The 72,089-nt window shown below is 41.4% G+C and overlaps 1 long non-coding RNA gene across 1 annotated transcript; it reads left to right on the forward strand.

Annotated features, from left to right (window-relative positions):
- The first annotated feature begins 24,989 nt into the window (after window positions 1–24,989).
- LOC120927463 lies at window positions 24,990–30,879 on the forward strand. The gene is made up of 2 exons (XR_005747088.1): window positions 24,990–26,293; window positions 30,182–30,879. It is a non-coding gene; the product is annotated as an uncharacterized LOC120927463 (long non-coding RNA).
- The last annotated feature ends 41,210 nt before the right edge of the window (window positions 30,880–72,089 follow it).

The following is a 72,089-nucleotide window of genomic DNA, read 5'->3' on the forward strand; positions in this document are numbered from 1 at the left end:
TTTTAAAAAAGCCCCCACCCCCCCGGCGGGTTTCCTCCGGCGTCTTCGGCGGGGCTCTTCTTCTTCCGCTATCCCGACGGGTCTTCTCAACTCTCCGGGGTTCTCCTTCTGTCTTCGCCCCCACGTGGTAGGTATCACATGGGTAGGTACAGAGCATGATGGGACTGTGAGGCCTATATAGGTCCGATGCAAGGCGCGCATCCGTCATTTCAGCGAGGAGGACCGGCGTGGCAACATCGGGAGAAGGAGAGAAGTGAAGAACATGACGTCACAGCACGGAAGAAGAACTCATCACAGCACGGAAGGAGAAGACGTACATCACGGAAGAAGACACCGGACAGCGAGACGAAGAACCGGGGTGCGCCGAGTCAACAACGGAGAGCGGCGAAGACAGAAGGAGAACCCCGGAGAGTTGAGAAGACCCGTCGGGATAGCGGAAGAAGAAGAGCCCCGCCGAAGACGCCGGAGGAAACCCGCCGGGGGGTGGGGGCTTTTTTAAAAGCCACCCCCTCCGGCGGTGGAAGAGAACCAGACGGCGGCCCCCACCCACCCGAAGACGTCAAAGAAGAAGCCCCCCCTGGTAAAAGAGCTAATAAAGAAGACAGGGGGCGGCCTCCGGAGCAGAAAAATAAAATATTTTAATACACTGTGTGGTTTATTTGTGTTTTTACCACTTTTCTTGCAGGTGAATGGGTAGGGGTACGATGTACCCCATACTCATTCACTTAGGGTGGGGGGCCGGTATCTGGGGGCCCCCTTATTAAAGGGGGCTCCCAGATTCCGATAAGCCTCCCGCCCGCATACCCCGACAACCAACGGCCAGGGTTGTCGGGAAGGGGCCCTGTCCTCATCAACATGGGGACAGGGTGCTCTGAGGTGGGGGGGGCCGCAGTGCGCCCCCCTGCCCCAGAGCACCCAACCCCCCCATGTTGAGGGCATGCAGCCTGGTACGGCTCAGGAGGGGGGGGGGGGCGCTCGCTCGTCCCCACTCCCTTCCTGGCTGGCCGGGTAGCGTGCTTTGGATACGGGTCTGGTATGGATTGTAGGGGGACCCCCTACGCCGTTTTTTCCGGCGTAGGGGGGCTCTCCTTACAACCCATAACAGACCTAAGGGCCCGGTATGCTCCTGAGGGGGGGACCCATGCCGGATTTTTATTTAAAATCCGGCGGGGACTTCCCCCTCAGGATTCATAACAAACGCCGCACACGTGTAGAATTGGCGGGAATCCAAGTCGGATCTCCCGTCGCTTCTATGACGCGCTTGCTGGGATGTGCTGTCACTATTCCAGTGAGTGTGAGATGTCGGCGAGATCTCGGCACCCTGTCGCCGAGTATCAGCGCGACGCTGTCCTGCTAAAAGCACAATATCACAAACACCTACTGTAATGTTCCCCATACTCCCCTCTTTTTTTTTATTTCACCATAGCGAAACCATACTCAAGAATAACCAAAAAATAATAATAACTGTGATATAGGAAAGAAAGAAAAATAGTTTTCCTTAAAAAAAAAAAAAAAAAAACTAAACCAAAAAAGGAAAAAAAATATTCAGATTTAATGCTATCCCAACCTTAAATTTTTTAAAGCTCATTGAATCTGTATTTTGTTAAACAAAAATGATTGAAACTGCCTTCAAACACTGCAGCTATACAAAAGACAATGTCCTCTCTCGGCAGTGATTAACATATTAATTGATTCTCAGTGAAAATACATTTGCAAGTCCAACAGGCCACAGGAAGTTGTATCAGAGAGAGGCCAGACACTGTTTATGTTTCGATAGTATTTATTAAATAATTTTCCATACAAGGATACAGAAAAATAATCTTAACATTTCGTTGTAAAATAGTAATCCAACACACTGGCCTATTACTTCTAGGACCCACAGCCCACTAAGAGTCCCAGTTCCCGCAGGAGGCCCGCCTGCCCCCAAGGGCCACCCCCCATCAAAACAAAAAAGGGGGGAGCAGGGCCCCCAGGCTGCACAGGCCCCCAACTGGCCAGCACAAACTAACAACGATCATACAGAATTATACAAAGATAGTGAAGTATAAGAAAAAGAGCAGAGGGATGAAATGAAAGTCGAAGAAAGGCAGAGAAAAGAATAGAGAGGGACAGAGAGAGGGGGGGGGTAAAGGAGCCCCAGCTCAGCACCCAATCGTATCCACTGCAGATAGTGATCCTCTTGGGATCGTTCGTTAGGTATTTAATCCATGGGTCCCACACTCTATGAAATAATTTCATTTTGTCCTGCATTAACCACTTCCGGACCGCCGCATGTACATTTCCGTCGGCAAAATGGCACGGAGAGGTACATCCACGTACCTGTACGTCCCTGCCTAGACGTGGGTCGGGGGTCCAATCGGGACCCCCCGGTACATGCGGCGGTTCCCATGGCTGTCCTAACAATCCGGGATGAGGGGGCGGCTGTTTGTTTTTGTCCGCCCCCTCCGGATCGCTCTCAGCCAATCCGCACGCTCCCCCATGTGTCACTTCCTCTGCCTCTCGGCGGTATTTTCAACCGCCGCTGAGGAGAGATCACACAGTGAGTCTGCACAACACTACACTGACACCAGTACACGCAGGCACATTAACCCCTTGCGATCATATATGTACTGATCACTGCATTTAGTGTCAGTGTGACAGGCAGTGTGACAGGCAGTTAGTGTTAGGTTCAGGGTAGCCCCCGTTCCCCCCCTAATAAAGTTTTAACCCCTTGATCACCGCCCTAGTTAACCCTTTCACTCCCTATTGCCAGTGTCACTAAGCGATAATTTTTCTGATCGCTGTATTAGTGTCGCTGTTCCCGCTAGGTAGCTATTTTTTTTTTATTGCGATTTTTTTTTACTAAAGACATGTGGCTGAATACATTTTGGCCTAAATGTTTGACTAAAATTTTGTTTATTTGATTTTTCTTATAACAAAAAGTAAAAAATATAGATTTTTTTTCAAAAATGTCGCTCTATTTTTGTATATAGCACAAAGAATAAAAATCGCAGAGGCGATCAAATACCATCAAAAGAAAGCTCTATTTGTGGGAAAAAAAGGACGCAAATTTTGTTTGGGAGCCACGTCGCACGACCGCGCAACTGTCTGTTAAAGCGACGCAGTGCCGAATTGTAAAAACCCCTTGGGTCATTTAGCAGCATATTGGTCCGGTCCTTAAGTGGTTAATGCTGTTAATCTTTCGTTCAACATCAACCAGGTCAGTTTACCTTTAAACTGTTCGAATGGGAGAGCAGCAGACCTCCAATTTCTGGCAATTGTTATCTTTGCAGAAATAAATATGAATGTTAGGAGCTGCCTATAAGATCTTGAAGCCTCAACAACTCTGCCTCCCCAGTAATGCTTGCTTTGCTATTTTCTGCAAATTAATCTGAGTGAGCGAGTAGAGAAAATTATAAATTCTAATCCAAAACCTTCTAACCTTGGGGCATGTCCACCATACATGATAAGCAGTGCCAATCTGATCACATCCTCTGAAGCACTGAGGGGATGATCCTGGTACAAAGGTAGCCAACCTATCTGGCACCATATACCATCGCAATAGAACCTTATAATTCGCCTCTTTTATTGAGGTATTAATGAGTGATCGAGAAGCGTCTCAGCTAACGAGTGCCATTCGTCCAGGTCCAAAGCTTCCTGTAGATCTTTTCCCCATTGAATCATATAGTTCAGCTTCCTCGATTCTCCCATCAATAGCATATAAATAGAGGAGATGTGACCCTTCATCTTATCATATTGGGTACATAAATGTTCCATGGGTGTTAGTGTTGTTAAGTCATTCTTACGGGCCAAAGTTTGTATATAATGAGAAATCTGAGTGTAGCTATAGCTCTCTATTAAAGGCATATCATACTTATGTATCATAGTCTGTTCTGACAACATACCCCTATGATCATAAAGCTTCTATATGCAGTAGACCCTTATTGGTCCACCACTAGAAAGCAAGAGGAGTGAGGCCCAGGGTGAATGCTCTATTTTTCAACAGTGGTGCCAGAGGAGAGTAGGGAGATTTCAAACACTGGGATCTCGAGACTCTATCCCATAATTCTAGTGAGAAGGACAAGGAGGGGCATAATATCAGTGGTCTCTCTTTAAGCGGAAGCCACATAATGTGAGAAACAGGTCTGGGGCGACAGGAATATGATTCCATAGTCATCCAGAAATATTTCTGAAAATCGGGCAGGCCAAGTCCACCTTTTCATTTTGGTGTATATAGAGTGCTCGTGTTCACCCTGGGCCTCTTGTTCTCCCAAATATACTGGAATAGTGTTCTTTGAAAAATTTTAAGATCGGTTTGGACCAATGATACTGGTAGAGTGCGAAAGAAATATAATAATCTAGGTAAAACATTAATTTTTTTACGATGGAGGGTGAATCTGCCACTTAGCCAAATCTTCAGTCAGTCATTTAAAAAGAGCCGGGTAATTAGTCCTATATAATGTTTCAATAGATAGGGTCAAACGGACACCTAAATAAGAAAGTGCATCAGGTTCCCAACCAAAGCTAAACACCTGCTCAAGCGCTGTTCGAGTAGAATCAGGCAGTGATAGATTCAGTGCTTTGGATTAACTATGATTAATTTTCAGCCCTGAGATCTTAGAGAATGACCGCAGTATAGCATAAAGGTTAGGAAGGGAGGTGGTCGGCGATGTCAGGGTCAGCAATAAATCGTAAGCAAAAATCAAGCCTTTGTGCTCATACAGTATTCCCCACAAGCAATTCCCTTAATGTCTGGACACAAGCGAATCTTAAAGCGGAGGTTCACCCATAGCGAACACATTTTCCCCTTAGCTTCATGCTCGTTTTGTCTAGGGGAATCGGCTATTTGTTTTAAAATATGATCCGTACTTACCCGTTTTCGAGATGCATCTTCTCCGCCGCTTCCGGGTATGGGCTGCGGGACTGGGCGTTCCTTCTTGATTGACAGTCTTCCGAGAGGCTTCCGACGGTCGCATCCATCGCGTCACGATTTTCCGAAAGAAGCCGAACGTCGGTGCGCAGGCGCAGTATAGAGCCGCACCGACGTTCGGCTTCTTTCGGCTACGAGTGACGCGATGGATGCGACCGTCGGAAGCCTCTCGGAAGACTGTCAATCAAGAAGGAACACCCGCTCCCGAAGACCCATACCCGGAAGCGACGGAGACGATGCATCTCGAAAACGGGTAAGTACGGATCATATTTTAAAACAAATAGCCGATTCCCCTAGACAAAACGAGCATTAAGCTAGGGGGAAAATAGAAAAAAATAACGAATTGGGTGAACTCCCGCTTTAATCGCTAGCCATACACTTTTTAATGAAACAGACCACCAAACATTTTTTTTACAATGTAGTAATTTAGTAATTAATTAATTTAGTAATTAATTCCATTTAAGGATTTTCCTTAAAACAAACATAATAAAACAATGTTTAAGGTCCTCTGTGTTTCAAAGTAATTTGGTCCAGTCTTGGTCCATACATTTTAACTGGTACCAGTATTGAGCTCATTACAAACGAGAAAAAAAAATCAAATAAACATAAACAGTATGAAGCATGCACATTAATGCATCTAAATGTGCCGTCTGATTCAGGCGGTCTCGTGAGATAGAGGAGTACCATCGAGTGAACAGACAGTGGTGAGTCCCTAATGAGTGCCCTAGTTGCCTGGGGAATAGTAGAGACTGTTATGAAAATTTGGTCAATCCTCACCAGGGTTTGGTGGAGTGCTGAGTAGTGGGTATAGTACTTGGTTGTTGGGTTAAGTTCCCTCCAAATATCTACGAAGCCATGGGTGTGGAGGGTTTTGGCTATCTTTAGGCATTGTTTAGGGGGCCTGAGCATTCTGGAGTGACCATTGCCTGACTTAACAAGCATTTGGTCTAAAGCTACGTTCGAATCACCCCCCATGACTATTGTACCCACAAAGTGAGGGTTTCTAACATAGAGGTAAAAAACTTAGCCTGATTTCGATTTGGTGTATAATATGAGATAAATGTATAGAGAGGCCGTTCACTGAACCGGATAGTAGGATATATCTGCCCTCGGGATCCCTGATTATCTCCTTGGGAGAGAAGATCATTTTTTGTGATAAGATTTGCAGAAGAGGTTTCAGGACCCTCCTGCATTGAATAGTGAGGGGGCAAAGATCCACAAATATTTAAACAGGGTGACCCTGAATGGTCAGTTGCTCCGTATTCCTGGATCCAGCACATGACAACAATATCTCTGGGTAGTCCATCCGAACGAGGGGGTGAAGAGCTCTGTGAGCCCTGTCCAGCTCCAAACAGTGTTCCTGGATGTCCGGGATGATGTGTTTGATAAAGGATTTAACCGCTAGATGTGTGTCCTTAACTGTGTCGGGGAGCCCTCTAATGTGGAAATTATAACGCCTAGAGTGGTTCTCCAGGTCATCAATTTTAGTGTCCAGTTGGTCTTGTAGGTCCTGGATGTAGGCCGATTTTGTTTGGCCCTTGAAATCGTTTGTTCCACTTTTTGTTCAATTCTGGAGCCCAAATTTTGCAGGTCAGCTTGGATGGTGGTTGTAATTTGGGATGCCGTTTGTGCCAGGCCCCTAGAAAGCATCTTGGAAAAGGCATTCATTCCATCATCACTTCTTTAATTCACACTGATCAAACTGGCTTTATCCCAGGCCGGCAAATAGTGGATAATTCAAACTTAGTTTATATGCTGATGACGCCCTCTTATTTTTAACAGACCCACTCATTTCAATACCAAACCTCCTCGCAGAACTCCACACATTCCATAATCTCTCCGGTCTATATATGAACACAAACAAATGTTCTATCTTGCCCATTAACCACTTAAGACCCAGACCAAAATGCAGCTAAAGGACCCGGCCAGGTTTTGCGAATTCGGCACTGCGTCGCTTTAACAGACAATTGCGCGGTCGTGCGACGTGTTTCCCAAACAAAATTGGTGTCCTTTTTTTCCTACAAATACAGCTTTCTTTTGGTGGTATTTGATTACCTCTGCGGTTTTTATTTTTTGCGCTATAAACAAAAATAGAGCGACAATTTTGAAAAAAAATCAAGATTTTTAACTTTTTGCTATAATAAATATCCCCCAAAAATATATAAAAAAAAACATTATTTTTCCTCAGTTTAGGCCGATAAGTATTCTTCTACCTATTTTTGGTAAAAAAATTGCAATAAGCATTTATCGGTTGGTTTGTGCACAATTTATAGCGTTTACAAAATAGGGGATAGTTTTATTGCATTTTTATAAAAAAAAAAATTACTACTAATGGCGGCGATCAGTGATTTTTTTCGTGACTGCGACATTATGGCAGACACTTCGTACAATTTTGACACATTTTTGTGACCATTGTAATTTTCACAGCAAAAAATGCATTTAAAATGCATTGTTTACTGTGAAAATGACAGTTGCAGTTTGGGAGTTTGGGCGGTGAAGGGGTTATGTGTGACCTCATGTGTGTTTACAACTGTAGGGGGGTGTGGCTGTAGGTGTGACATCATCGATTGTGAATCCCTATAAAAGGGATCACACGATCGATGCCGCCGCCACAGTGAAGAACGGGGAAGCTGTGTTTACATACAGCTCTCCCCGTTCCTCAGCTCCGGGGATCGATCGTGGGACTCCAGCGTTCCTGGTCACGGAGCTTCGGACCGGGACCCACGGCTGGACAATAGCACAGCACGTGCATGTGCCCAGCTGTGCCATTCTGCAGATGTATATGTGCGGGAGGCGGTCCTTAAGTGTTTAATTGTCCCCCTGATCTTTTATCCTTATTGAAAAAATACTTTAATTTCTTATGGTCCCCACTATCTCTTATGCCGCGTACACACGATAATTTTTCGGCTTGTAAAAAACTAAGTTTTAAAAAAATTTCATTTAAAACGATCGCCTCTCAACCTCACAGGCCTCTTGTGGTCTAACACTAAACCACATCACACTTTACCCAAACGTAACACAATTGTAGCACATTTTGTACAACTGTGGAACAGATTTAAAGCTTTTTTCAAACTCTCCTCAGCAACCCCTCCGTTAACCATACCTTGGTGATTCCAGATTCCCTCCAGCCTTTCTAGACAGCACTCTCTTTCAGAACTGGATTACCAATGACCTCACCATGCTTAAATCATTTATACTTAATTCTAAATTCCTCTCCTTCACCTCCATTCAATCTGGTTTAACTTTCCCCCCTCAGAATTCTCTCAATACACTCTGATACACGACTTTTATGCAACATACTACTCTTTATCTATTGATCCCCCAAGTAAGTTATTTTAGCATATATGTATATCCTCCCCAAGAGATAAAGGTTTAATCTCTCAGTTATACCACAACCTCAATAACCTACATCTACCTGAAAAATCTGGCCCTATGTTACGTTGGGAAGCCGACTTGGACCGCTCATTCTCCATCGAATCTTGGTCCTCTATGGTAGACAATCTTCGTAAAAGCAACTGTGCAGCTGCATTTAGAGAACCCCCACTAAAACTTCTCACCAGATGGTACATGACCCTGTCTAAGATACACTCCTTTTACCCTACAACCTCCCCTGACTGTTTCAGAGGCTGTGCGGAAGTAGGTGACTACCTTCACACTTTCTGGAGCTGTAGCCATCTAGAGCCAATCTGGCACGCAGCAGTCAGTAGACTCGAAAATTCCCTAAAAAATAAAATCTCCCTCTCACCACAAACCTGCCTCTTATACGCCACAGTTCCAGATGTCCCACCCCCCCCCCCCCCTGCAACAGACTAATTCACTCCCTTATCAGTTCCATCCAATGGATGATTGCCTCCAACTGGAGGTCCCAAAACCTCCCGTGGCCTCAGGTTGTTTCCAGAATGAAAATGCTTAGACTTTCAGAGAGAATTCACCATACACTATCTGATAGCATGCACAGTTTTAATGCAAAATGGCTATATTGGTCCTCACCAGAACGATATCCTGTGTAAATCTCTCCATTCTTCTCAAAGTTTCTCCTCTTCTTCTCCCTTTGTATTTTGAAGGTATTTTAATATGTCATTCGGTGACCCCTGCCCCATTTATATTTATGTTCCCCATGTACTTCTATTATTCTACTATCATTTTGAATAATGTCATCATCACCCACTGTTTGAACAACTTTGTATCCTATTTCATAATTTCGCTATGAAGCTCCCCATATCTGTACAAACTTCATGCTATTTTTGTAACCATTGTATTTCATGTCTTCCAAATAAAACGTGTGTAAACAGGAAAAGGCATTTATCATTGTAGTAAAATCCAGGGGGGCAGGAGACTGTGGGCTGAGCAGAGCTGACATATCTGGGCTGATCGCATGGTCCCTCACAGGGGTGGCAATAAGTTCAGTATAGCATGATGTAGTTGATAGTAGTAGAATAAATAGGTAGGAGGCAAGTTAAATTCCCCTTTCAACTGAGAGAAGGGCTTAAAAACCTTGGGGTATTGTAAAGATGACAGAGATATTTGACTCCCCGGACTATCCAGCGCTGTGGGTCTGGGATAGGGGCAATCTCACCCAAGTTGGAGTTAAGGGGGTGAATAGGGGACCAAGACTAAGGATCATTAGTGATATAGGTAGTAACTATAGTGGGGTTTATTTTCTAAAGGAAAATAGGCTGTCTGTATTGCAAGGGAATTTTTACTTTGCAAACAAAAATCCATTTGCTTAAAAAAATTACTTCACAGGCAAGGAATTTTTTTTAATAGTATTTTTGCTAGCATATGATTGAACGATTTAAGTCATTAGTGCTTCCCCTCATTCACTAAGCTAAATTATCTTTCCTTTAGTAAATGAGTTCTGCTTTGTCCCTGACTGCAAGTCCTATGAGATTTGGAGTGACATTTGATAATGTTATTACTCTGCTGCTCACTCTTTTCCCATTGGAGTGGACATGCACTGAATGAATCTCCCTGCTTCTGCTTCAATCATTCTTTAATTGTTCTATGGATCTGTGCTTCACCTTTCCTGATTCTTCTTGTATATTCCCTTAACAGTTTTCAAATTAACAGCCATCAGATGGCAGCTCTTACATAAGGAAGCAAACCCCCTTCTTCCAAGATTACCACTCCACAATTCCAATCCACACAATGCAGAACAAGGTGTGGTCTGTCAGTAATAGGGAAACAGTCAGTTTCAAGGAAAAATACGGACAATAATGGGGACTAAAACAAGAACACCCAAGTTTTTAAGTGCCAGATGAGGCAGCAAGACCATGAATGTAAATCACACAAGTTTGGGGCTGCATTTCTGCAAATGGAGTTCGAGATTTGGTTAGGATCAATGGTGTCCTCAATGCTGAGAAATACAGGCATATACTGTACTTAATTATCTATCAATCTATACCATCAGCGAGCCATATGAATGGCTCCAAATTTGTTCTACAACAGAACAACAACCCCAAACATACAGCTAATGTCATTAAGAACTATCTTCAGCATAAAGAAGTCCTGGAAGTGATGGTTTAGCCCCCCCCCATACAGCCCTGATCTCAACATCATCAAGTCTGTCTGGGATTACATGAAGGAACAGAAGGATATGATGTAGCTTACATCCACAGAAGATCTGTGGTTAGTTTCCCAATATGTTTGTAACTACCTACCTGCTGAGTTTTTTAAAGTGTACCTAGAAGAATTGAGCTGTTTTAAAGGCAAAGGGTAATCACACCAAATATTAATTTCATCATTGGCCCTATGAGTATTGTGACTATTGTATATGATTTTAATAACATTTGAAGGTGTAGAGTTAATGCACTATTGTTGGCCTTTCTTTTTTATGGATGACTGTTGGAAGGAGCATGCTTTAGAAGATACCATATCCTAGAGCAAGAGTACCATAGGATACGTTTGGAGTAATTTTTAACAATTTGAGCTTTGCATACCAATCACCTTAAATATGAGTCATTGATCTCTGGTGAGTCTTTGAATCTGCACAGTGGAAGTGGTGGTCACGAGCACTGCATGAACAGGGATATTATGTGGATCATCTATGGACACTATTGGTGATCTATAACATACACCAATGGGAAGGATTTTTTTGGGACTGCCTTTGATTTCATTCTATACATATTTTTTCTGTGTCATTGTTAATTGAGGTTATTTACAATGGCCCAGATTCAAGAAGCAATTGCGCCCGTGTAACCATAGGTTACACGGCGCAATTGCTTACTTGCGCCGGTGTAACGAATGCTCCTGATTCAGGAACCTCGTTACACCGACTGCAGCCTAAAATCTGCACGGCATAAGGCTCTTATGCCACGCAGATTTTAGGCTGCATTCTTGCGTGGGCCGCTAGGGGGCGCTCCCATTGTGATCAGCGTGTAGTATGCAAATTGCATACTACCACTGATTCACAAACTTGCGCGGGCCCTGCGCAAGTTAGGTACGGAGTTTCCGTACGGCAACCTTAGCGCAAGGCTGCCCCTTCTAATAGTAGGGGCAGCCAATGCTAAAGTATAGCCGCCGTTCCCGCGCCATGAAATTTGAATTTCACAGCGTTTGCGTAAGTAATTCGTGAATGGCGCTGGATGCCATTCACGTTCACTTTGAAGCAAATGACGTCCTTGCGATGTCATTTGCCGCAATGCACGTCGGGAAAGTTTCCCGACGGCGCATGCGCTTTATGATCGGCGCGGGAACGCGCCTAATTTAAATGATTTCCGCCCCCGGCGGGATCATTTACATTGCGCGCGCTTACGCCGGGCAATTTTGCCGGCGCGCCCTCGCAATTTACGGCCTCAAAAATCTGCGTGGGCGCAGGGCAAAATCGTTGCCCTGTGCCTGCGCAAATAAAGAGCAATTCTACTTGAATCTGGGCCAATGTGTTACATAGTTATCTAATTTGAATCACTACATGTATGGGGATGTGCAGCACTACCTAATGTCTGTGTATTTTGGTTATAGTTTCAGATGCTGGTTTGGTAAAACATAGAGGTATTCCAATATTTTTAAATACATAATTAAGTGATTTTTTTTTTTAATATTCTTTAGCTTGCAATCATTCTCTTTGTTTTAATACTTAGGACCCATTGACTTTGTTACTGTATATATACTTAGAACTCTTAAGTTGGACATATATTACACAATTTTCTTTAGATTTACCTTCAACTATGTAGTACAAGGTCCTGCCAGATTGCATACTACAGTAATTGAAAGTGTTGAGGTTTGATCTTATATTATATGGTTTTGGTAAATCTAAAGGAAAATTGTATCAGAAAATTGTATAATGTATGGCCAGACCTAGGGTGGGAGCAAATTCTCAAAGCCTTTTAGGCTCTATGCCTGTTAATCTAACACTTAGGTCTCGTACACACGATAGGTTAACCAGAGGACACCGGTCTGATGGACCGTTTTCATCGGTCAAAACTGATCGTGTGTGGGCCCCATAGGTTATTTAACCATTGGTTAAAAAAAAGCCAATTTGCTTTAAGTTTAACCAATGGATTCCTAACCGATAGGTCAAAACCGAACGTTAGTAGGTACAACCATCGGTTAAAAATCCACGCATGCTCAGAATCAAGTCGACGCATGCTTGGAAGCATTGAACTTCGTTTTTTTCAGGACGTCGTTGTGTTTTACGTCACCGCGTTCTGACACGATTGTTTTTTTAACCGATGGTGTGTAGGCACGACAAACCATCAGTCAGCTTCATCGGTTAACCGATGACAAACGGTCCTTCAGACCGTTCTCATCGGATGGACTGATCGTGTGTACGAGGCTTAAAAGGGTCAATAAAGAATTATTTTTTTAATTTAAAATAACAAACATGTTATACTTACCTCCACTGTGCAGTTCGTTTGGCACAGAGTGGCCCCGATCCACGTCTTCTGGCTGTCTCTTGTCCTCCCCGCAAGAACTCATCACATTCATGCGAGAGAGCTCGCATGGTGATGAGTCCTTGCGGGCGCGCTTCTGTGATTCGCTGTATCACTCGGCCCTGCCCCTTGGCGCGCCGTGTCACTAGATGTGATTTACAGCAGCGCCAGCCAATGGCTGCGCTGCTCTCAATCCATCCGCTCTAGCCAATCAGCGGCCAGGCTGAGCAGCGAAGAGGATCTCGGGACCGAGCGCTGGACTTTCGAGGCGTCAGGTAAGTAAAACGGGGGCTCGGGGTGGGGGGGGGGCTGGCATCATCAGATGTTTTTTCACCTTAATGCATAGATTGCATTAAGGTGAAAAATGCTTTTCCTTTACAACTCCTTTAAAGTATACCGATAGAAGAAAAAAAGCAGAATGATAACTTCATAAGTATGGTGCTGCTTTATTTCTGGTTGCTCCTAATGTAGGATCTGCATACCTCCCAACTGTCCCTTATTTTAAGTGACTGTTCCTTGTTTGGAATCAAATCACTTATAATAAATGCAGATATTAACTACCAAACGTGTTAAACTACACTAAACCTTTCGCATAACTCTTTTTATTATTGCACTATTAGACCAGTACAAAAGACGCATTGTAATGAAAAAATAAAGATTGGTTAAGCCAATTGTTTTTTGCTTATTAATTCTTCATGGGCCCTGTAAATGGAGGGGTGTATCCTTTGCCTACACACTTTGTGCTAAAAGGTGTCACTCTTAACCATCTTAGAAAGTTGGAAATTATGGATCTGCAGGTCTCATAGATCTTGTGGTAACTTTCCTCCTGGTTATTTAGAAAACAAAGCCAGGGGCTATGTGTGTTTCATAAAATGAATCTGGAGAAGAGGGGCTGATTATATGATATGCTATTTGGCAGGGGTGCCTGGAGGACTGAATTATAAAATTATAAAAAAATGTTTTTGCTGTTATTCTGAAGCACAGTCATTAATTAGCAGCATTGGCAGTATTAATAACATGACATAGTTGGTTACAAAACCTGTGACATTTGCATGAAAGGAAATCTTTACTGGTGCTTAGAGCAAAGTAGATTTTAAAATTAAATACAAATATTTTTTATAACTTCAATCTCTCATCTTGCTCTGTATTGGGTATATACTGTACACATTGATGTTTCTATTCAGTTTTAGTGTTAACTCTTCACTTATTCATTAATAGGTTTTATCAAAGAAGTTCATAGTATGCCTTACAAATACAACAGAAACATTATTTTACATCTTGTTAGATAAGATTATATACATTTATTTGGGTTGATGTTGCCTTGTGTATGTTGTATTACAATCTGTGTTGTTCTAGCCAGTAATGGAACAAAGTCTTTTGATGTTTTCAATTCATGGTATCCAAACATAATATGACTGTTGTATCTGGATCTGTAAAGCCAGAGAAAAAATATTTACAAATCAGTAATTGAAATATTCACCAAACACCACAACCATGTGGATAATTAGCTCTTGTAATTTAAAACACATGCAAGAGTTTGATTCGCCTGCAGTGAATATTTGTTGAAAATTACATTAGTTGTTTTATTAAAATGCCCCCTATTTTTTTCCTGCTACCTCAGTATTACAGCCAGGGTATGTGGTAAGCCTACCTAGACAACAATGCAGTGTCTACACCCTTGTTTTATTTGCAGACTGCTCTGTTGGCATTTTAAGTACTTCAATAATAACGGCATCATTGCTAAGTCCAAAACTCTATCTCTGCATTACTTTCTAGCAATAATCAGTGCTTTATTGATGCTAGAAAGAAGATAAAGCATTGCATGATCCCAGTGACTTTGATGTCGTAGCCAATTTCAGCATGTATATAGAGAGAATGATATCATCTGATAAACTCTGCTGGTTGGGACATTGAGCTGTTGGAAAATTTCCAATATTTGTATCATCATCTCTACATATTAAGTAAATATAAGTTGCTGCTTATTTAGCTTTCAAAAAATTTGCCCAGTGTGAACTGTCAAATGCATTCGTACAGTGAATGTAAAAATATATATATGTTCAAAATCCACACTTTATGAATGAAAAAATAAGAACCCTTTGAGTAAAGGTACTTTTAAGTAACCATCAGACATTTAATGAAAGTCAGGAGACATAAGTGACTGTTTAATTTATTTGTCTCAGCATGCATATGGTGTTTGAATAGTTGTAACAGACCTCATCAAACTAACATTGAATACAACATTGACTGACCATGGTGCTTTTCTTTTGGCACTTTAGTCTTGAAATAGTTCAAGAAAACAGCATATAAGTGAAATGCAGAGCAAAATGTCAACTAGAATGAATTGGTTGGATACACATTACAATCAGAGATGCCAAGAACATTCATTCTGCATTAATGATTATTCACACAAGGGTTACACTTTGTCATAATTGAAAGAAAATGCTGATTACCACATGCAGCACATTAGGACAAGACATGGCTATTTTACAAGGCTAGAAGGGTATCAGATGAGTTATATGTCACCCAGGGTTCTCACTGGCATTGCAGTTTTCTCAATAATTGGTAAATCCTAGTATGGGCTCTGGAGCCTGTAGGCATTGTAGAGTATTGTGAGGGATTAGGCCTCCAGTCCTGGGTTCATGGTTTTCTGCCAACCAGCATTCTGACTGTGCAGGTGTGCACAACTATTAAATTAAATCGCAGCATAAACAGAAGCGGAGAAGTAGTTCCAAACCCAGGATACTCAATTGAAAATGGCAATACACCTGCTAAGGTGGTGGGAAAGACTATTTTAATGAAACAAATTCTTAAACTGCTATTACAGTTATTAAAAAGACAGATAGTCACACTGTATGCTGTCAAGGGGGAGTGACCCTCCATTGGGAGCCTTGCTATCTATCTGGATTGCAATGCATGCAGTGCTCTTTATAGCAAGGAGTCAAGAACTAAAGCTGAACTATCGGACCGATGGACCATTTTCATCAGACAAACCGATCGTGTGTGGGCCCCATCGGTTTGTTTTCCATCAGTGAAAAAAATAGAACATCTTTTAAAATTTTCCTATGGATAAAAAAACGAAAGAAAAAAACAATCGTTTGTTTGGAACTCCATCAGAGAAAAATCCATGCATGCTCAGAATCAAGTCGACGCATGCTCGGAAGCATAGAACTTAATTTTACTCAGTACGTAGTAGTGTTTTACGTCACCGCGTTGAACACGGTCAGATTTTTGACTAATGGTGTGTAGGCAAGACTGATGAAAGTCAGCTTCATCGGAAATCCGAAAAAAAAATCCATCGGATTAGATTCCATCAGATATCCGATCGTGTGTACAGGGCATAAATGTAAATTATTCTCTGTACCATGTCTATTAAGTTTTTGTCAAATAACGCAAAAGGTCTTAACCACCCTGCCAAATGATCGTCTCTGTAGAAAGAGGACCTTCTATTCCGATGCAATGTATTATGCATGCAAGAAACACATTTTCACCAAAATATGCCCCCTAAATGCTCACATCACAGCTTTCTGCACATTTTCTCAGCATCAATGCCAGCATAAAAAGAGGGGACATAGAGACAAAAAAAGATGCTGGATAGCCACACTCTGAATAGTCACCTTTATTTATAGTAGAAATCCAAGCATCACATGTAGATACAGACCAACTGCACAGTTATATGGTGCTTAATCCAGCTAAGATTAAGCACCATATATGTTGTGAAACGTGCTAGCTGTGCAGTTGGTCTGTATCTACATATGATGCTTTGACTTCTACTATAAATAAAGGTAAATATTTGGAGTGTGGCTATCCACCTTTTCTTTTTTGTTTCTATGTCTCAGGAGGTAATTCTCATGTAGCAGTGAACCTACATAAAAAGAGGGGAGTTATACTCATAATTCGCAACACCTTGGCTTTCAATCTGATTGAGTTATATAAAGATCCAGCAGTCCATTATTTCATTCTGGTTTGTGATTTAAACTGCACTAGATGTACAGTTATAAACATTTATGCTCATAACACTCATGGGAATTGTTTTTAAATAAATTGATGCACAGGGTGAACACAATCAAACATGGATCACTCATATTTTATGTTAATTTGACCCCAGGCCTTATTATGGACTCTACTGCACAGTCCAAATGCCTTCCAGCCTCTCTGCAATTTTTTTTGTATTCCCTGGACATTTTTGACACCTGGAATTGTCTACACACCTCTGAGATAGAATTTGCTTTTTTCTCTACAGGCCACAACTACTTAGGGATCAACCTGTTTTTAGTTGGCGTTCTGACCACACATCTATAACCCTTAATGTCCTGGACTCTCTATCACATAAGTATTTCCCTCTGGAGACTTATAGCCAGATTCAGATAGACTGGCTTAATTTTGAGGCAGCGTAGCGTATCGCATATACGCTATGCCGCCTCCTAAGTTACAGCGGCGTAGCGTAAATGGGACAAGGTAAGCGCGCCTAATTCAAATGATGAACAGGGGGGGGGGCGTGTTTTATGGTAATGACTAGTGACCCGACGTGATTGACGTTTTTAACGAACGGCGCATTTGTGCCGTTCGTGGACATATCCCAGTGTGCATTGCTCCAATGTACGCCGCAAGGACGTATTGGTTTCGACGTGAACGTAAATTACGTCCAGCCCCATTCACGGACGACTTACTCAAACTACGTAAAAATTTCAAAATTCGACTAGGGAACGACGTCCATATTTAACATTGGCTAGGCCAGCTATTTGTTCGCCATTGGCTAGGCCAGCTATTAACTTTACGCCGGAAAAAGCCTTACGTAAACGACGTTTTGGTCTCAAGAAGTGGTTAAAGCTCTTATTATCACCTTACCAAAACCAGGGAAGGATCCTGCAACACCTCAAAATTTTAGGCCTATATCTCTTTAAACACCAACTTGAAACTATATGCCAAGCTCCTGGCTTTCTGTTTGGTAGATGTACTACCTGCTTTAATACATTCTGATCAGTTAGGGTTCACTAGGCAGACAAACTGTCTGACAAACTGTGATAAACTGTCTGATGCCACTGGAAAGATTGTGAATGTCCTCCACTTTGCAAAGAAATCAAGAAATTCATTCTCTGTTCCTTGCGTTGGATGCAGAGAAAGGTGTTCAATAGGATTCACTGGACAGACCTCTCCAGGTTATTTTTGAAAATATAATATCATGGGCGTATACTCGCTGCCATTTTAGCTCCCTGTACCTGTAACTCAGCTCAGGTTTATACTTCTGGTATGTTGTCAAAACCCTTTCTGATTACCAATGGCACACGGAAGGGCTGCCCACTAACTCCCTTAATATTTAATCTTCTTATGGAACCACTGGCCACATACATTCGGTCCCATCCAGATATATCTGGTGTACAGATTGGCAGTCCTAACCATGTTATCAGCCTCTTTGCTGAGGACGTCATTCTAATGTTTAAGAAATTTGAGACTTCCCTGGTGGCAGTACAACATGCTTTACAATTATTTTATGCTGTGTCTTATCACAAGGTAAATACAAACAATTCTAATATATTGGATTTCGAACTCTCATATTAAGAATAAGCTCCAGTCCCAATTTTTCTTTTTATGAAAAGACACTTGTATTACCTATTTGGGGTGGTGTTCACTAAATCGATTGACTTACTTTTTAGGAAAAATTATCTACCCTTCATACAGAAGTTGCAATCCGTAATAACTCATGTATCTCACCGTGAACTCTCATGGTTAGGTAGGCTGGCTGCCTTTAAAATGCAAATTTTGCCTCAATGATTGTATCTTTTTAGATTGATGCCCAAACCAGTATGTAAGCATGACTTTACCTCTCTGAAATTTATAATAAATAATCATCTTTTGGCAAGGAAAAAAGCTTGTTGTGCATTTAGCAGTCTTATCAAACAGCAGAAAGCAGGAGGTCTAGGCCATGTTGTGATAAAAAAAATTACCTAGCTACTGTCAAGAATCAAGAGTGGGTATATTTCTCTTTAAGCGCTATTACAAGATAAAAACACTTTCTTTAAATTCTCCCCATTCCTTGGATGACCTGACCCTCGAACCCGACAATCCCCCCCTGACCGAGGGTCCCCCGTCTACTGAGGGAACAGCAGCCAGGAGACGCCTCGCAGAAGGCATCTTTTCACAGTAAACACACACATTAAACATGGCACAATGAGAATGCATGCATGCACACCCACTGTGGTCCCTAGCACACACACCCCACATCCTCATCGAATTGGATTAGACCCAAGTACCCCACACGGTACTAGAGAGCAGCAACGCCACACCAAGGCTCCAATTATGTCACTGTGCATTCATACACCATTCACATGGACCTGGGATCACTTTTCCCTGGTCTTGGGGAACCCTACTCCACCAAAAATGAGGGTGACACACCTTTTATGGCAGGAATGTCACCCCTACATTCATACATCATTCACACATATAAAACAAATCATAATCACAGTAGAAATTCTTAAAAAACAAAAAAAACAAAAGAACATCCCAAATTATCAACGGCGGCATGAGCTACGCCTGGGCCGGCCACGGCCACGGGCCCTAAGGGGAGACTCATGGGGGGGAAGCAGGGGAAGGAGGAGCCTCCCCTGGGCTCTGCCCACCTGCTGGCCTGCCCTCCAAGGCCACGGCTATCCTGTTCAGGCCCACAGTGAGGGCTGCCGTATTGGCCTGAACAGCCTGGGTATTGGCGTTGACAGCCTGGGTCAGGGCACTCACCTCCAGGGCCACGCCTGTTGTGGCAGCCTGCAGGTCACAAAAGCAGGTGATGATCGCCAATGAGTTGGTGCCCACATCATTGACAGACTCATTAATGGCGGCCAGGCTGTCCTCCATCTGGGCCAAAGTCCGGGTGACCTGACCCAGATGTTGGGTCTGATGGGCCTAGTCCCTTCGCAGATTTGCAGGCAGTACCTCGGCCACCCCCTGGTCTTCTGCCTGAGGATGAGGCTTGTGGCCTGGGAGGAGGGGAGCCCCCTGGGGGGAGCCCTGTTGGGGGAGGAGTGGGAGGGGCTACCCCTGATGGAGGCCTGACTGCTGCCAGCCACAGCGGCAGCCACAGGGGGAGCCACAGGGGGAGCATCATCCAAAGACAAAAGGATTTCCCTGGCAAGGTCCATCCGATCATCCTCAGCCTCCCCCTCATCCTCCTCCCCCTCAACCTCCTCATGAGGTGAGGTGTGTCCACTCCCCTGCCCTGGGGACTCCTGGCTTTCTTGGGGCTCTTCAGCAGCCTCAAGTCCGGGGGATGGTGCAGACTGGCCTGATGGCCCAGCAACCTCCTGGCCATCTGTGGATGACACAAAACATACACAGGTTGGAGGATCCACACACTTGGCACATATTCCCTTCCCCCCACACATGCTACTCGCCAGATAGAAAAAAAAACACTTACCTGTCCTCACAGCCTCATCGGAGTCAAAGCCAGGCAGGCCCACCACTTGCTGGCTGTGGAAGCACTGGGCCACTGCACGCTCCTCCTCTGTCCACCTGACGGGGCAAGGTGGGCCCCCGCCAGTGCCCCTGGCATGGGCATTTATCTTGGCCAGCTTGTCACGGACCAGGCTCCTCAGATCATTGATCTTCTTTGCAATGCCACTGGTGGTCCTCGTCTCCCCCCCCGCATTGATCTGATCCGTAATCTCCTGGAGGATCACCCTCTTCCTGGCCGGGGTGATGTCCCGGCTCTCAGGGCCATGCAAATATCGCCCATATCGGGTGATCGCCCTAGCAAGGATTTGCTTCTCATGCTCTTTGGTGCCATATCACCACACAGCACTCAGCACCACACACACAAAAATCAAACAGAACAAACAAACACAAAAACACACAGAACAAACAGACACAAAAAGACACAGAACAAACAAACCCAAAAATCAGACAGCAAAAACCAGACACCAAAATCAAACAACACAAGCAGACAGCTAATACAAAATCAAAAACAAACACAGAAAAAACAGACACAAAAAACACTCAGAAAAAAAACACAGCTACTATAATCTCCTACTTCAATAAATCTTTACTCTAAAGACCCATACACACTATCAGTTTTCCTGATGGTTTTCTCTTCAGGTTTACCAAAACCATGTAGTACAAGGACCTGCCTGATTGCATTCAAATTGAAACGCTTAAGGTTTGACCTCATATTAGATGGTTTTGGTAAACCTGAAGAGAAAATCATCAGGAAAACCGATAGTGTGTATGGGGCTTAACAATACTACACTAACCAACAAACACCAACAAACAACAGAACAAAAGCACCTAGCTTTAGGAAGGGGAACACAGCGATGTACTTTTGCAATGGAAGGGCGTTTGTGTGGGGCTATTTATACACAGGGCGTATCTCACTAAGTATGCTTGGCCTATTTCCTATTTCACTGATTGCACCGGGCCGAGTTCTGAGCATGCCCAGTGAGGTGCAGAATCGTGCGCGCATGCGCAGTACGGCCGGCCCTTCATTTGCATGGGGTCATGGCTCATTTCAATGGAGCACGCCCACTTCCTTCCCACTTTCAATTACCCCGCCTTACGCCTCGGAATTTACGTTACGCTGGCGCACATTTGGGCGCAAATACTCTGTGGATATGCCACTTACAGCACAAAATACAGCCGCCGTAACGTAAATGACATGCGTTACGACAAACTAAATATGCGCCGCTCTACGTGAATCTGGGCCATAGCATCTACAAAATAGGGGATAGATTTATGGCATTTTTTTACTAGTAATGCCAGTGATCAGTGATTTTTAGTGGGACTATGACATTGCGATGGACAGATCGGACACCTAACTGACATATTTGACACTTTTTTTGGAACTAGTGACATTATTAGAGTGATCAGTGCTAAACATATGCACTGACATTGTACTAATGACACTGGCAGAGAAGGGATTAACATCAGGTACAATTAAGAGGTTACGTTTGGGGACACGTAAAAACCCTTTATAGGCTATCAGCGTAGAGTTAATTGTAAATGATGGCTCCAGAATTATTGCTCTCATTCTGACATTTGTGGCAATAACTCACATACATTTTTTTACTGTTTCTATATATAGTTTATTCACATTATTTATTTATTTTTACACTTTTTACATTCTTTCATTTAACTGTATTGCCATCATAAGGGGCTTGCCCCCTCTATGCAATAGCTTTGGGCAGGTGTCATCATTTTTTAATGGAGACATTAGGGATCTATTAGACCCCCGCTGTCTTCCCTTCCCTTTAAAGCAGCTAAACAAGCACAGATCATGCTGATTTAGCTGCTTTGATGGTTCTGAAACCAAAAGTTACGAAATCATCATCACTTCCGGCTTCATTACTTACAGAGGAGACCTGGGAACATATACTCATTCATCTCCCCAGTGTGAAGCCACTCCAGCCATTTACCATGGGTTTTGGCTCCCCAAAGAATCGCCGGCTGTAATAAAATATTATACCAAGATCCTGGCTGCGGCTGCAGCTGCAGACAGAATTGTGGTATAACCACTTGCTGACATGGTCAGCAAGTGGTTAAAAAAAATAGTTTTTACTGAAACATCAACATTTTTATACTATTTCAATAATAGCTTAGCAAATTAGCAGTGGTGTTTAATTAGCTTTATGTATATATATATATTTTCATCAGCTATCATTGTAAAGCCCTGGCAGTACATATGTAAGTTTAGTAGTTAAACATGGCTTGTTATAGACTGCTAACTCAGCCAACCTACATAAACCCCTGTAGGATTGCTAGCTAAATTCAGGAACAATGAGTTAGTGCCAGGCTTAGTAAACGTGTTATTAGAATCTGCACAGAAATAGGTAAAATCGGAAAGGGTGCTGTTGCACTATCCATGTATCATACCGTATATTCCTCAGAAGAATCAAATAATTTGAATTATATAACCTGTAACAGTGTCATTCCTGTTCTTAAGTATTTATAATAAAATAACATTTTTATACATCATCAAACTTTTTATGCATTCATGAGGAGATACAGGGAATTTCTAAAGACAAAGGAATTTTTTCATTATACTGTATTTTTTATTGAAACACATTAGAGGCTTATTTATTCAGTAGCATCAGTGAAAAGTATGGTTTCTATAAAGATATGGACTTGCAGTACTGTAGTGGAGTTATTGGGGATAGAAAGTTAATTTATTTATATATATATATATATATATATATATATATATATATATATATATATATATATATATATATATATGTGTGCTAGTTACAAACTAGTAACTAGCAATGTACTGGCAATGTAAGGAGACACTGACTTGTGTGCTTCCACTGAGATTTCTTTCAGTTATTGAGCTTCTGTCCTGAGCCTTAGCTGCCACCATATAATATGACGCCAAATCTAAACACTAAATTTGTATGCAATCAGACAGAAAATAAATGCTGGGTGTAAACAACCACAAACAATGCATTCCTCAAATATACATGCAATGTTTTCACTAAGCAGTGTTTGTATTCAGTTACACAAATGCATCTTCTGCCAAGTGATTTTGTACCAAACACTGTATAACACACCCATAGCCATCCTTTTTAAAGGAGCGCAATAGTTTAGATAGCTTCTTTTGGGCAAAATATGGCAGTTTATTCTTTGAGTGATTTGCAAGTGCTCTTTTCACAATAGTAAATGTTAGTTAAATCTCATTCTCAAGTAGTAACAAATGTGCATCTTTTACACAGCTTCATGGCTCAAGCCATTAAATTGTAATTCCTTTTTAGATATAAGTGACTCATATGTGTTTCTCACTGTAAGTTATACCATATAAGCATTGTAATACCATTGCTTTCTTCCTTAATGTTGGTCTATGTCCTTTTGGAAACAATTACAATATTTCATGTTAATTCACATTTAGATTCAGCTTCCCTCTGTTTCAATTCCTTATTGGAAATTACAATACAATGATACATAGCTATAAATAGCTATGGACATTTATGTATGATTTGATATCCTTGCTTTCAGACTACTCAAGATTTTTGTAAAAATTCATATACACAACAATCTGAATTAAATGTTTAACCATGTTTTAATTTCTTTAAACATATAAGTTTGCATGTGAAAATGTGTATTGTTTTAGTTTTTAATAATATTTTTTTAACTTTTTAAATACTGGAAATGCTCTCAAACATTTTTGAGGTACACAACACTTCTTTTTATTGTTTGGTAATGCTCTTAATTGGTGTTTAATAGTCATTTTTTAATGTCTATACTGTGTTTAAGTGTATTTCTTTAAACATTGCATTCATAATTTGTATAATGTTCTAGTCTTGTTTATAAAAGAGAGCAATTATTTCTCTCAGTATACATCTTTACACTAAACAGGGCTATGCAAGAGAGCCATTCAATTGAGTCGGATTTCTCACATCCCCAGACTGTCCGTCACTGGCTTGGTTTGTGTTCACAAACCTTTATAACAAAGTCCCTTAATTAAAAAAAGCACAAATACACACCAGAAGTATTTGTATTCAGGTTTGCCTGTGCAAGCCAACATACATTAATTCTTTCAGAGATATAATCCATTTCAATTATTGGAACCTATCACCCACTCAACTGTATACAATGCACTCCCACAGCTAAATGACATATTTCTTTATGCAGTCAAAACTCTCAGACGCTGTCAAGATTTACATGTGGGTTCACTTTTTAATGTGTGGCATACCAGTGGAAACAAGTCACTGGCCCTGAGTGTATTTTCATTTAGGAAACTATCACTCTCCCAGACTTGAAGTATAGGTAGATGTAGACCATTTTTAAGGTATGTTTCTTATAAAAATACTACCAGTTGCATATGTAAGGGATAAGTGTGTTTAAATCTATCTATCTATCTATCTATCTATCTATCTATCTATCTATCTATCTATCTATCTATCTATCTATCTATCTATCACTGGTGTCTCTCAATCTTACTGCTTCTGCCAGCTCACCTGAGAAACGATCCGATGGTGCCACCGACTGGTCACAGAGGCAATCAAAAAGTAGATTTGGATTTCCAAAGCCATAGTGGCAGTCAAGGCTTGCAATGTCATAGCTTCACAGTCCAGGGTGGAATTAAACATTTTTTTTCCTTTTAAAGATTTGTATAGGATTTTTCAGCAAAGTACAAAAAAAAAACAAAAAAAAAAAACAATAAGAACAATATATGTGCTCACAATGGAGAAAGGATAATGCCGGATGCATGTTCAGGAAATGTACAGCCCTTTGTTAGAATATTATTCCAAATTCATAATTCGGCAATTCATGGCAAGCTTGCAAAACATATTTTGATTTATGATTAATCATAATAATTAGGTATGAATGAATGACCTTGATCAATTGATATGACATAATTCTTCTATCCAAAACTGAGCATTACTGGTCAACCGATTTGAGAATGACATAAGATTTGACTGTCAGGCAGTTGTTCTACTATGTCCAAAGTTGACATGAGTTCAGGAGGTCAGCAGGCTAACAGATAAGTATACACATAGAGTTCATGTGTCAGAGCTGACATGTTTTTACATGCTTTAAAGTTAAAATCACAGATTATCCATAACTTAGCTATTTATTTGATATTGTTGTTTAATTATTTAGAGCTAGTTTAAGTGAAGTCTTAGTCATACTGATATGTATTAGTATATAGTTACTTAATGAAGTTATAGCTTTATAGCTGATAATATATGTTCTATGACATTGCATCATCAAGCACACTACTCTAAGTATAGAGTGTCACATGTGTGCCTGTCAATCAAACTCCATACGACTCTGTGCTAAGATCTTCATATTGCTGAACCTAGCAGATATTAATATTTGCCATACAAGGGTCTAAGCCTGGGCCGTATGAGGTCATGACGTTCACTTGTAACATATATTTAAGCTTTGCTTTAAAGAAGGCTGAACACATTTGCACCACACACTTGCATGACACACTGATACACACTTAAACTAAGACACACTAATTCACACCCTCTTTGAAAGACAACACTGACATATAGACTAGGAGAACAGCTGAAGCCAGAAGTCAAACGTCATTTCCTGTTTCTTCCGGCATCACTTTGGAAAATCTCAGAAGACAACATGCCTGAGGCTGCACACATCCTTTCATAAGCTTGCTACAATACTATCGATCCAATTCCAGATATTTTCATCTACGCTAAACTGAACTTTATACTATTTTTCATTGTGTTTATGATGCCACCTGTGTGACAATAAACTCACACGTTATTTTCAAATCAACCTGACTATGAATGATCTTCATTCAGATACGCCCTTGAAGCTATAAGAATATTAGTTATTAATTTTACATTCTTACAGTGGCGAGCCAAAGAAAGTACTGTCTTATCTCTATTTTTACGGAAATCTCGACCCTTGATGAGGGGGGGAGAGATTAGCGCAGTTTTTGCGAATATTCAAGTCTCGAGAAAAAAGACGGTTCAGAACCTATCAAGCAAGAGGCGTTTGTGTCGCGTCAGATGTGGACAACAGTCCAGTAACAGACGGTTGATGACGAGAAATCCTTCTAATAACGGTGAGTAAAAAAAAAAATATGAATTTTATAGATGAAATAGCTAGAGATAGTAAGCTAGAATTTAAAGATGTGTGTTTTTATCCAAATGACAGTCACTTGTGGTTGTATATGTATCAAGAATGCTTAAATTCCAATGTCCAGATAGACAAATCCAGGTTTACTGTGAATAAATTACGTAAGAAAATAAGTAATGTATTGAAATTGGTAAGAATCTTTAATAAGATGATTATTAATATTTTACCTGCCAAAAATGTGTGTACACTAAACCAGACAGAGACAAATAATGTACAGAACACAGGAATACATGAAAATGTGTCCCAGGATGCTCTCAGTTGTTCGAACTGTGAGATTTTGTGTAATTACATAGAAAATCTTGAGGAACAATTAGGATCTAAAAACATGATTTTGCCAGAGTTACAAAATGACAGTAAACAGATTGCTGTAATAAATACAGATGACAAAAAGATTGAAACCAAGTCAAAGCTACAATCTTATTTTCCGGAAAGTTCGGAAATAGAGAATGTTGATGCTACTGATGAAATGGAAATGAAGCATAAAAACTTATTATGTAGGACTGCAAAACTTAAATTGCAAATTCATGATCAGCTGATGAAGGTTCTAAAAGACTTTCCTATTTATGACGTTGAGGCTACTGTATTTTCTAATTGGGATTTATTTGAAATGTTTGCAGATCGTTTTAATCTTTCAAACGATCAACGCAATTACATTTTTCAGTTGTGGATTCCTGTTAATTTTGCTAAACGAATCCATTCACTTGTTAGTGATGATGAAGGTCAAAATGACGCCACAGATAGATTGCGACTATTATTGCTATGTATGACCGGTGAACAAAAACCGACCATAGAAATGCTAGACCTATTACAGACTACTGCAGAAGAAGATCCATTTTGGTTTAAAACAAGATTTTGCAAGGTTTATGAAATGATATTTGGAGTAGATGATGAAACTGACCCAGGTTTAAAAATGGCTTTCATAAAAAAATTTAAATACCTTGACCCAACTTCAGTGGCCATAGCTCAGGAACGGCAAAATTTAAATGCTATAGTAAGTTTCATTGACAAAATTAGGAGACAATTGAATCAAAGCAGTCTCGCACACGAGGTTTCTATTATTCAATGTGACAAAAATAGTCAGGCTACAGACGTGTCAGAAACGACAGGTCTTAGCAGGAATGACAAGGACAGGTGCAGTCAAGTGAGTCAAGGAGACGACCCCATGATGTGTTTTTACTGTCATGGATTTGGCCATATGAAAAAACATTGCTTTAAGTTTAAGAGTGACTTACAAATAAGAACTAAAGATATGGAGTATGAAAAATCAGCTTTTGTGCAACCTGATTTTTCATGTCAAGATAACATTTTGACTGAATTGCCTTATGACACTGAAGTCAAACAGATCAGTAATTTGACTGTTCACAGTAGTTCAGACATTATGGCAAAAGGAGCTGTCACTGAAAAAGAAGGTTTATTGCCATTGCCAAAAATAGAATCACACCCGGATTCAATTTCTCTGCCATTACAATATGTAGCACCAATTATTTTGGACGAGAATGGGAGGCCATATTTACAATGTTTGATAAATGGTAAACATATTAATTGTCTCTTAGACAGTGGATCTGAGATTACCCTTATCAAAGAAAACATACCTGTGAAACCAAATTCTCCTATGTGTAATATAGTGGGTTTTAATAATACAGGTAATTCCACTGCTAGACAGGTATCCAATGTAACATTTGAAGTACCTGGATTAGTGAAAACTAATATTAACATTTGGGTCTGTCACGAAGCAGAGAATATACTTGGCATTGATGTAATCAATAAACAAAAGTGGGTGATTGATTTGGCTAATAGAAGTATTTGGAAAGATCCATCTAGGCCCAAATCAGTGCTGATTGATCCCTCTGTATACCGTAATGTTGGTTCCGTTACCAATATGTCTACAGAACAAAAGTGGCCTGATATTGATGAAAATTGTGCTTTAAAGGAAGTGGTACAATCTTTTCCAAGTTTGTGGTCAAAGTTCAAAAATGACTTTGGAACTTTGAAAAGTGCCGAATTAAATATTGAAGGAAAGGATCCAGAACCTCTTGATCAGAGTGAGTTACCACCAGAATCAATTGGTCCACTTTCTGATATTATTCAAGAATTTGTACAACTAGGAATTGTAAAGAAAGCTAAATCAGTGGTAAATAACTGTATTTGGCCTATCAAAAATATTGATAATTCATATTCTTTATCAGTTGACGTAAGAACATTGGATAAACAAATCACAAATAGCCCAGTTCTTCCTGATAAATCTAACATAAAATTACATTTGAATGTTGAGAACAAAGTGTTTTCTGTACTAGAAATCGCTGGTAGCCATTTTTCCATTCCTTTAACTAAAAGTTGTCAATACAAACTTGCGTTCACATTCAGAAAAGAGACTTATACGTTCACTCGATTAATACCTGATCTAGGTATAGGTGATGGTATAGTTCATGAAACTATAGCAACAATACTTTCTAAATTTTCTAGGCCAGATTGCATTTGTCAGCACGTGGATACGATTTTGCTGAGTACTCAGAATATCGATGAACATATGGCTCTTTTGTCTGAATTGTTTATGATGTTACAAGCTGAAGGTTTAAAATTAAACACAACAAAAGTTCAGCTGATGAAAAGTCAAGTGAAATTCCTTCACATGCAAATTAGTCAAGGAAAGAGACAATTGTTGCAAGAAACAGTTAGGGATATTACTGTTATCCCAACTCCAACAACTTACAAGGCATTGCATAAATTTTTGCATAAAATAAATTATTGCAAAGAGTTTGTACATTGTTTCGCAGAAAAAGTTAATCCACTATATAATCTTTTAAGGAATAAAGGTAATATAGTTGACCAGTGGGGTCCAAATGAGAAAAATGCTTTTGAAGTGTTGAAAAAAGATTTGCAGAATGCTCCAGCATTAAGTACAATAAAGGTCTGTTCTGAAACATCGTTTGTTTTGAAAACTCATGTATCTGAGAATGCCATCTCAGTAACATTGTTTCAGTTACAAGAAGGTAAGGAGAAAATAATTGCCTATTTCTCCAGAGTTTTATCATTTTTGGAAAAAACTTTTGAGCCAGGTGTGAAGCAACTTCTAAGTGTTTACTATGCAATTAAAGTTACAGAGAGCATAGTAAAATCAAACAAAACCATTGTACGGACACCTGACTGTTCATTAAAAGGTATTTTTGAGGAAGGTAATTTTAGTGAAATTAAGAAAATATATCCTTTATGGTTCAGAGCTTTATTACAAATACATATTCAGATAGATGGGAACGAAAGACATCAACAGAAATTTACACCAGCACATGTTTATACAGCTGTAGCTGAGAAGTCTTTATCTCAGATTTCCAGCGTAAGAGCTGAGAAATGCATTGAAGTACTTGCAGAACACTCTGACACTAAAGTAAGAACTCCAACACAGAATACAGTTACGCATATTTCTAATCGTTTAGAGGTGAGAACAAAGGCATAGTCCATTGTCATCTCTGGGGTGATATGAAATCTAACTTTGTTCGTTAGAAATAGAATTTGTATCATGACCGGAAAAATGAAATATTGCGTCCTGACATACCTAAACCTCACAGTACATATATTTTATAATTTAGGTTATTTTTAGTCAGAATAAGGACAATATACAGAAGTATATAGAAGTACATAGTCACACAGAAAATCTCTTTGAAGGAAAATATGAGATAGTATTTCACATATAGTTTTAACAAATTCACAAAGTAATTGTCTCATAATGTTTTAATATTTGTTGAGAAAAATATCAAAATGTATAAGAATTAATATAAATATTTTATTCCTGAGTAATGATACTGCCTCTCTTTTACAGATATGGCATCTAAAATCAAACAAATATGAAGGATAACAAGCTTCTATAAAGAGCAAAGAGAAATTCAAAGTTAAAGAAGAGATCCTTTTTGGAAGAATATTTGACAAAAGATTTATATTTCATATTTATGAACTATTTTATCTTATTCATCAAGGTTTTTCTAACGGAACTTGAAGAAGACATTTTAAAGACATTTCATGAAGAAACATTAATCGGAAGGAACATTATCTATCTACTATAGATAAACAATTTAGGACTGAAACATTTGTCCACATATACATATACATTTTTTGATTATCCAATTATTATGATATTAATGTTCACATGAAGTTAGGATTATTATTTTTATTTATTTTTATTTATTCACATATTGAATGTTAGCACACTCATTCTAGTTAATAGAACATTTTTTGTTCATAACTTAAGAAAGATATCATTAATAGAACTATGGAAAGTTATGAAAGTTTTAGAGTATAAAGTATATTTCCAAAGAGCTAAAATATTATTTGAGCACATATATGGAAATATATTATTGCATTATTTACTTATTTTAATAATAATAATTTTCATTATTATTATTATTGTTAATATTAATAATTATTGATATTAGTCATCATTATGTTATACATTTTTAAAATCTATACCATTATTTCTGGTAAGATTTTGATTAGATAGATCTAAGAAGAGTTAAAAGTAAAGAGTTGCTTCAGTTCTGAGGAATATCGTGTCCAATCGTTTGATACAAGGTGGAGAAAATGAGATATGAATGTATGTATGTGAGTATTAAATGATTTAGTATGATTAATCATAATTCAGGGGGGATTGTTAGAATATTATTCCAAATTCATAATTCGGCAATTCATGGCAAGCTTGCAAAACATATTTTGATTTATGATTAATCATAATAATTAGGTATGAATGAATGACCTTGATCAATTGATATGACATAATTCTTCTATCCAAAACTGAGCATTACTGGTCAACCGATTTGAGAATGACATAAGATTTGACTGTCAGGCAGTTGTTCTACTATGTCCAAAGTTGACATGAGTTCAGGAGGTCAGCAGGCTAACAGATAAGTATACACATAGAGTTCATGTGTCAGAGCTGACATGTTTTTACATGCTTTAAAGTTAAAATCACAGATTATCCATAACTTAGCTATTTATTTGATATTGTTGTTTAATTATTTAGAGCTAGTTTAAGTGAAGTCTTAGTCATACTGATATGTATTAGTATATAGTTACTTAATGAAGTTATAGCTTTATAGCTGATAATATATGTTCTATGACATTGCATCATCAAGCACACTACTCTAAGTATAGAGTGTCACATGTGTGCCTGTCAATCAAACTCCATACGACTCTGTGCTAAGATCTTCATATTGCTGAACCTAGCAGATATTAATATTTGCCATACAAGGGTCTAAGCCTGGGCCGTATGAGGTCATGACGTTCACTTGTAACATATATTTAAGCTTTGCTTTAAAGAAGGCTGAACACATTTGCACCACACACTTGCATGACACACTGATACACACTTAAACTAAGACACACTAATTCACACCCTCTTTGAAAGACAACACTGACATATAGACTAGGAGAACAGCTGAAGCCAGAAGTCAAACGTCATTTCCTGTTTCTTCCGGCATCACTTTGGAAAATCTCAGAAGACAACATGCCTGAGGCTGCACACATCCTTTCATAAGCTTGCTACAATACTATCGATCCAATTCCAGATATTTTCATCTACGCTAAACTGAACTTTATACTATTTTTCATTGTGTTTATGATGCCACCTGTGTGACAATAAACTCACACGTTATTTTCAAATCAACCTGACTATGAATGATCTTCATTCAGATACGCCCTTGAAGCTATAAGAATATTAGATATTAATTTTACATTCTTACACCCTTCAAGGTGGAGAATGGTAATAATGAGACACCCTTAATAAGAGTATTGATAGGTAATTTGGGTGTGCAGCGGTATGGACACCTAAGAAGTACAATAGCCTTGATCCCACAGACACCCCAATTGATCAAACTGTGTCTTGGGGAGGGGGGTAAGGCATCAAGCTTCTCAATATACCCTTCCATTAAGACTATAAATCAGGGATATGCAATTAGTGGACCTCCAGCTGTTGCAGAACTACTAGTCTCATGAGGCATAGCAAGACTCTGACATGATGGGACCTGTAGTTTTGCAACAGATGGAGGTTCGCTACTTGCATTTCCCTGCTATAAGTCATGAGTTGTAGCACCACCACATGTTAAGGCAAGTGAAGAGAGCTTTAAGTTTATCTACTGCCCTAATGGGGTCTGTGGATAGTAAGAATTAAGGCAGATCTCAGCAATCAATAGAAACTCATCATTAGTCTCTCAAATCTGCATAACTGTTGAAGTAAGAATGAGAATATATGTCTAATAAGAAGAGCAGGGTAAGTATAAGGGAGAATAGAAGCAGTGATATAAAGAAGAAATGAGAGACCAGAATAGAGGTAATTGAACGTGCAGATCTAGAAACCTAATTGGTTAACCTTAAAGTGATATTTTCATGTAGTTAGCCCATGGTTCCCATGTCGACTTAAATTTCTCCAAAGTATTTAGGAGCTTACTAACCATCTTCTCCTGGGCCATGATCCAGGAGACTTTCCTCTTAGCGCTAGTAAAAGATACATAGGGTTGCTTCCTCGCCTTAGCTATAGTCATTTTAATATCTGTGAGAACAAAGAGGATCAGTCGCTGTAGGTTTTTAGTGGCAGCTGTGATTGGGAAAGTGAGTAGAGCAATGTGTGGGGATTTTGGGATGGGAAGGTTTGAGATCTTCCAAAGCATGTTGAAAACGTGGTCATACCATGGAAGCAAATTGGAGAGGTAGATGGATAAAGCTTTGACAGTCTCTCAGGGACCAAGTACCATCTCATCAAGACTTTAAGGTTAGCTTTGGCTAACACTACATTTAAGAGAATGTAAAGGGTCTTGGTCTTGGTGTGGTTTGAAGAGAGTGATCTGGATATCACTGAAATCTCCCCCTTCTGCTCCATGGCCTGACCACACCACAGTTGGGTCACACACCATAGGGTGTGAGACTCTGTTGGGTTGGTTTGGAGTTCCATATTCTATTTAAGAAGTGGGAGATTTGAGTGAACCCAAAATTCTCTAAGGTAGGCATATCTAATTTGCTCACGCAATATCCTTTATTTAGAGGGCCAGACGGTAAAAAGAACTGACCGATTCTATATAAGCCTTTGTCCAGCCACCATTTGAAAGCATTAATTTCCATGCCTGGCGGAAACTGTGTGTTCCTAAAGTTGCATGTGATTTCTTAGGGAGCCCCAAAGAACAAAGGAGTGGGAAAGGGTTGGAGCAAGGATCAGGGGTCTAAGTTTAGGAGGAAACCATAGTAAGTAATCTAGTGCCTTCCTCTCTATACCTATCTATCAGGGGAGTATGGTGCATAAGTAAATCCCAGACAGTTGAGCCAATTGGGGTGCCTGGTAATTCCAGTAGAGGTTAGGTAATCCTAAACTGCCTTGAGTGTAGGTGGAAAAAAAGCACCACTCTAGATAAGAGGTGATTCTTCTAGCCCCAGACAAACTTGATGATTTGTGCCTAAAGGCGTTTAGGGTGTTCTCTAGATATTGGGATATGGAGGGACCTAAAGAAATATAAGATTTGAGGAAGAAGGGTCATATTTATTGAGTTGATCTGCCCAAGCCTGGAAAGGTCAAGGGGGGCCCATTAAACAAGTTCAGATTAAAATGTCTCGAACAGGGGAGGATAGTTGGCGGTATAAAGCTGATCTATTCTGGGTGTTAGTGTGATTCCCAAGTATGGGATCAATGTGTTACTCCAAGAGAACCTGAATTGTCCCTGGAGGGTTGAAACCAGAGGAGATGGGAGGTTGATATTTAGAGCTTGCGATTTATTATAATTAACACCCAGGCCGGAGGCTTTCAAAAATATTTCTAGGATGTGGCAGACATTGGGAAGAGAAGTCACAGGGAAGGTTATAAAAGTAACAAGTCATCTGCAAATAAGGCACACTTATGGGTCTGGGGTCCGCATCTAATGCTGTGTATGTTGGGATGGCCCCTGATAGCTATTGCTAGCGATTAAATTGCTATGGCGAAGATCAAAGGTGAAAGGGACAGCCTTGTCTAGTGCCTCTTGAGATGTTTAAGGATCCAGAGTAAAATGCCTGCATTCTGAGCTTCGGTATAAGGCATTAATTATATTTAAGAATGTCTCTCCAAAGCCCCATCATTTCAGGATGGAGAATATATAAGGCCAAAAATCTGAGTCAAAGGATCTTTGTAGGTCTAATGAAAGCAGCTTGCCTACTTGAGCTGGCCCGCCATCCTACACTTGGAGTGTAGGATGAAGATGATGTCTATCGCCCCACCGATCTGGTCAGGACCCAGGCGACCTGGTATGAAGCCAACTTGATCCTTATGGATATATAGTCCTGTCAAAGATGCCATTCGGTCTGCAAGGATTTTAGTCAGGATGTTAAGGTCATTATTTATAAGTGAGATTGGGCGGTATTTGCTCACCAAGCTTGTGTCTTTCCCAGGTTTAGGTATTACCGAAATGTATGCTAAATTAAGGGATCTGACTAAAGGAGCACCTTGTCGTAAGACATTGAAGAACTGGGCTAGATAAGGAGAGAGTATGTTAGAGAAAGTATTACAATAAGGGACGGAGAAACCATCTGGGCCCCAGAGCGGAACGGCTTTTTAGATTTTTATTTACTTGAGAAACTTCTTCTGTAGAGATCGCCTGTTCTAGCCTCTGACAATAATGATCTTCCAATTCTGGGACCTGAATTAAATCGAATAGTCGGTCTAGATCCGGTTGAGATCTATAAAGATCCCTGGATTATAAAGCTTTTGAAAAAACTCCTTAAACACTTTATAATCTTGATTTTAGGTAGGGTGTGGGAGCGAGTTTGAAGAAGGAGTCTACATGCCAACATAGAACCCAATTTATCTCTATGTAAGTAAAAATGTGCTCCACTCCAGTGCAGGCTTTTCTCTGCCTTGGAGGTGAGTGCTAAGTTAAGAGCCGTTCGTGCCGCATCAAGTTTTGTAATGCGTATCAGTTTAGGGTTCTGTTTGTGTTCTTTACTTAGACATAGGAATTCCCTTTCTAGCCTATCAATTTCAGAGCGGTTATTTTGGTGTAATAGGGAGGAAATTTGGATAAGTTTACCTCTTATAGTAACCTTGTGGGTGGGTCCACAGTGTCACAGGTGAGATCTTGTGGGTATCATTTAGTAGGAAGTACTCTTGCATAGCTTTCTCGATCTCAAACACTGGATCGATTAATTAAGCTTCCATCTAAACTCGCCTTTTTGCCTAGAGCAGTGGTCTCAAAGTACCGGCCCGCGGGCCATTTGCGGCCCGCGGACCAGTTATAAATGGCCCGCAGTCAGGGTGGAAGTGGGGGGAGCAGATGTGAGCTGGCGCCATCTGGTGGTGAGCCGTTGGTATTACAAGTTATTACCACCAGATGTGAGCTCGATCACCTGGAGGGATTAGGGCTACAGCAACTTATATGCGGGCCAACACATGCTTCAGGTCACACACTCGACCTAATTTTCAGACAAAATCTGAAAATAAGCATTTTAGAAAATGAACCATTGCCATGGACAGACCACCATGCAATTAATTTCATAATCTCCAAAATTCCCCCAGTGATAAAAGCACCCAAGCCGGTGACAATACACTGGGCTAGATCTCAGAAGAAGCTCCATTCGGAACTCTTCAAATCTACCTTGGGAAACAGAATCAAAACAATCCATCCACATCAAACAGCCGCAGATACACTGGAGGCCATAAACGCAGCCCTGCTACAGTCAGCCGATTTAGTAGCACCGAAACACAAAGCCTGCATCCGAAAAAGAAAGTCCGGCTGGTTCAACAACCAGCTGTCGCTTCTGAAGCAAGAGCGCAGAAGGGCGGAAGCCGCCTGGAAAAGAAGCCCGGCAGAGGATAACCTCATCATCTACAAGGCAATAACAACACGATATCATAAAGAAATCTTCAAAGCCAAGAAACATCATTTTTCTATGGCGATTAACAGCGCCCTAAACCGCCCCCGCGAACTCTTCAAGATGGTCACCCAGACCATGAATCCAGGATGTCTTGAAGTCCCCAACTCAGACACCCAAGAGTTCTGTAATGAACTATCGGATTTCTTCATCAACAAAATTGAAAGAATCCGGGAAAGCATCTTGCAAAACAATACCCCCCTCAACCCCACCGTCAATCAACCACAAAACACCCACAGAAACGCTCTACAATCAACTAAGTTCACTCTGGAACCGATCTCCATCGATACCACAAAAAATATCATTGGTGCTTTGCGGAACAGCACATCGCCCAATGATATCATCCCCACCAAACTGCTGAAGGAATGTGCCGACATCCTGGCACCACCCATCACACAGCTTATAAACCAGTCATTTAAGGAAGGCACAGTGCCATCCCTGTTGAAAGAGGGCACAATCCAGCCCATCTTGAAAAAACCTAACCTGGATCCCAAGGACCCAACTCACCACCGTCCCATAACAGGCCTAAATGTTCTCTCCAAGATAATGGAGAAAGTAGTGGTACAACAGCTGCAACAGCATCTCGATACCCACAATCTACTGGATCCATTACAATCAGGCTTCCGTCCCGGACACGGGACAGAAACGGCCTTACTCAAAATATGGGACGATGCCCTCGAGGCCGCAGACGAAGGAGAATCTTGTCTCCTGGTTCTGCTGGACCTAAGCGCAGCCTTTGACACGGTAGACCACAAACTGTTACTGATGCGACTAGCCAAGGTAGCAGGAGTCGCAGAAGGTGATTTACCATGGTTTTCTTCCTTTCTTGAAAACCGATCACAAACAGTTAAACTGGGTTCTTTCACGTCGGAAAAGCACACGGTGTCATGTGGAGTCCCCCAAGGATCCCCCCTGTCACCGGTGCTTTTCAACATCTATCTTTGCCCTCTCTTTGATATTATCAGTAGCCAAGAACTACTCTATCACTCTTATGCAGACGATACGCAACTGTATTTTCGCATCTGCAACAAAAAGGATCATCATCCCAGTTTAGAGAAATGTCTCTCTTTGATAGAAAACTGGATGACAAAGAGTTATCTTAAACTCAACAGTTCAAAAACAGAACTCCTTATGTTTCACGCCAGCCGAAAGAGTCAACTGGCAACAACCTGGACACCCCCGCCCATTCTGGGCCAAATCATCACCCCTAGCTCCAAAGTCAAAAGTCTCGGGGTCATCTTCGACACCTTCATGACAATGGACGCACAAATAGGGTCAGTAGTCAGCGGAGCGCACCATTTGTTGCGCCTACTACGCAGACTTATTCCATTTATTCCCAAAGAAGACGTAGCAGTCGTGGTGGGAACAATCGTGAATTCCAGACTGGACTATGCTAACGCCCTTTACCTCGGACTCCCAAAGTACCAAATCTCCCGTCTGCAAGTCGTTCAGAATACAGCCGCCAGACTGGTGACTGGGAAAAAAATGGGAATCAATCTCACCTTCGCTGAGAACCCTTCACTGGTTGCCAGTAAAAGACAGAATTTCATTCAAAGCACTCTGCCTGACACATAAGTGCATCCATGGGAAGGCTCCGCAATATCTTTGCGACAAGATAGAACCTCACAATTCGAATCGCGTTCTGCGATCCACCGACCAAAATCTGGTCAGGGTACCAAAAACCAAATACAAGTCCAAAGGAGAAAGAAGGTTTGCTTTTCAAGGTCCGAGACTATGGAACGCTTTGCCAACCAGCATTCGGTTGGAGGAAAACCACCTGACTTTCAGAAGACAGATCAAAACTCTGCTCTTCTGATGTCATGAGACACGAACAACTAGCGCCCAGAAGCGATTCAGTTCGCATGCGCCGCGCTTTATAAGTTTTTCATTCATTCATTCATTCATTCATTCATTCATTCATCTGGTGGTGGCCGTTGGTATTACAAGTTAAGCATTACAAGTTAAACAGCAATTCTAATGTAATTTTTCACTATTTTCACTGCCATCCTCTTCCCTCTAATTAGAACCCCCAAACATTATATATATTTTTTATCCTAACACCCTAGAGAATAAAATGGCGCTCATTGCAATACTTTCTGTTACGCCGTATTTGCGCAGCGGTCTTACAAGCGCACTTTTTTGGGAAAAAATTACACTTTTTTTAATTAAAAAATAAGACAACAGTAAAGTTATCCCCATTTTTTTTTATATTATGAAAGATAATGTTACGCCGAGTAAATTCATACCCAACATGTCACGCTTCAAAATTGCGTCCGCTTGTGGAATGCCGACAAACTTTTTTACCCTTTAAAATCTTCATAGGCGACGATTAAAAAAATCTACAGGTTGCATGTTTTGAGTTACAGAGGAGGTCTAGTGATAGAATTATTGCTCTCGCTCTACCAATCGCGGCGATACCTCACATGTGTGGTTTGAACACCGTTTACATATGCGGGCGCTGCTCACGTATGTGTTCGCTTCTGCGCGCAAGCTCGTCGGGACGGGGTGCGTTTTCTGGCTCCTAACTTTTTTAGCTGGCTCCTAGATTCCAAGCAAATTTGTCAAACCCTGACTTACACCAGTGCAGGTGGTAATAATGCGCTCGCTGACACCAGTGCTGGGGGTTAATAATGTGTTCGCTGACACCAGTACTTTTGTTTTTGAAGTTTGAAAGTTTGCATGCGGCCCCCCATGGCATATGAAAACTTGTCTTGTGGCCCTCAGGTAATTTGAGTTTGAGACCCCTGGCCTAGAGGGATGAAGGAAATGCAGGAAGACTGAGGAATGGTCGGACCAAACCGAGTCTCTAATATAGGATATCGGACAGAGGCACATGCGTAGTGGAAATAAGAATATGATCGATCCTCGAGAATGATTGGCGTTGGTGGGAAAAATGAGTGTAATCGCGTAACGTGGGATTCATTTCTTTCCAAATATCTACCAGGCCCTGTTGGTAGAATAGTTTAGCGATGCATGAACTTCGTTTTCGGGGGGCGTGTGAGATGGTTTTCAATGGGCCTTTTTTAATCTAGGCTTTGGTTAAATGCTGTGTTTGAGTCCCCGCCATAAATTACTACACCTTCCAAAAGAGGGTATAGCGTTTTAAAAAAAATTGGTCATCGATGGTCCCTTTAGCTAAAACAAATCGCCCCTCTGGGTCTTTGTGCTCAGTTTAGAGTGAGAATTTGCAATTTTGTGAAATTAGAATAGCCACCCCATTGGTTTTATTATCAGCATTTGTTATAAAAAAAAAAGGAGGGAATTTGGTGTGGATGATTGATGGGGAATATCGTTCAGGAAAGTGGGTCTCTTGGAGTAACACAATATCTGTTTTTGAACTCAAATTTCAAGGCAAAAGGAAATAGCCACCAGTATTTTATTTATTTTTTGTGTGAGAGCAGTTTATAGTGGTTTAAAGGACCTCTGGCTTTGGACCGTAGCAGGGGATAGGTCGGTGAAGATCTGGATGGGTTTGCCTTGAAAGGATAGATTAGGTGAGGAGCGGGCCCTCTTCATTATCTCCTCTTTGATTGCATAATAATGCAGTTTTACAATCACATCCCTTGGGAGGCCATTCATGCATAGAGGTTTCAGGGCTCTGTGAGCATGATCGAGCTCGAGTCTGTGTGGTTGTATGTCCAGGAAAAGTTCCTTGATGAACGAACGAACTGCCTCAAGTAAATCTTTATTGACTCAGGTTGACACCCTCCTCCAAGAAACCCACCTCTCCACTTCTGATTTCCATCGCATGAGGAAACTTTAGGTGGGCACGGTCTTAGGTTCTAGTGCAATAGGTCGCAAAGCAGGGGTCCTCATCCTGATACATAAAAACCTCCCATGTGAAATCATATCTACAGACTCCGATGAACAGGGGCGTATGTTCACAGCGCACATTTGTGTAGGTACCAGGGAACTTATGCTAACGAATATTTACGCTCCCAACAGTCCGGGTAAACAATTCTTTAGCGACGTGTTTTCCTGACTACTGAGCATCCCACATATCCCACACCTCACGGGCGGTGACTTCAAAGCCATGTTACACCCAACAGATGACAGATCTCCTCTCAAACGCTCGTCCACTACCCCTCCTTCCTCCAATCCGACTCTCTTGGCAGATACGATGGACTCTCTCCACTTCCAAGACGTTTGGCGACTATATCACCCGGTAGATAGGGAGTTCACTTTCTACTTCAACCCACATAAAGTATTCACTAGAATCGATTATCTCTTCTGCACTGATAACCTTGTCCCACTGTCCCACTGATCTCCGGAACAGACAACCACAATATTGCCATTTCCGATCATGCCCCTGTTTTGGTAACTTTTGATAACCCAGACCTTTCCCTAACCCTAGAATTCGGCGCTACCCTCCTTTCTTCATAATGATTCGGAGACATGGACAAAAGAATGGTAACAATGGTAACAATTTTCCAAGGCAAACTCGCCACATTGTGATGTGGTAACAATGGTAACAATTTTCCAAGGCAAACTCGCCACATTGTGATGATCCCAACCTCTTTTGGGAAGCCGGCAAGGCTTTCCTCCAAGGCCGCATCATATTCTATGCCGCTTCTTATAAGAGACACACTCTAGCCGAATATAAATTAGCTAGCTCCTAACTTCATATGGCCCAACGTTCCCTATTTGCCCTAGACTCACCTGAAAACAGATCTGAATGGCAGTCAGTATATGAGAAAGAATATAAAAGTATAAAAATATAAGAAATGGACCCAATTACAGTGGGTAAGAGAGTGGGCCGGCAATAAATCATACAGAAAAAGAGACAAAAGACTTGTACTATATACAGAGTATTATACAGCAAAACTGCATAAAAACCACATTTGGAAAGTGGTTTTCAAACTAGAGTTTAATTTCCGACTAAGGACCAATCCAACACAAACACTGATGTTACAGACTGGATCAATTATAAAAAAGGCTTATAAGACTGGGCCTCATTGATTCCAGGAGCATGTAGAGCAGGGATATGCAATTAGCGGACCTCCAGCTGTTGCAAAACTACAAGTTCCATCATGCCTCTGCCTCTGGGTGTCATGCTTGTGGCTGTCAGAGTCTTGCTATGCCTCATGGGACTTGTAGTTCAGCAACAGCTGGAGGTCCGCTAATTGCATATCCCTGATGTAGAGCATTTAAACACTCGATCCAGAGTGTTTCTCTACGGAGAATGTGTTTGTTCCAATCACCACCGCGTGGATCCTTGGGGATCACAGCAAGGGCAAAAAAACAAAACAAAGGAAGTATCAAATTTATGATACAGATCCAAATGTCTGCTCACAGATGTAATCATTTTTCCCCCAGCTGAATAATATACAAGATCTTTAATGCGGGACTGGAAATGCCTAATGGTCTTCCCTACATAAAATGCATTGCATTTACAGGACCTAAAGTAAACTATTCCATGAGTGTCACAATTGGCATGAAAGTTCGGGACAAAATGTTCTCCATTGGGTAATGTAAAGCTAGTACCGGCATTAATCCACGGACAGAACGCACATTTGCCACATTTGGCGATGCCATGAGGTGGGCCACTTGGGTTTGAATTATTGGAATAGTGACTTGAGGTCAATTTGTCACATAAGGGCCGAGACCTCCTAAAGGTAATGTCAGGTTTGCCATTGACATATTTGGCAAGTATGGGATCATCAAGTAATAATGGCCAGTTTTTTGCTAAGACATTCCACAATTCAGAATGTTGACAAGAATAGCGAGTAATAAATCTCACTGTCTGTGGTTAGGATTGCTGGTCTTCACCTTGTACAGCAAGGAGTTACGTGATTGACGCAGAGTCTGATTAAAGGCTCTGCGTAAAAGTGATTTACTGTAGCCTCGTGCCCGCAAACGGATCCGCAGAAGGTTAGCCTGATAGACAAAGTCAGTAGTATGTGTACAGTTGCGACGCAACCTAAGATACTGTGCATACGGTATGCTGCAGATTAGATTAGCCAGGTGAGCGCTATCAGCGTGCAGGAGTGTGTTTCCTGCTGTTTCCTTCCCGTACAAAGTGGAGGCAAGACATCCGTGGATATCTTTAGAGATAGTAAGGTCCAAGAACGTGATCTTATGATTGTCACTAGAAAATGTGAATTTCAAATTATAACAATTGTGATTAAGGATGTCGATGAACGTATTAAGTAACGCAGGGGTACCAAGGACCAAGTACCAAGGGAATCAAGGAAAAGCCTTAAGCTCTCCCCTTTTATTTCCAGGTACCTCCCTATTCAAGACAATCCTAATTTTTCACCAGGTATGAGTCACCAGGCCTTTGAGATATGGAAGCAAAAAGGCCTCACCAAGTTCTCTCAACTCTGTAATGTGGTCACAGGGCGACCCCTCCCCTTCGCTGTAGTGGCAACAGCCTTCTCTCTTCCCCAATCTCATGCCTTCTACTTCAGGCAATGCCTTAGCTTTCTCCAGGATGCCTGTAGAGAGGACACTAAAAGATTCAAAACGTCTATTATGGATCATCTACAAACCTCTCCTTCAAACCCCCCCATGTCATCCTCGTCTGCAGAAAATTGGAGCAAGGATTTTCCCGATGCTGACCTAGTAGCTAAGCTCCTAAGCTTACATAGTGCCTACATCCCTTTCCTCCAAGGCAAAGACAACCGAACACCTGCCAAATGCCCGATTTGCCACCAACTCAAACCCTAATTAACCCACCGCTTCTGGGCATGTACCTTCATCTCCACCTTCTGGGATCAAGTATTATATATGGAATAACTCTATTGAAATTATCAAAAGACCCTCTACTCTTTATTTTCGGGCATTGGGACAAGCATCTTCTCACATGGTCCTCCAGTTCCTGTACACAACACACAAACTGGATCCTGGTATGTCTACTTATCGCTCGAAGATCCATACTAAAAAATTGGACATCCTCCTGCTCACCAAAAGCCTCACAGGTTAAAGGGGAGCTCCTTCTCCTGTTATATAAAGACAAACTTAATACCGACTTTAACCACTTGCCGCCCGCCAATGACATATTGACGGCGGCAAAGTGGTTGTCTGATCCTGACCGGACGTCATATGACGTCCTCAGGATTCTGAGCCGCTGCGCGCCCCCGGGGGCGCGCATCGCGGCGATCGTTGTTGCGGGGTGTCAGTCTGACACCCCGCAACACCGATCTCGGTAAAGAGTCTCTCACGGAGACTCTTTACCACGTGATCAGCCGTGTCGAATCACGGCTGTTCACGGTGTAAACAGGAAAAGCCGTTGTCGGCTCTTCCTCACTCGCGTCTGACAGACGCGAGTAGAGGAGAGCCGATCTGCGGCTCTCCTGACAGGGGGGGGTTCGCGCTGATTGTTTATCAGCGCAGCCCCCCCTCGGATCGCCACATGGACCACCAGGGATGCCCACCCTGGACCACCAGGGTGGGCAAAAAAAAAAAATGTCTGTAAAAAAAAAAAGTCTGTCAAAAAAAAAAAAAAAAGATGCCAATCAGTGCCCACAAATGGGCACTGACTGGCAACATAGCTAAATCAGTGCCGCCCCAGTGTCCATCAGTGCCACCCCACATTGTCCATCAGTGCCACCCTACAGTGTCCATCAGTGCCACCCCACAGTGCCCATCCATGCCCAGTGCCCACCTATCAGTGCCCATCTGTGCCACCCATAAGTAGCCATCAGTGCCACCCATAAGTGCCGCCCATGAGTGCCCATCTGTGCCGCCTATGAGTGCCCAGTGCCGCCCATCAGTGCCCATCAGTGCCGCCCATGAGTGCCCATCAGTGCCGCCCATGAGTGCCCATCAGTGCCGCCCATGAGTGCCCATCAGTGCCGCCTATGTGTGCCCATCAGTGCCGCCTATGTGTGCCCATCAGTGCCGCATACAAGCGCCGCCAATCAGTACCACCACATCTGTGCCCGTCAGTACTACCCTATCGATGCCCATCAGTGCCATCTCATCGGTGCCCATCAGTGCCGCCTATCAGTGCCCGTAATTTAAAGAAAACGTACTTATTTACAAAAAAATTAACAAAAAAAATAAAAACATATTTTTTTTCAAAATTTTCAGTCTTTTTTTTAGTTGTTGCGCACAAAAAAAAAATCGCAGAGGTGATCAAATACCACCAAAAGAAAGCTCTATTTGTGGGGAAAAAAGGACGCCAGTTTTGTTTGGGTACAGTGTAGCATGACCGCGCAATTGCCATTCAAAGTGCGACAGTGCTGAAAGCTGAAAATTGGCTTGGGCGGGAAGGTGTATACGTGCCCTGTATGGAAGTGGTTAAAAGTGAAGGCTCAAACGCTTTTACTCCAGATGGGAAGCTTTTATGGATGCGGCCTCACCCCCAGAGGAATTTAACAATTTCATGGTCTCTTTCTCATACTATAGGGACCATGATTAAGGGACAAGAAGTCTCATCCAACAACTAACTCTCATCCAAGATCCATTGAAATCCTTTCCACTTAAACAATGTGTCAATCCTCTCCTCAACTCCGCAATGTTAGCATATCAGCAGCCTACTGAAAACTCATAGCTCTTGCTTCTCACATACCTGATTGTACATTGTCTTTGAGCTTATTTCTTCATTGTAGTGGTGTTTCCCCCCCTCCTACTCTTCAGGTTAAATGACAGAGTATCAGGAGTTTATAGCCATATGGTGGAAGTTTAAAGCCTGGTGTTGTGGAGCCCCGGACATTGGTACTACTCTTTGCATCTCAGGAAGCTGCTAATACACCATAAAGAGGAACCTGTAGTGATACAATTATTTGGAAGAAAAAATATATATTGCGCTACCTTGAACACCCTACTTGCTAGACACAAGCGTGTGCAAGTGGGTGATCCACAGTGATAAAAAATAATAAATAAAGAAGGTGGCTGCTATGTTAGGAGCGACCTCTGATGGCCACTAAAGTGCAGCATGCAGCCACCTCAAAATCCCACACCAGTGATGGTGATAGTAGTATGCAAGTGAAAACAAAAAGGATTGAAAATATTAATAGTATAACAGAAAAAAGGACATTGCCTGAATATGAACTTTGGCTATAGATGAGTCAATAGTCCAAAATATTAGCAGCAAAAAAGTCTGGTTAAACAACAGATAATGTGTCCAACACCCATGCATCTGTGTCACATTACAAATTGGTTATGTGTCCAATGGAAAACGTGATGTCTCCTCCACCAAACTTATAAATTGGCATCTTACCGAATTCCCATGATCCCTTATTACAAGGGATCAGAAACAGCATATAATAGGTCCCAATCACACAGTTTCGAAAGTACGGTCCTGTTGGATCTGGTTCCTCAAGAAGATTTCAACAGTAACATTGTCCACCATGTAAAAAACAGTGACAGCTCCACATAGTGCGTTAAATGTGTAAAACATTTATTTAAAAAGTATAAAATTTCACTTACAATTATGCAGTTTAAGATTTGCCTTGAATCTAATGTGCCGGCCGGTACACAAAACTCTCAGGCTCTTGTCCACTGGAGGAACGTTAGGAGCTTCTTGGATGACGACAGCGTGCCCTATATAGCCTGAAGGTTGGATAGCCCTAAATCTTTAAAGGCTTAATTATCACTTTTTTAAGGTGAGAGTTCTGAGAGCACAAAACAGTTGTGTGAAGGCACAGGATGAATATTCATTAGAGACAACTTTATCACAAATAATTTTGTTGGTTTTAATGTTTTTTGGACTTTTTTTGGTGCACTAGTTTTGCATTTAATATTTGTGACAATTCATTACTGCGCATAATCACCTTCCCCTCTTCTGCTTTAATATCAGTTGTGATCTTGGATGCAGTCTTTGAGAGACTGCGGTCTAACAAGTCAGCACATTTTTTTAAACATTGCAGACACCTGATCTGAAAGATAGAGGTCCTGTGGTTTGGCTAGAAAATGGGGCTGGGCAGGTCCTGAGATCATAAGGGAGCAAGAAAGATCCTCCAGCATGTGTCCAATAAGTGACTCTGTAGAGTTGGGATACAGGGTCCAGGAAGGGTGTGCTCACATACTGTCCAGGGGCTGGGCTCAGCATTGGGGACATCAGTTGTGGAAGCTGAAGGCAGAAATTAGTTTCTGTCAGAGCGCTGTCCGCCATGTTGGGACCTGCTGCCTGGCTGTCACTGATGCATAAAAGCTCTCGGCGTGACGTCCCTTCTATCATAGGGGATAGCAGAGGATGCTCCCTGGGATCCAGATGACAGTGGTGTGGTCGCTGGATCAGTGTGCCTGTACTAGGGCTTAGTCAGTCAGGAAGGGACAGCTCTCCTACCTCAGGCTGTTAAGTTTGGCGCCATCTTGAGGCATGAGGTCCTCTGCAAGGGATGTTTACATCCCTTGTAATAGGAATAAAAGTATAAATAAATAAATAAATAAGAAAAAAATGTAAAGTGCCCCATCCCTCCATGCTCACGGGAAGATGTGAACGCATACCTAAGTTCCGCAATAATTCAAGTGCTAGACCTCCTCTGTACCTCTAAACAGGTAACCTGTAAACACATTTAAACACATTTAAAAAGTTGCCTATGGGGATTTTTAAAGTGTGACATGTTAGGTATCTATTTACTCATCCTAACATCATATTTCATATTATACTTAACAATTTGGGTATATATTGTGTTTGTATTAATTAAAATGTATTTTGCCCCCAAAAAATTGCGCTTGAAAATACTGTGTGAGATATAAAAATTGCAATGATCACAATTTTATTCCCTAGGGTTAAAATAGAAAAGGCATGTACTCAAAACTTAACACTCCCCATCAGGGAAGCATAGAAGTGGAAGAAATACACATGTCTCCAGATAGACTTGTAAAATATAGTAAAACCTGGACATGATGTTGCTATTTCAAAACTCCCAAATATGAAAATATTATGCACAATGCCAGATGAGCAACAGAAAGACCACATATAATAGATGTCCCATCGGGCCCCCTGAGCAACCTTCCCCCACCCCTACTACACTTTTCAAGAAAATGATTATATTACATTCTTCTATTTGTCTTTAAAGCAACATACCTCCTAGTTGACAGAGCAATCCTCAAGCCCATACATGCTTGTTGTGGCTCCTCTGGTGGTTGCCCTTGAGCTATGACTGAAATTAAACATAGTCAGGCTGTTCTACTTAGACTGATGTTATGTTTTTGAATCACATGCTTTATATGTTGTTTTGTTTACATGGTAAAACTTACAAATACGAAACAAAAAAATTAAAAAATTAAAATGAAAATCCTATGGAAATATATTTTTGAATTAGACATAGAGATTTATTTTACAAAATCCCAGAGAATGCCTTATTGCATCTTGTCTTAAGGATCCTCAGAAATGACTCCCCATTAAGTGCACCTACAGTATCCCACAAAAGTAGGTACACCCCACATTTTTGAAAATATTTTATTATAACTTTTCATATAACAACATTGTAGAAATTACTATGAGTAAGCACTGAGTATCAGTGCGAAACGTCAGCTGTGTGTTTTCACCTTTTGCTGTGGATTGTAGTGTATTCCATTTTACCATTAAAGGACAATTCAGGAACCTTTTCCAGGAGTGCGGCTGTCCAAATATTTCTTTTTTTGTTTTCCACTGAAGAAATTACTCTTTGATACAATGTAAAGTAGTGAGCATACAGCTTTTATAACAGTGTCAATTTGCTGTCCTCTCAAAACAACTCAACCCACAGCCATTTATGTCTAAACCGCTGACATGAAAATGTCCAAATTTGGCCCAATTAGCCATTTTTCCTTCCCGGAGGCAAGGGACTCGTTATCGTTACAAGGTCTCAGGTGTGAATTTGGTGTTATCGCTCTCACTCTCTCATACTGGTCACTGGAAGTTCAACATGGCACCTCATGACAAAAAAACTCTCTAAAGATCTGAAAAAATGTTGCTCTACATGAAGATGTCATAGGCTATAGGAAGATTGCCAAAACCCTGAAACTGAGCAGCAGCACATTGGCCAAGACCTTACAGCAGTTTACCAGGAAAGGTTCCACTCAGAACAGGCCTTGCCATGGTCAACCAAAGAAGTTGAGTGCACGTGCTCAGCGTCATATGCAGAGGTTGTCTTTGGGAAATAGACATATTAGTGCTGCCAGCACACTGGATCAAATTGGTCTGCATGGCTGTCGTTCCAGAAGCCTGCAAACAGTTTGCTGAAGACAAGCAGACCAAGGACATGGATTACTGGAACCATGTCCTGTGGTCTGATGGATGAGACCAAGATAAACTTATTTTGTTCAGATGGTGTCAAGTGTGTGTGGTACCAACCAGGTGAGGAGTACAAAGACAAATGTGTCTTGCCCAGTCAAGCATGGTAGTGGGAGTGTCATGGTCTGGGGCTGCATGAGTGCTGCCGGCACTTGGGAGCTACAGTTCATTTAGGGAACCATGAATGCCAACATGTACTGTGGCATACTAAAGCAGAGCATGATCCCCTCCCTTCAGAGACTGGGCTGCAGGGCAGTATTCCAACATGATAACGACCCCACGCACACCTCCAAGACGACCGCTGCCTTGCTAAAGAAGCTGAGGGTAAAGGTGATGGACTGGCCAAGCATGTCTCCAGACTTAAACCCTATTGAGCATCTGTGGGGCATCCTCAAACGGAAGGTGGAGGAGCGCAAGGTCTCTAACATCCACCAGCTCTGTAAAGTCGTCACCAGATCTTTGTCCACTATTGATGTCCATCTAACTCATTCTAAAAACACCTGCTCCTGCTATTTTTTTTCAGAGTTTGCAATGCTGTAGGTATGTAAAATTAAGCTCATAATGATTATTATGTTGGCTCACATTTATTTTGACTTTTCCATTCCTGAAGGAACTCTAACCATATTTGTTTCAGTGATAATGATGTAGAGAAATGAAAGTGCTCATGGTAACTAGAGCAATATGCATTCCAAGAGGAACAAATGAGTAACATCATCTAAGGATAATGATAACAGCATATAATTCCAAAGCCTTGGGTCTCAATTCTAATGGCTATACATTGCAATGTTTGTGTTTTTGTTTTTAAATATGGCGATCAATATTAAAAGTGCCAATTAGGGTCAAATATCAAACTCAAGGTAAATACCACAACTTAGGTAAATATATGAGATAAATATGGCAACATTTTAGATGAATCATAAAGTCAATTCACTAAAAGAAGTTATATATATCTCATTGTATAGTTGCCATTTTAAGAATGTGCATAATTGCCATTATTTTAGGAAAGTGAAAAATTAACTCTGCACTGGTTAATAAGTTAATAGAATGCAATGCATCAATGTTGAAATGTTATGCCCTTAGCTCAGAAATGTAAATAATTTGTAACACTGCACCAGAGGGAGATCGTTCTGTGAATGAAGGTACAATATGAATGTTTTCATCATTTCACAATATTTTGATGTGCCTTTATTCACAGAATGGTCTTCCTTTGCAGTCTTATTCTGTACAAAGAAGAATTGCGATAAAACAGCATAAAACAATTAAAGGTAAGTGTTAAATATTACAAAACATACATTTAATGCATTTCTTAAATATATCATGTTATTTAGTGAATTGACAACTTTTGAGATAAATACTACATGAGTTACTTTAAGGCAAAAATGCATGCTGGGTTAATCTCATAGTGAATTTAGCCCTGTGTGTTATATTAAGAAACAAGAAGCATTCAATAGCTTTCACAGGAAAATGGAATTTGTGGAGTCTGCTCACTAAATCTGAGCAAATGTTTCCTGGTGGACCTTCAGGGTACAAAGGGGCAGTGACAATTTGTTCTTGATAATGAAAATAGTAGTGGCTCTGACGACACTGTAGAACACTGTAGTGCCACTGTAGAGCACTGTAGTGGCACAGTTGAGCACGGATGCCACTGTAGTGGCACAGATGAGCACTGAAGCAGTACTCCAAATCTTTCTCAGAGGCCAAATCCTCATCCCACACCCGCTTGTAAGAAAATTTGTCAGGGGATGCAAGCAGCAACCTATAGATGACAGATATCCCCTTTTTGTGCCCTGCCTCTTGGGTACACCAAGTCTCATAGGGAGAAACCCTGGGGTCCTTAGAAACCAGTGGTCCCAAGGAATGAAGGAAGTCATAATTGTAATAAAATTGAAATATTTCATTTTCAACTTTGACCGACATTGTGCCAGAGTGAAAGGGCCCAGAGGGGTCAAACAGTGACCAATTCTATGGAGGCCTTTGTTCAGCCATCAAAATAAGGCCTCTGGGTCCTGACCTTATGTTGTATATACAGCATGCTAACATCCCTACTCAAAAACTACTTCTCATAAGTACCATTTTCTTTCAGAGTTTACTTGCACATCTGAAAAGGACTGACATTACAGCTCCTATATCTGGACATGCAGTGGTGCAGTGTATGAAGGTACCACTACAGCTTGTCTTTACTGTCCATTATTAGGTTGAAGATTTTTTTTCTTTCTCCACCTTTAACTTGGTTCCCATTGATGTGATTACAACTTTGCATTCTAGCTAGAAGCTGACCTACAGATGTCCACTCTTCATCTGTAGCTTTAATCCATATGTATTTCTCATAAACAGGTAGCTTTTTCATTTCGTCCTATGACACTGGCTCTTGCAGATTTTCTGACTGAGGTTTCAGACTTATCAGCTCCTTCATCTGCAATGGTCAAATCACTGATGCAAATTTCATTACATTTTTAGTGAAGTTCTGTTCTTTTTCCTGCAATACTTTAGGGGGAGGGGGAGTTGGGGGGAGTGGCTCCTTACTTAGCTTACCGTTAAGATGGCTTGTCATTTCATAAGGTATTTGACACATAGGTATTTTATTAATAATTACATTTCTGCTGATTGTTACATTATTGGGGTCTGAATGCAACATTTTGTAACCCTTTTGAGAGGCACTGTAGTCAACCAATATATCTTCAATAGCACAAGGTTAACATTTTGTCCAATTCTCTTTGGGAACATGTATGCAGCTATGCTTCCAAAGTATTTTTTTTTTACCATTGCATACAGTGCTCAGCATAAATGACACTCCAACAGATTTGTCAGAAAACCTTACTTTCCTTTCAGAATCAACATTTTCCTTTCAGAATCAAAATTTTCTATGGGACACTATACTGCAAAATACTCCCACAAATGTGGGCCATGGATTGCAACCAAGATTTGTTAATTTGCACACACACAAAAAGTATTTTTCCTAACAATTCATTCACGATCATCAAAAATGAATACACACCAATAAAATTATTGGGAGCAAATAAAATTAGAAAAAAATCCTAATTAACATGAATTCAACTACAGGTGATTCTAATTATTCAATAAACCAGAGTCCAGCAGACAGCTGATTACAGAAGAGCAAATAAAAACCCTTCCCATTTCATGCTTCCAGCAATAGCACCATATAGAAGACAAATGTCACAAGGCCTGAGAAAGAAAATTTCTGTACACAAGAAAGTTGAAGGCTACAAGAAGATCAGCAAAGCTTTACTTATCAATCAGAATACTGTAGCAAAAATTATACAAAAATGTAACAAAGATGGAACTGCAACCATCTCAAGAGACGCCCAGGCCGATCATGGAAGTTAACACCTCGACAGAAGCATCTTCTAAAGGGAAGGGTTGAAGAAAATACACAATAATGCGTACAGACGAATGCCATACATTGGTGTTGTCCACAAAGGAAGTCTCTCCTAAAGCCCATGCACAAAAAAGTCCACCTAGAATTTTCCAGGGCCCATGCTGAATAAGAGGAAGACTACTGGGACTCTAAAGCGATAAGACCATGATAAATGTTTTTGGAATCGATGACTTCAAAACTGGCGTCGTAAAGGTGAGGCATACAAAAACAATGCATGGTGCCTACAGTGAAACATGATGGTGGTAGTGTCCTTCTGTGGGGCTGCATGAGTGCTGCTAGTGTCGGGGATCTGCATTTCATTGATGGTATCATGAATTCACAGATGTACTGCTCTATATTGTAAGAAAAGTTGCTACCATCACTCCATGCCCTTGGTCGTCTTATACTTTTCCAACATGACAATACTCCAAAACACACATCTAAGGCCAGTATTGAATTTCTGAAAAAGAACAGGGTGAAAGTGACCCAGTGGCCAAGTATTTCTCCTGATCTGAACCCAATCCAACACCTATAGAAAATTCTGAAGAGACAAGTTGAGAATCACTCTCCATCCAGTGTCCAGGCTCTAAAAGAGGTCATTCTTAAAGTGATTGTAAAGACAATTTTTTTTCTATAAAAATAACAAAAATGTTATACTTACCTGCTCTGTTGCAGTGGATTTGCCTAGAGAAGCCCATATTCTCCTCTTCTCGGGTCCCTCTTCTGTGCTCTGGCCCCTCCCTCCTGTTGAGTACCTCCACAGCAAGCAGCTTGCTATGGGGGCACCCAAGCTGAGCTGCAGCTCCCTGTGTCTATTCAAACACAGATCTCCAGTTTGGCCCATCTCCTCTCTCTGTGATTGACAGTAGCAGGAGCCAATGGCACCGCTGCTGTGTCTCAGCCAATCAGGAAGGAAATTCCTGGATGGCTGAGACACTCGTGGACATCGCTGGACAGGGATGGGGCTCTGGTATGTGTTGGGGCTGAGGGGGGCTGCTGCACACAGAAGGCTTATAATCTTAATGCATAGAATGCAATAAGATGAAAAACCATCTGACTTTACCATCCCTTCAATTAGATAGATGTTGCAATTAGGTATGGGCGAATGGTTTGGCCCGAGCATAAGTTCAGGCCAAACTTTGGTTGTTCGAATGTTTCGGAGAGCAACAAACAATATGCAGAGTTCGGAGCAAATTCAAAAGCCATGGAACCCTGTCTATGGGACACTAACATGAAAAACGAAAAGTGTTCATTTTAAAGTCTTATATGCAAGTTATTCCCATAAAAAGTGTTTGGGGACCCGGGTCCTGCCCCAGGGGACTGGTATCAATGCAAACAAAGTTTTAAAAATGGCTGTTTTTTCGGGAGCAATGATTTTAATAATACTTAAAGTGAAACAATAAAAATGAAATATTACTTTATATTTCTGCCTGGAGGTGTCTATAGTATGCCTATAAAGTGGCACATTGTTCCCGTGTTTAGAACATTACCACAGCAAAATTAAATTTCTAAAGGAAAAAATACATTTAAAATTGATTGCGGCTGTAATGAATTGTCAGGTCTCGGCAATATACATAAAACTCATTGAAAAAAATGGCATGGTCCCCCCCCCAGTCCATTACCAGGCCCTTCAGGTCTGGTATAGATTTTAAGGGAAACCCTGTGCCAAAATTGAAAAAAATGGCATAGAGGTCACCCCAAAAATCCATACCAGACTCTTATCTGAGCACGCAACCTGGCAGGCAGCAGGAGAGAGGCCCCCCTCCCCAAGTTGATTTGGACAAGGGCTTCATCCCCACAACCCTTGCCCGGTGGGTTTCCCCGTGGCGTCAGAGGGGGGTGGGGTCACAAGTTTATGTCACAGGCTAGCCTCGCCCTCAGCTTTATAACAGCTGTCATCGAGAAGAAGCGTAATCCGGTGGGAGCCTCTTATGGAGGGAGAACTGTTGCAGCTTTTTTACTTCAGTGTGTCGGGCGTCGTGAATTTACATTGCAGGTAGTTTTTATTTTTTAATAAAGGACTTGTCCCGAGCTGTCCATTTTTTACACTTTTTTTGTGAAATGGTAGGGGTACAATGTACCTGTTACCAATTCACATGGGGGCGGGATCTGGGGGTCCCCTTTGTTAAAAGGGGCTTCCAGATTCCAATAAGCCCCCCACCCGCAGACCCCCACAACCACCGGGCAAGGGTTGTGGGAATGAGGCCCTTGTCCCCATCAATATGGGGACAAGGTGCTTTGGGGTCAGACCCTAAAACACCCTCCCCATGTTGAGGGCGTGTGACCTAATATGGTCCAAGAGGGGGGCGCATGCTTGGATAAGGATCAGGTATGGATTTTTGGGGCACCCCATTTTTTTTATTTGGCGCAGGGTTCCCCTTAATATACATACCAGCCCTGAAGGGCCTGGTATGGATTTTGGGGGGGATCCAAATCAATTTATTTTAAAATTTTGGTTTGGGGTTCCCCTTAATATTCATACCAGACCCAAAGGGCCTGGTAATGGACTGGGGGGGGGACCCATTCCGTTTTTTTATGAGTTTTATCTATATTGCCGAGACCTGACAATTCATTACAGCCACAATCAGTTTAAATGACTTTTTTTCCTTTAGAAATGTCAGTTTGCTGCAGGGACTGTTCTAAACACAGGAAAAATGTGCAAATTACAGGCTAACTATAGACACCCCACAGATACAATATTTAAAGGAATATTTAATTTTTATTGTTTTACTTTAAGCATTATTAAAATCATTGCTCCCGAAAAAACTGCAGTTTTTAAAACTGCAGTTTTTAAAACTTTTTTTTGCATTGATACATTTCTCCTGGGGTAGGACCTGGGTCCCAGAACACTTTTTATGACAATAACTTACATATACGCCTTTAAAATTAGCACTTTCGATTTTTCATATTGAGGTTGTTGAGGGCATGTGGCCTGGTACGGTTCCGGAGGGGGTACTCTATCTCACCCCCCTCTTTTCCTGCGGCCTGCCAGGTTGCGTGCTTGGATAAGGGTCTGGTATGGATTTTTGGGGGAAACCCATGCCATTTTTTTTTTATTTGGCATGGGGTACCCCTTAAAATCCATACCAGACCTGAAGGGTCCCCACACCATTTATTTTCTATGACTTTTATCTGTATTGCCGGGACCCGACAATTCATTATAGCCGCGAGTAGTTTTAAATTACTTTTTTTCCTTTAGAAATATAATTTTGTGCAGAGACTGTTATAAACACGGGAAACATGCACTATTTTACAGGCATACTATATACATCCCCAAGGTACGAAATTCAAAGGAATATTTCACTTTTATTGTTTCACTTTAAGCATTATTAAAATCACTGCTCCTGAAAAAACAGACGGTTTTAAAACTTTTTTTTGCATTGACACATGTCCCCTGGGGTAGGACCTGGGTCCCCAAACACTTTTTATGGCAATAACTTACATATACGCCTTTAAAATTATCACTTTTGATTTTTCATGTTCATGTCCCATAGACTTTAAGGGTGTTCGAACAAATGTTTTGCCTGTTTGCAAGTTCTGGGGGTGTTCGGCTCATCCTTAGTTGCAATATGTTGCCAATTTGTTCATTCCATGTCTGGAAGACTTGGTGCTGTTCTTACAAATGATGTAGGTCATACAAAGTACTAGATGTAGTAGTTTTTGTTGTGGGGTGTATTCATTTTTGCATCAACTAATTTGAGTAAAACTAAAGATTTTGTAATTTAGGTTATATTATTAACCTTACTTTCATGTAATGAGCTAAAAAAAATTCTATAAATCTCAGTTTTCGTAAAAATGTGGAAATTGTTTATGTGTTCATTGAGATATTGATTAAAATCGTACTTTTCAAAAGGTGTGTACTTATTTTTTGCAGAATTCTACTGTTGTTTAATAACACAAACAGTTAAAAACACTTACAGTATCCAAAGTATCACAAGCATATTGATCAGCATGTCATTCCTGCCTCGTCCTTGTGCCACTGGGAGAAATGGATCTGACCAGAAGCTATCCAGTGAGAGGAGAGAGGGCAGCAAAATGGCCGACCGGCTTCCGGGACCACGCTGGAACGCTAGAAACCGGAAGTGATGTTAAGGAACCCTATTTGGAGCATGCACAGTCCACTCTTTCGTTAACACAATTTAATGTTTTGTTATGTTTTACTTTAGACTAATTTTAGGTATTTTTCCAAATTTGCTGTTTACTTTGGTAGGAAGTTCAAGTACATCTGGAACTTAATTTTTGCTGTGTAATAGGTAGAGCACAACATACCTTGACTAGTCATCTGGTGCTGCTACTTTTGAGAAAATATTTCCTGGTCATTTTCCCCTTTATGCAGCTTCTACTTTTATTTGTTTGACTGCATGGGTAAATTTTTATGCCATTGAAATGCTGGTCTTCAGCTAGCTTCTTAATAGTTTACGGATTCCTGTGTCCAAGATGATAATTCCAGGTGTGGATACAGTGTATATCTTTTTTCTACTTTAACAGTTTAAAGAGGAAAAAAGGAACATACTGTACCCTCTCCAATGTCTATTGTAATTATTTCTGTCTTACTTTAATTAAGGTGGTGACCCAGGACGACGTCAGAGTGTGACGGGTGTGTTCGCTAGCCGACCGGCTTTTAAACTTCTGATGTTCTGATGTTCTGATGTTTTATTCCTGCTGTGGTTATAGCCATCATGGAAATAACCACAACCCTGCAAGATGACATCACCAGCCCAACACAAAGCTCACATGCAGTGGAGCCACTGAGCAAGGTCCTGGCAACACTACATTTCCTTGCAACCTTTTATTTTAATAAATGTTCCTAGTTACGATTTCACGCTATGTCAAGTTCCTTTCCATTTTTGGGTAAATGACTGGTTCACATCCATGACCATTGAATGATCGAGCATCCCTGGCTATCGGCTGTGTTTACCTCTATATACCATATATCCTGAGTTGCTGTTCCTGAGACTCCTGGATAAGGGCCCTGGTTGGGTTTATAGCCAAAAGCTTACACCGCTTGCCTTCCGGTAAGTGTGCACTTTATGTGGTGGAGGTGCACAAGTCTGTGTTGCTGTTGAGAAGGACTACACACATCTGTGGTTTATGGTTTAATATAAATAGCTTGGTGTTTTTTATGCACACCTATCCTCAAATTTAATACTAATTGGACACTCTATATATATTCACATATATATTCTCACTTATATTTTTTATAAAGTTTTTTCTTTTGTCTTCCTCTGGGTCAGCTGTGGGTTTAGGATTTTGTATATGCAGATTTTTTATTTATTTTTAGAAAAAAACACACAAAAAGAACTGGTGTAATGCTCAATGCTAAAATGTCTGATGATTAGAAATTGTAGGAAGGCATGCATAGGTAGGCTAGTATATCAAAGCAATAATAAAAAATCTAGAGGTAAAAAATGTAAGATTAAAAAAAATGAAAGTCCTGAGATACAATTAAGTGAAATAAACATAGAGGGCCAGATTCACAAAGCACAAACGCCAACGTATCTAGAGATGCGTGGCGTATCTTTGTGCCTGATCCTCAAAACGAGATACGCCTGAAAGCCAGTTTTTTCCGTCCGACGTAAAACGATTACACCGGCGCATCTTGGAGCGCAAAATACCCTAGACACACCATTGTTTTGATAGGCAAAGATGCAAATGAGGGAGATACGGCGATCCACAAAATTAAGTTTGTGCGGCGTAGGCTACGCCCTGTGCGCATCTGATAGTTTCCTGGCGGAAAGTTACACTTTATAAAATGTTGAACCACCACCGAAGCCTGGATACTCTTTTTTCTCAGGAAAAGGTTTTTACCCATGCAAGAACTGTAATGCATGTCGTAAATCACAGAGGTTTCAAAGGAAACTCACTGAGTTTGTAGCGACAAACACAGGAGAAACCCATGTGATCAGAGACTTTATTGGATGTCACACTGAGGCAGTTGTATACGTGCTACAGTGTAGCTGTAATCTCCAGTATGTTGGGAGAACGAAGAGGGCCTTAAAGGTACGGGTGAGCGAACATGTGGAGAACATAATAAAAGGCTTCCCGAAACATAGTGTCTCAAGACACTTCGATCAGATACACAATCGGGATCCCACACAATTGCAGTTTTGGGGAGTTGAAAGATTCAACCCCTCATGGAGAGGAAGTCATAAGATACGCACAATAAGCCAAAAAGAATCTCAATGGATTCATAAAATGCGTACGCTTGTACCAGGAGGAATGAATGCCGAATTCGATCTCAATTGCTTCCTCAGCAATTTTAAGTTCCCCTCTTTATTAGTCATTTTGGTGTATGTTTGCCTATATAGCTTAATAGAGAGAACATTTTAGCCTGTTAATTGAACATTATGTGTATATATATTATGTGGTTGGATAATGCAACAAACCAGGTGTGCGACCACCATATTTATATTTTTTTTATATATATATATATCTTTTTTTATATATATTCTATGAATTTTATAATCATTTTTATAGGTATTTTATATTTATATTCATAGCTCACTGCAGGTTGGCCTTATGGGTTTTGTCCCATTATATGAATATATTTTTAATGTATTTTAAAACCTATTTTAATATATCCCTTATAATGTATGGAATGATTTTTAATATAGTATATTTTGCACATTTTGTATATTTATATTCCGCAGTAGCTTAAATATATGATATGGAGCTGAGTCTCATCTGTGATATCTATAAGTATGCTTCTGATTAATGCCTCTCCTTCTGGGCTGCGGAATGATAATGGATATACTATGTAATCTTCCTTTTTTGATTTTTATTATATATAATTTTTTCCAAGGGTAACTTGAGGATAGTAGCCTATTGTGCAGCGTGTTTTTATTAATGCATATGGCATCCCAGTTATTTACACACCGCCGTGTTTACCTTGGCTTTCCTGATAATTTTCTATGTACAATACAGCCGAGTCCTATATTATAGCCACTTTGATTGCTGTATGTCCCAGCTAGTGGACACGACATATAGAGCGTTGCGGTCTTCAACAAAATGGCCGAGATACTACTTCCGGTTTTCCGGATATATAAACAATACCAATACCGCCAATCAGATTCCCCAGACGAAGACACGTGACCCTGTGTCGTAACGCGTAGGGATTGGACGGACGTACACCTGGAGTGACGTAAGCCGGCGCTGTGGACACCGCTCGTTTTTTATCTTTGCTGCACAGTTTTAGTTTTTTAATGTAAGCGCAGGTTTTTCTAATAAAATTACCCCCTGAGCCTACTGTACTTTCCTATTGGAGTCCCTCCTCTTTTGTTCTTTCTCCTATCCATTTGGGTCTGAGTACTGCTGAATTGTTAAAGAAAAGGTTTGCCAGTCCATAGGAAGGAGCTGCTGGGACTATCCATAGAAGGCTGGCAGTGTGGTGTACATTTGATGCCCTTTTATTATTGGCCTGGAGGTAAGAGTCCTGTGAGCCCATTAAGGGATACGTGTATCATCTGTCAAGCATTAACAGTTACTGAGTGGATATTCAGCATATTCATCGTTTTCATTCTGACAGCACCTTACATGTCACTTATTTTGGGACTTATTTTTGCACTTTTTTGCACAGAATAATAATTTTTTTCACTTTATATTTATCTATATGTGTATTCACTTTTGAGTGATTTTTGCACTTTATTGGACTCATTCATCACTGAGCTTGCCAGCTCTTGTATTAATATTTATATAATAATATTCTTATTTATTTAATCACTCACTATTTTCTATTTGGTCTCCATTGTGATACCTCCATTTCATCTGTGTGATACGTTGCGCAGGATCCCATTTATTATTAATTTCTGTTTGGTGTTATGTAAACATTATTAGGTTTTGCTGCACTGTATTTATTTTAGTTGAGGTTAATACACTTATTAAGGATCCGTATTAGCGCAAAAGCACTCGTCACTTTATTCACTTTATAAAAGGTGCCTTAATTTTGCACCAGTCGTGTAAAGGTCAGCTAAAGCAACACCATTAAGGAAGAGCTGAGCACACACACTTGCCGGACTACAATCTGTATGCCAACATCCCAGGGGCATCCATGCTCATAACTATACTAGTGACTTTAGAGGCGCGCAGAAGGAGGAGGGAACAGAGGAGGAGGAGGAGGAGGGCACAGGAGAGGATATACCGCAGACGCCTAGATGTCTTTCGCATGACTGCTTCTGAGGTGTATCGCACCTTCAGATTCAACCATGAAGCCATCATGGAAATAACCACAACCCTGCAGGATGACATCACCAGCCCAACACAACGCTCACGTGCAGTGGAGCCACTGATCAAGGTCCTGGCAACACTACATTTCCTTGCCACTGGCTCTTTTCAGCGCACAAGTGGATTGTTGGCTGGGATGTCACATTCCTCCATGAGCAGATGTGTGCACCAGGTTGTCCCTGCATTCCTGAGATGCATGGCCAACCAAATCATCAAACCCACCCAGGAGGACCTGCGGCTGAAGACAATGTGTGATTTGATTGATTGCACACATGTGGCACTACAGCCCCCCCATGAGACAGAGCACATGTACCGCAATCGGAAGCATTGGCATTCAATCAATGTACAGGTGATATTGGATGCCCAATGCCTCATATGGCACGTCCGTGCCAAACACCCAGGATCCAGCCATGACAGCTTCATATACCGTCAAAGCGACATCCCAAGACAATTCGAACAGAATGTGTATGGGGACAGCTGGCTGGTTGGTGAGTGACATGGGTGTCAGGTATGACTGTCCCCCCCATGATGCAGACATCACGAGGGGCACATGCACGACTAACATCCTCCTGTCTTTTCCCTTCCAGGTGACTCTGCATATGCACTGGGACCCCATCTCATGACTCCATTCCGGAACCCCCAAACCCCAGGAGAGGAAAACTACAATGCTGCACACATACGTACCCGTGCAGTGGTGGAATGCACCTTTGGCCTCCTGAAGTCCCGTTTCCGATGCCTGGATAAGTCTGGGGGTACCCTGTTGTATTCCCCAAACTTTGTGTGCCAGATCATCGGTGCATGTTGCATGCTGCACAACTTCACAGTGAGAAGGGGCCTGGAGATTGACATACGTGATGACCTCTACCCGGTCTGCTGAGGGAAGAGCAGCCAGGAGACGCCTCGCAGAAGGCATCTTTGCCCAGTAAACACACACATTAAACATGGCACAAGTAGAATGCATGCATGCACACCACTGTGGTCCCTAGCACACACACCCCACATGCACATCGAATTGGATTAGACCCAAGTAAACCACATGGTATTAGGGAGCAGCAACGCCATGCCAAGGCTCCAATTATGTCACTGTGCATTCATACACCATTCACATGGACCTGGGATCACTTCTCCCTGGTCCTGGGGAACCCTACCCCACCAAAAATGAGGGTGACACCCTTTTTCACCAGGAATGTCACCCCCACATTCATACATCATTCACACACATAAAACAAATCATAATCACAGTAGAAAATCAGAAAAAAAAAAAAAAAAATAACATCCCAAATTATCAACGACGACATGAGCTACGGCTATCCTGTTCAGGCCCAGAGTGAGGGCTGCTGTATTGGCCTGGACAGCCTGTGTATTGTCCTGGACAGCCTGGGTCAGGGCAGTCACCTCCAGGGCCACGCGTGCTGTGGCGGACTGTAGGTCACAAAAACACGTTATCAGCGCTAATGAATTTGTGCTGACCTCACTGACTGACTTCTTCATGGAGACCAGGCTCTCCTCCATCTGGGCCAAAGTCCGGGTGACCTGACCCAGATGGTGGGTCTGACAGGCCTGGTCCCTCTGCAGATTTGCAGGCAGGAACTCGGCCACCCCCCTGGTCTTCTGGGTGGCCTTCCTGCCTGCAGTTGAGGCTTGTGGCCTGGGAGCAGGGGATCCCCCTGGGGGGAGGCCTGTTGGGGGAGGAGTGGGAGGAACTACCCCTGATGGTGGCCTGACTGCTGTGAGCCACAGGGGGATCCACATCCCAACACTCCATAATTTCCCTGGCAATGTCCATCCAATCATCCACAGCCTCCCCCCCTTCATCCTCCTCCCCCTGAACCTCCTCATGAGGGGAGTTGTGGCCACTCCCCTCCCCTGAGGACTCCTGCCTTTTTTGGGGCTCCTCAGAAGCCTGGTGTCCGGGGGATGGTGCGGACTGGCCTGATGGCCCAGCAATCTCCTGGCCATCTGTGGATGACACAAAACATACACAGGTTGGAGGATCCACACACTTGGCACATATTCCCTCCCCCCCCCCACATTCTACTCGCCAGATGGAAAAAAAAAACGTACCTGTCCTTACAGCCTCATCGGAGTCAAAGCCAGGCAGGCCCACCACTTTCTGGCTATGGAAGCACCGGGCCACCGCACGTTCCTCCTCAGTCCACCTTACGGTGCAAGGTGGACCTCCTCCAGTGCCCCTGGCATGGGCTGTTTGCTTGGCCAGCTTCTCACGGACCAGGCTCCTCAGATCATTGATCTTCTTGGCAATCCCACTGGGGGTCCTCGTCTCCCCCCCTCCGCATTGATCCGATCAGTAATCTGCTGACTGATCTCCCTCTTCCTGGCCGGGGTGATGTCCCGGCTCTCAGGGCCATGCAAATATCGTCCAAATTGGGTGATCGCCCTGGCAAGTAAGTGCTTCTCACGCACCGAGAAGTTCAGCTTCCTTCTCTTTGGTGCCATCTCACCACACAGCACTCAGCACCAAACACACACAAAATTCAAACAGAACAAACACACACAAAATTCAAATAGAACAAACAAACACAAAAACACACAGAACAAACAAACACAAAAATACACAGAACAAACAAACACAAAAATCAGACAGCAAAAACCAGACACCAATATCAAACAACACAAGCAGAAAGCTAATACAAATAAAAAAAAAACACAGAAAAAACAGACACAAAAAACAATCAGAAAAAACACACAGCTACTACAACCTCCTACTACAATAAATCTTTAATCTAACACTACTACACTAACCAACAAACACCAACAGACAACAGAGCAAAAGCACCTTGCTTTAGGAAGGGAAACACTTTTGCAAAGGAAGGGCGTTTGTGTGGGGCTATTTATACACAGGTCGTATCTCACTAAGTACGCTTGGCCTTTTTCCTATCTCACTGATTGCGCCCGGCCGAGTTCTGAGCATGCCCAGTGAGGTGCAGATTCATGCGCGCATGCGCAGTGCGGCCGGCCCTTCATTTGCATGGGGTCACGGCTCATTTCAATGGAGCACGCCCACTTCCTTCCCACTTGCAATTACCCCACCTTATGCCTCGGTATTTACGTTACGCTGGCGCAAATTTGGGCGCAAATACTCTGTGGATACGGCACTTACACCACAAAATTCAGCCGCCGTAACTTAAATGACACGCGTTACGCCGATCTTAATATGCGCCGATCTATGTGAATCTGGCCCAGAGTTCTGGGGGATGAGCACCTGCCAAATCTCAATCTTTGAAATAAATGCTACAGAGGAAGAGAGGCTGCTTCAGGTGTGGGCTGGGAAACCTGATCACTATAGGAAAAAGGAAGGCAAAAAAGAAAGGGAAGTACCAGGCAAATCCTAGTGCAGCATTATTTTATTTGGTTAAAATACAAAAAATTGTTAACAGTATGAGGTGCACTTACATAGCGCTACTAAGGGTAGGTGCTTTCCTTGTCCAGCATCACAGAAGAGCCATTGGTGTGTTCCTATGGAAGGAGGCATGATGTGCCTTCGGAAAAAAAACTTCAGATTGGCCAGACACAGAGGTAGGCGGCCCCAACTCTAACAGCTGCGGATCACTCCTACACAGAGTTACTCAGCCGGCATTCTCATGAAGTCTCTCTTCCCACTGACACATGGCGCTCAAGGACTCTTTCAGAGGGCCCCCCGGCGGCTCTTCTGTGATGCTGGATGTGGAAAGCACCTACCCTTAATAGCACTATGTAAGTGCACCTCATACTGTCAAAATGTTTTTGTATTTTACCAAAATAAAATAAGGCTGCACTAGGATTTGCCTGATGCTTCGCTTTCTTTGATTTATTTTTTATTTTTTATTTTTCTTATGAAAACGTTAAAAGGAAAAAGGACAATGAAGGAGGGTAAGGGCAGCCACTGGAGCCACTGTATGTGATGAAATGCAAATTTTAGAAAATAAAAGACTAATGCCACGTACACACGGTCGTTTTTTGTGATGAAAAAAACCCGACATTTTTAAAAACATCATTTAAAATGACCGTGTGTGGGGAAAACGTTGTTTTATGTCTTCTGAAAAACGAAAAAAAAAAATTGAACATGCTTAAATTTTTTATGTCATTTTTCAAAACGTCGTTTTTTGTGTCATAAAAACAGACCGTGTGTGGGCTAAAACGACGTTTGAAACAACGTTTTTAAACCCGCACATGCTCAGAAGCAAGTTATGACGTGAACTTGAATGGAACAGAGTGTCGACGTACGTGCTGAACGTAACCACGCTTTGCTAGAGCATTTTGAAAAAACGATGGTGTGTAGGCAGCGTTGTTTTTTAAAATGAAGTTTGAAAAACGTCGTTTTTTTTCATGAGAAAAAAACGACGTTTTTTTACAAGACAAAAAACGACCGTGTGTACGCGGCATAAGAGGACCATGGGATAGGCAGATATGAGCATTAGCGTATAAGATATCTTTAGTGATGATGGATTTGTTATGTTTGGTAGGAGAAAACAGGGGTAAATTGGTGTCTTGCCATGGGCACCAAAAAGGTTAGTACTTGCCTTGGATATATGCACATGTGTGCTATATTTCACCTAAAAAATCTTTTCTACGCATACGGCAAAACAAAGCGTTGAAAACTGAAAATAACCTGTTGTAAGAAATGTACTCTGCATTAAAAATAACTCCCTAGCAGTCATAATGCTTTGATAATTTGAGTCACAATTGCAAATCAATATACAAAATGCTACTGGGTGAGATGTTTATTGATTTACGTTCTGCTGCTTTTCCGATTTATCCCCAAGATAAAGATGTATTTCATCAGTGTGCAGCTGTTTTTAGGCACTGAGGTCATTTAAAAAAATGTAAAGGCATTTTTTTTTTTTACTAAATTAACTTTGAAATAAATATACAGAAGTAAACCAGAATAGTAACATTCAAAAACAAAAATATATTAGAAGTGAATTAAAGTTTTCTGATCTAATTAAAGATATCAAATTAGTTAAAATTGTGTTACATTGCTGTCCTTTATATAAAAGTAATACAAAAACATACAGTATACTATATATTGTTCCCACTTTCAAAGCTTTTTGCATTTTTTCTGCTAACTGTGCAGTGTTTGACAGACCAAGCAGAAGAGGGTGGTACTGTCAACTTATTTTTACCTGTTTTATTTATACAACTCATCAGTGGCGGCTGGTGAAGTTTTAGGATGGGGGGCGCCAGACCCCGCCCTTCCTTTTGGACCCCTCCCACTTGGTGGAAATGGGCATGGTTGCATCGAAATAGTGGGCGTAGCTCTAAGGTGGTGTGGTTAGCATCTGAGATGAACGAGGGTTGGAGGGAGAGAGAGGGACAGCAGGCCCAGATTCTACACAACAATAGAAATGTGTATTCTAGAAAGTTTAACAATCAGCAGATAAAGATACTTCAATCATCCTGGCACCATGGTTGTTATGGTGTCAGGATGATTGAAGCACATTATTTCTATTATTACATTGTAATATAAAATGAAACCATTCAACTCACCATAATGCAGAATCAGTGGGAGCCCAGAGCGTGTCGCTTGCCACCAGATGCCATCAGGTGTCCCCAGCGGAGTCCCTCCTTACATCACGTGTCCCCAGCGGAGTCCCTCCTTACATGCAGCCCTGTGTCACATCAAATGTAGCCTGAGTCACATTAAATGCAGCCTGTGTCACATCAACTGCAGCCTCTCTCCCCATCACTTGCAGCCAGCGCCTGTCCAAAGCAATAGCAGCCTCTGCCCCTATCAATTGCAGCCTCTGCCCCTATCAATTGCAGCCTCTGCCACTATCAATTGCAGTGACTGCCCCATCAATTGCATTAACTGCCCCATCAATTGCAGCTTCTGCCCCTATCAATTGCAGCAACTGCCCCATCAATTGCATCAACTGTCCCATCAATTGCATCAACTGCCCCATCAATTGCATCAACTGCCCCATCAAATGCAGCGACTGTCCCATCAATTGCATTGACTGTCCCATCAATTGCAGCGACTGTCCCATCAATTGCATCAACTGTCCCATCAATTGCATCAACTGCCCCATCAATTACAGCGACTGCCCCATCAATTACAGCGACTGCCCCATCAATTACAGCGACTGCCCCATCAATTACAGTGACTTTCCTATTAATTACAGCAACAGTCCCATCAATTACATCAACTGTCCCATCAATTACATCGACTGCCCCATCAATTGCAGCGACTGCCCCATCAATTGCAGCGACTGCCCCATCAATTGCAGTGACTGCCCCATCAATTACAGCGACTGCCCCATCAATTACAGCGACTGCTACATCAATTACAGCGACTGCCCCATCAATTACAGCGACTGCCCCATCAATTGCATCGACTGTCCCATCAATTGCAGCGACTGTCCCATCAATTACAGTGACTGTCTCATCAATTACAGCGACTGCCCCATCAATTACAGCGACTGCCCAATCAATTACAGTGACTGCCTCATCAATTGCAGCAACTGCCCCATCAATTACAGCGACTGTCCCATCAATTACATCGACTGCCCCATCAATTGCAGCGACTGCCCCATCAATTGCAGCGACTGCCCCATCAATTGCAGCGACTGCCCCATCAATTGCAGCGACTGCCCCATCAATTGCAGTGACTGCCCCATCAATTACAGCGACTGCCCCATCAATTACAGCGACTGCCACATCAATTACAGCGACTGCCCCATCAATTACAGCGACTGCCCCATCAATTGCATCGACTGTCCCATCAATTGCAGCGACTGTCCCATCAATTACAGTGACTGTCCCATCAATTAAAGCAACTGCCCCATCAATTACAGTGACTGCCCCATCAATTACAGCGACTGCCCCATCAATTGCAGCAACTGCCCCATCAATTACAGCGACTGTCCCATCAATTGCAGCGACTGTCCTATTAATTACAGCAACTGTCCCATCAATAGCAGCGACTGCCCCATCAATTGCAGCGACTGCCCCATCAATTACAGCGACTGCCCCATCAATTACAGCGACTGCCCCATCAATTACAGCAACTGCCCCATCAATTACAGCAACTGCCCCATCAATTGCATCAACTGTCCCATCAATAGCAGTGACTGTCCTATTAATTACAGCAACTGCCCCATCAATTGCAGAGACTGCCCCATCAATTGCATCAATTGTCCCATCAATTACAGCGACTGCCCCATCAATTGCAGTGACTGCCCCATCAATTACAGCGACTGCCCCATTAATTACAGTGACTGCCCCATTAATTACAGTGACTGCCCCATCAATTACAGCGACTGCCCCATCAATTACAGCGACTGTCCCATCAATTACAGTGACTGCCCCATCAATTACAGCGACTGTCCCATTCCCCCCCAATTTTTTTTTATTTTAAAGATGATAAGGGGGGGGGGGGGTGCCACCGAAATTCCCCCCAAAAATTTTTTTTTTTTAACCACTTCAATACCGGGCTTTAAAACCCACCTCCTTCCCAGGCCTATTCTGGCACTTCTTTCCTACATGTACAAATCCTCATTCTTTTGCTAGAAAATTACTCAGAACCCCCAAACATTATATATGTTTTTTTAGCAGACACCCTAGGGAATAAAATGGCGGTCATTGCAACTTTTTATCTTGCACCGTATTTGCGCAATAATTTTTTAAACTGCTGTTTTTTGTAAAAAAAACGGTTTCATAAATTAAAAAATAACAAAACAGTAACGTTAGCCCAATTTTTTGGTAAAATATGAAAGATGATGTTACGCCGAGTAACTAGATACCTAACATGTCACGCTTTAAAATTGCGTACACTCATGGAATGGCGCCAAACTTCGTTACTTAAAAATCTCCATAGGCGACACTTTAAAATTTTTATAGGTTGCCAGTTTAGAGTTACAGAGGAGGTCTAGTGCTAGAATTGTTGCACACGCTCTAACGCACGCGGCGACACCTCACATGTGTGGTTTGAACGACGTTTACATACGTGGGCAGGACTTACGTGTGTGTACGCTTCTGAGCGCGAGCTACCGGGGACAGGGGCATTTTAATTTTTTTATTATTATTTATTATTATTTTTTATGTAAACATCCCTTGTAATAGGAATGTGCATGACAGGTCCTCTTTAAGGAGAGATGCAGGGTCAATAAGACCCCACATCTCTCCTGCAGGCTGGAAAGAATGAGATCGTGAAAAAAAATTCACAGATCTCATTCAAACTAGCCGCAATTGCGGTTTGTTTACTTACGGGGACCCGGGCGTGACGTCATAGAGATGACTGGTGACCAGATGGTCACCAGTCTTCTCTATGGCAAACATCCGGCGGACGGTGATCATCTCACCGGGCCCCCGGTGGGACGGGAGAGCCCGGAGAAGCACCGGATGGCGGCGGGAGGGGGGATGTCCCCTCCCGCCGCCTGTAAGAACGATCTAGCGGCGGAACCGCCGCTATGATCGTTCTTACGGTGCGCAGGATCGCCGCCGCTAAAAAATGATATTTCAATGATGCCTCCGGGTGCAGGCATCATTGAGATATCCCCCCGCAAAGCCAATCACGTCATATGACGTCCACCCAGGATAACAGGTCCCCGTTTTGGACGTCAATTGACGGCGTGCGGGTGTCAAGTGGTTAAAGATGTTACTAGGGGGGGGGATTGCCACCGAAATTCCTCCTGAAAATGACATTATTTTTAAATCTGACGCCGAAATTCGCCCTGAAGATGTATTTTACCCAAATCTTTTTTATGATGATGATAAGTGGGGGGGGGGGGGTTGCGGGTGCCGCTGAAATTTCCCCTAAAAATGACATTTTTTGTTAAGATGATATGCGGGGGGCGGGGGGGATGCCACCGACGTCCTCACCTTAGAGATGAAAATTCAACAGGGGGGCAGCAGCACTTACCATTTTGGTGGAGCCATGGCTGTGGAGGAGTCTGCTCCTCATACTTCCTGTCTTCTCTCTCTCGGGCACGATGAGAGAGAGACAACAGGAAGTGACATCATGGCCTTAGATGTCAATCAATCTGCCCGGCCGTAGTAATAGATACTACGGGCGCCGGGCAGACACTGTGGCACCTCAGTAAGTGCCACAAGGCGGTACTAAAGCCCGTAAATGAAGCGCCACGACTGCAATCTTGTGATTGCATGGACTTGGCACTTCCCATAATGCACGTGGCTGACGCCACATAGTGCATTTGGTAAAGGTTTTTTATTTTTTTTGTGACTACAGGAGGGGGGGCGGTGCCCGGGCGCCCCCTATGGATGGGCCGCCACTGCAACTCATTAAATGATTCACTGTAAAATTAGTTCATAAAGCAATTTATTGATTACATACAGTACAGTAATATACTAGTCCTAGAAATTCTTGGCTAGTTATTAACTTTACATGACTTTCAAGATTTTCAATATATTTAACCTTTAATTGAACTTAAATTTGACTGCGAGCCCCACATTTGCTGTAGGCCTCTCTTTGTTACACTTCGATTTCATTGGCCTATTTGCTAGCTTTTCTCTGCCATCCGCCTGTTGCCTCCTATTTTGCTTTGTTTCTCCTCTGGCATTTTTTTTGTGTTTTATTTGCATGGTTTAAGACAAGGTGAGCTCTGCCATTGTTTCTGCAGCTTATTGGAATGCATTTGTTGGAATTGATGGCCTAGTTGGGTAGTGGAGAGGACCTACCCTTTGGGTTTTTGTTTTATTAACATGCTTCATATTAGGGATGCTTAAGTATATGCTTTATGTTCTATATCAGGGATCTTCAAACTACAGCCCTCCTGCTGTTGCAGAACTACAAATCCCAAGAGCATTGTAAAACTCTGACATTCAAAGACATGACTAGGCATAATGGAATTTTTAGTTCCTGAACAACTGGAGGGCCATAGTTTGAGGACCCCTGTTCTATATCATAGTTCATTGATGGATTGGCTTGTTGTTGCTTGCAATCCCCACTTGACTCAACGCTTGGATGGCTCTGATGGACAGTGTAGTGTGGATGGGCAGGTCTATGGGCTTCTGTTACCTTTTTTATTTTCCTTGTATGATATCCTTGTATGATTTCAATTTTTTTTTGTTTTCTTTAGACCTGGGGTGTCCCCATCTACTTATACGGCGCTGAGGTCTTTAAGAGTCCCTCCAGCACTGGTTTCTCTACTTCACCTGGGGTATGGTAGTTGCCGGACTGTTGGCAGTGAGCTTCCTATTCTCTTTACTCTGGAATGGCTAATTCCACAAACCCTCTGTTAGAATCAGCTTGGTCTGACCACTCGCTGGTTTTGGTCACTTTATAATTGACATTTTATGTACCTAGCTTTCGTCTGTGATGTTTGAATGAATCCCTTCTTAGTGACCCCTGTTGGTGTGGGGATGTGAAGATAGCTATCTTAGACTATTTTCATCATAATGTTAGTACTGAGGTCTCCGCTATTATAAACTGGGCAGCCCATAAAGCAATGGTTCAGGGGCATCTCACGGTGAGCAACATAATTTGTTGCTCACCGTGAAAGCTGATACGAATATTCACTGGGGTGCAGCCTGGTTTTATGTCCATAGGGATACAATAGGTAGACATGTGTGAATTCTGACAAATTTTTGTGTTTTGGAAATTAGGATTAAAAAATAATAGACTAGAAAATAATATAACAGAAAATAAAAGGTTAGAAGATAATAGAGTAAAACAGAACAAAACCTAGAAGAAAATAAAAGAACAGCATAGACTAGAATATAATAACTAAAAACAAAAAGAATAGAATAGAATAACATAAAAAGAATATAACTATCTTCTGAAATTCGAATTTCAAATAGAATACATTTGAATTTGAATACCTAAGAAAATGATAACAGAAAATAATAGAATAGAATAAAAGAATATAACAGAAAATAAAAGAATAAAAAAAAGTAAAATATAATAGAATTGAATAGAAAGAATGTAACAATTCCCTAAAAATTCTAATATAATTAATTTGAATAGAATGGGAAGGAATATATTAGAATAGAATAGAAAATAACAGAATAGTATAGAAAAAAACATAGAAAATAATAGAACATAATAGAAAATAAAATAATTGAATAGAAAAAAATGGAATATAATAAAATAAACAAATAAAAAAAGAGTATAATTAAAAGAAACAATACAATAGCATAGAATAGATTAGAATAGAAAAAAATAAAACCATTTACCAAAATTCAAATAGAATACATTCAAATTTGAATAGAATAGAACATAATGGATTAGCACAGGAAGATGGTTATATTCATTCTATTCTAGTCTGTTTTTTTCTATACTTTAGTGTTATTATCTATTCAATTCTACTCTTTTCTATTATATTCAAATTTAAATTGATTCTATTTACATTTTTAAAAATGATTATATTATTTCTATTCTATTCTATTCTATTGATTTTTTAAATTATATTCTTTTTTATTCTATTAGAATTTCAGAATACATTTTTTATTCATTTTTTATAATATTCTATTCCTTTATATTCTATTCCATTATATTCTGTTATTTTATTGTCTATACTATTTTGCTCTGTTTTACTCTATTATATTATATTCTTTTATTTTCTGTTATATTCTTTTCTATTCAATTTTTTTTCTACTCTATGCCTTTATTTTCTATTATAGTTTATTCTCTTTGTAAATTGGAAAACTATTCAAATTCAAAAACTGTTCAAAATGCATTTGATCCAAAATGCATTCGAAAAATCAGAATCGATTTGAAAACAAATTAAACAAATGAAACAAATTTAACTAAACTTATTTATGTTAATAACAAATCGAAACTCAACACATGTTTTCATTCTGCACATGTCTAAAAATAGGCACTTTGGGCCAGATTCACGTAGGTGAGCGGCGGCGTAATGTATCATAGATACGTTACACCGCCGCAAGTTTTCATCGCAAGTGCCTGATTCACCAAGCACTTGCGATGAAAACTACGCCGGCGGCCTCCGGCGCAAGGCGGGCCAATTCAAATGGGCGTGTGCCATTTAAATTAGGCGCGCTCCCACGCCGAACCTACTGCGCATGCTCAGTTGCGCAATTCCTGTCGTGCTTTGCGCGCCGTGACGTCATTTTTTCGAACGGCGATGCGCGTATCGTAATTCCGTATTCCCGGACGGCTTACGCAAA

This window comes from Rana temporaria, chromosome 2 (genome assembly GCF_905171775.1).
Source record: "Rana temporaria chromosome 2, aRanTem1.1, whole genome shotgun sequence".
NCBI lineage: Eukaryota > Metazoa > Chordata > Amphibia > Anura > Ranidae > Rana > Rana temporaria.